This window comes from Salvelinus namaycush, unplaced genomic scaffold (assembly GCF_016432855.1).
Source record: "Salvelinus namaycush isolate Seneca unplaced genomic scaffold, SaNama_1.0 Scaffold1771, whole genome shotgun sequence".
NCBI classification, from domain to species: Eukaryota; Metazoa; Chordata; class Actinopteri; order Salmoniformes; family Salmonidae; genus Salvelinus; species Salvelinus namaycush.
Window position 1 is genome coordinate 1 of NW_024058532.1, and position 52,920 is coordinate 52,920.

At 45.4% G+C, this 52,920-nt stretch overlaps 1 protein-coding gene across 1 annotated transcript; it reads left to right on the forward strand.

The window, feature by feature from the left end:
• The first annotated feature begins 753 nt into the window (after positions 1-753).
• LOC120037606 (arf-GAP with Rho-GAP domain, ANK repeat and PH domain-containing protein 1-like) lies at positions 754-43,809 on the forward strand. The gene is made up of 13 exons (XM_038983604.1): positions 754-840; positions 13,761-15,586; positions 23,241-23,374; positions 33,755-33,840; positions 33,934-34,034; positions 34,194-34,352; positions 34,447-34,516; positions 34,659-34,779; positions 37,922-38,136; positions 40,232-40,338; positions 40,578-40,777; positions 41,153-41,238; positions 43,601-43,809. Exons 2-13 carry the CDS (start codon positions 13,860-13,862, stop codon positions 43,802-43,804), a joined length of 3,210 nt encoding a protein of 1,069 aa, XP_038839532.1. The 5' UTR covers positions 754-840; positions 13,761-13,859; the 3' UTR covers positions 43,805-43,809.
• Positions 43,810-52,920: the final 9,111 nt, after the last annotated feature.

Below are 52,920 nucleotides of genomic sequence, written 5' to 3' on the forward strand. Positions count from 1 at the left end.
TCCAATCTCTTTATTGTGTAGCCTAATCATCACACTTTGAATTTCTTTGTGGGGAAAAAATTAAATAAGCCTATGCCACTTTCAGGTTAATACAATCCCATAAACCATAATAGCCTTGGCCATAAGGAATTGTATTTCTGTGATATATATATATCCTGCAGATGAGGAAATCCACATGTATTCACAGAAATAACCTAGGCCTGTATCTATTGGTCTCTGGGAAAGTTGTCAATGAAGAAGCTCATCCCATGAACAGTTACCCTCCCCACCTCAACCCTACAGCAGTCACTTGTCACCCTCCTGAGGTTGAAAACGAAACTACACACCATCCCAGAAATATGGACGTGGATACAATGTCCACTGTTATTCTTTGACAATGTTTCCACGCAGAATGGAACTCATTTGTCAGAATGGCTCTATTGTTGCAAAGCACCTGACCGAATTTTCCAGAACAATGTTGCTACTTTCTAGAGATAGACGAACGTGTCAACATGTCCAGCATTAGCATGTCCAGAAATAAGTTGTTAGCCTAGGCTTCATCAACAAAATGTTACATTTGTGTGGTACTTGTTTCATGATCAGGCTTACTAGAAGATGTGTGTCTCTGTGTTCTCTCCCACATACACTTTAATGGTTGAAAAGTGGACTGGCTAAATAGAGGACTGGGCTCCTTCTTAAATATAATCAATCACGTGACCGCTGCGGAAGTTTTCGGTGTATTTGCTGCTGGTGCTTTTGAGGCGTGAGAATATGTCATCGGCTAACTCGTCCTGAAATATCCCAAAATACCGCAAAACCTAAACTCCAGTCACCAGGGAAACTGTTCAAAACACAGAGAAGGTAATTCATGTTTTAAGAAAATATTTTTCTGGAGAGTTTATGGTTGAAAAAAAATTACTTAAAAAACTTCATAAGAAAGAAAGGACCAAAACAAATTTTGTAATGAGGCGAATTTGTAAAGAATTCTGATGCGCTTTCAAGTATAGTTTCAAAGTCATAATAGCCTAGACTCAGATGCGATTGTCAACAAAAGTCTAGCTACGTTTTTAGATCAACCTGTAAATGGGCAGTTGCTGTCAATTAATGTAATAAAATGACTCCCCGCAGCGTTTCATATAAAAGCCTAAAACCTTTTTCCTTCGTTTGTGATAAATTGAGGCTATAGTTTAAAGGACCAAGAAGAGAGGACCCCCAGTCTCCGTTATTGTGGAATGCTGACGCGGTTGTTTATCCCAGAGCGATTCCGTTTTCTCTGGTCTTATTGGATCTCAGGGATCACGTTCGCTCGTGTTATTGGATAATAAATCAAATCAATGATTTACAACAATTTAAATCAACGATTTACAATAATAATTGTTTTTTGTGCGTGTGTCTAATCTGATGTGCGTGACAGGAAGATATGTTAATGTAATAGACACGGAGTTAATGTGGGCCTATTTCAGTGTTCCGCAGTTGTTCAGACTGTGCAGGTGCAGATTTGACAGGTGCTTGGCTGAGCCATGTATTTAGAGAGTATCTGCATTATGATGCATTTACATGATGCTTCGACATTCTATGACAGCCATGTTAGCTCCTTACATGGGGGAATACGATACTATGTAACTGCATTTCTAGAATTAGAACAATATTCTAAATTCTAAAAGTTGGCATAACTCTCTCTAATAATAATACTACATTTGAATTTGCATAGCACTTTTCATTAGACTTATCTCAAAGATCTACTAAGGATTTTTTTTGCAATAAAAACAACGTATATACATTTAGAATCAAGGCAGGTAAAATAGCAGTAGTGGGCTAGGTGCTAAGTACATTTTAGATTTGGACTATGAAAAAGAGTGGGTTTTAAAAGTTCTGAGTGATGGAGCGGCTTTCAAATGGTCAGAAAGAGCATTCCATATGCGAGGAGCAAGGGAGCATTAGGCTCGGTCCCCCATAGTTCGGAGACGTGTCATGGTGGAAACAGATTCATTGCATGTTGGTTAGCCCACTGCTCTCTGTATGAACTGTATTGGCTTGGAATGGGTGACGTCAATTGGCCGAGGGTCATCCCGCAGAACTGGCAAGTGATCTGTTGTAAATCAAATAATTATTAAAAAAAAAAAAAGTAGAAAAAAAAGAGAGAAAATAAAAATAAAAACTGGCAAGTGATCTTTATTGTCCAAACTCTGGTGTGCATGTTGTACTGCTCGCATTGCGAGTGCACACAATAGACTTTAATCTTCTGATCAGTTTCCCTAGGTCTCGTGGTCTGTCTGCATGTTTTCTGGAGGATCCCGTATTGTATAAGGCTGTTCTTGAGCTCCTAGCGCATGTTTTTTTATCTCTTAAAACTGAAGAATCCTTGTGTGTAGTGCAGGGAAGTTGCTGACACTTCTTAATCTTTGGTCCAGCCTTCGGACCAGGAGAAGTGAAGACACAGAGAGGAAAATCTAGGCTGGCATTTGAATCCAAACATTTAGCTAGTTGATTGGAGAAGTAGTAGTATGTCTTGTCTAGTTTAACATTTTCGGGTGAACTCGATTTTTGTATTCAGTACTTGATTAGCTTTAAAAAATAACAAAGTTGATGATGATAATAAAAATTATAATAATGCACATAAAAAGCACAAACAAATAATTGTAGATCAATTCACAGGAGTAAACTACCAAGGCCGCCACTAGGCGCCATGGCAACCATGGAACCAAAATGGTTGTGTGTGTGATGAGATAAGTTATCCGCACCAGTGGAAACACTGAGTGTTAGTTTTTAAAGTGCTGTTTCCTTTTCAGTATGCTCGTATACTGCATGTGTTTTAGTGTCAGTATCTTATTCAGGTTTTCGCCTAGGATTTTTTTCATCGGGGTGGTTGGGGGCGCAATGACATGCTAGCTGTTGGCCATGCTAGTTGACATGCTAGTTTTTGTCCTTTCTAGTTGACATGCTAGCTTTTGGCCTTTCTAGTTGACATGCTAGCTTTTGGCCATTCTAGTTGACATGCTAGCTGTTGGTCATGCTAGCTGTTGGCCACAGCTAGCTGTTAGCCATGCTAGTTGACATGCTAGCTGTGGGCCATTCTAGTTGACATGCTAGCTTTTGGCCTTTCTAGTTGACATGCTAGCTTTTGGCCTTTCTAGTTGACATGCTAGCTTTTGGCCATTCTAGTTGACATGCTAGCTGTTGGTCATGCTAGCTGTTGGCCACAGCTAGCTGTTAGCCATGCTAGTTGACATGCTAGCTGTGGGCCATTCTAGTTGACATGCTAGCTGTTGGCCATGCTAGTTGACATGCTAGTTTTTGTCCTTTCTAGTTGACATGCTAGCTTTTGGCCTTTCTAGTTGACATGCTAGCTTTTGGCCATTCTAGTTGACATGCTAGCTGTTGGTCATGCTAGCTGTTGGCCACAGCTAGCTGTTAGCCATGCTAGTTGACATGCTAGCTGTGGGCCATTCTAGTTGACATGCTAGCTTTTGGCCTTTCTAGTTGACATGCTAGCTTTTGGCCTTTCTAGTTGACATGCTAGCTTTTGGCCTTTCTAGTTGACATGCTAGCTTTTGGCCTTTCTAGTTGACATGCTAGCTTTTGGCCTTTCTAGTTGACATGCTAGCTGTTGGTCATTCTAGCTGTGGGCCATTCTAGTTGACATGCTAGCTGTGGGCCATTCTAGTTGACATGCTAGCTGTGGGCCATTCTAGTTGACATGCTAGTTTTTGGCCTTTCTAGTTGACATGCTAGCTTTTGGCCTTTCTAGTTGACATGCTAGCTTTTGGCCTTTCTAGTTGACATGCTAGCTGTGGGCCATTCTAGTTGACATGCTAGCTGTTGGCCATGCTAGCTGTGGGCCATTCTAGTTGACATGCTAGCTATGGGCCATTCTAGTTGACATGCTAGCTGTGGGCCATTCTAGTTGACATGCTAGTTTTTGGCCTTTCTAGTTGACATGCTAGCTTTTGGCCTTTCTAGTTGACATGCTAGCTTTTGGCCTTTCTAGTTGACATGCTAGCTTTTGGCCTTTCTAGTTGACATGCTAGCTATTGGCCATTCTAGTTGACATGCTAGCTGTTGGTCATGCTAGCTGTTGGCCACAGCTAGCTGTTAGCCATGCTAGTTGACATGCTAGTTGTGGGCCATTCTAGTTGACATGCTAGCTGTTGGCCATTCTAGTTGACATGCTAGCTGTGGGCCATTCTAGTTGACATGCTAGCTGTGGGCCATTCTAGTTGACATGCTAGTTTTTGGCCTTTCTAGTTGACATGCTAGCTTTTGGCCTTTCTAGTTGACATGCTAGCTTTTGGCCTTTCTAGTTGACATGCTAGCTTTTGGCCTTTCTAGTTGACATGCTAGCTGTTGGCCATTCTAGTTGACATGCTAGCTGTTGGTCATGCTAGCTGTTGGCCACAGCTAGCTGTTAGCCATGCTAGTTGACATGCTAGTTGTGGGCCATTCTAGTTGACATGCTAGCTGTTGGCCATTCTAGTTGACATGCTAGCTGTGGGCCATTCTAGTTGACATGCTAGCTGTTGGCCATGCTAGCTGTGGGCCATTCTAGTTGACATGCTAGCTGTGGGCCATTCTAGTTGACATGCTAGCTGTGGGCCATTCTAGTTGACATGCTAGCTGTGGGCCTTTCTAGTTGACATGCTAGCTGTGGGCCTTTCTAGTTGACATGCTAGCTGTGGGCCTTTCTAGTTGACATGCTAGCTGTGGGCCATTCTAGTTGACATGCTAGCTCTTGTCCATTCTAGTTGCCATGCTAGCTGTTGGCCATGCTAGTTGACATGCTAGCTGTTGGCCATGCTAGTTGACATGTTAGCTGTGGGCCTTTCTAGTTGGCATGTTAGCTGTGGGCCTTTCTAGTTGACATGCTAGCTGTTGGCCATTTTAGTTGACATGCTAGCTGTGGGCCATTCTAGTTGACATGCTAGCTGTGGGCCTTTCTGTGGGCCATTCTAGTTGACATGCTAGCTGTGGCTGCTAAGTGAATGTAAGGGTAACACTGCTACTTGACTTTGGGGCCAGATAATTTAATGTTAATTTCTCTACTATAAGCCACCTCCATAATTTTAGCTCTTTTCTGTGTCTGTGTGTGTGTGTGTAGTTTGATCTCAGTGTCTCTTTGAGGCCATTGCCTGTGTAACAGTATAACTTTAGTCCGTCCCCTCGACTCGGGCGCGAACCAGGGACCCTCTGCACACATCAAGAACAGTCACCCACGAAGCATCGTTACCCATCGCTCCACAAAAGCCGTGGCCCTTGCAGGGCAAGGGGAACCACTACTTCAAGGTTTCAGAGCAAGTGACGTCACCGACTGAAAGGCTGCTAGCGCACACCACCGCTACCTAGCTAGCCATTTCACATGAACAGAGTTTAATAACTCTGGCATGTTGTGTGAGTGAGAGAGATGGTTAGAAAGACTGTGATCTAAAATCTGACCTGTGGGAGAGCAGAGGCTACCATGACTCATGTTGCCTCTACCCTCTCTCAACGGTCTGATTTAAGAGAAAACAAAGAGATTGGCCCGTCTGTGACACACTCATCACTCGAGTATGCACATAAGACCTGCTGCAACCCTGAGTTAGGGTAGGTTTAGCCAGGGTTAGTGATAGTCCAGGATAGGGTTAGCCTGGGTTAGTGATAGTCCGGGATAGGGTTAGCCTGGGTTTAGCTGTCGCTATGGGAATCTGTAATAGCTGAGATGATGAACCAGGGTAGCAGCAGAGTATAGAGAGGATGATATCTAGTGCCCCAGTCTCCATCCCACCCCTGTCACCCTCCTCTCTGCAGCCCAGCACCCCTCCATGGGTGGGGGACAGGGCAGACACCCTAGGGTATTATTCCCTTCCATATGGGACCCTTTACTTGAAGCACTGTGTCAGATGAATTCAATGTGTGTTGAGTTATTAAGCATGCTTGAAGCAGGGGTACCAAGGTTGGTGTGAGTCATTCTGTTTGTGTGTGTGTGTGTGTGTCATTCTGTGTGTGTGGGTGTGTGTGTGTGTGTGATGGGCAGAGTGGTCTATGCATCAAACAAAGCAGTCTCATTTGTCACTCCTGATGAGGATTTGAAACTCTGTGTCTCAAAGAGATAGAAAACCAAGGCTTTCGGACCTTAACCCTCAGTGATTTTTACTGTCACCACAGACCTGATATTCTCTCCCCCAGACATCCCCCCATTCTCTACCATATGCCGCCTCCGTCATTTTACCTTGTGTGTAGTTTGATCTCAGTGGCTCTTGCCTGAGTCAGCATGTTTACCGCTCTGTCTGTCTGTGAGGGCCGGAGACGAGTGACGGGAGGTGTGAGAGAGAGACAGCAGTGTGAGGCGTTTCTTCTGTTTACTCTGTGCTAAATGGGCAGCCTGTGGTGTGAAGCGGAGGTGTTAAAATGCAGAGAAAGAGAGAGAAGGTAGCTCATATTGAGGCCATGGAAATGTCACCTTGTGATGCCACAGCCCTCTGATAGCTGATGAACAGAGTTTAACTCTGCCGTTTTGTGTGTAGTTGAAAGGGGATGTGAAGCTTGACCCCACACACACACACACACAATCTCTTACTTCCCTTAGAATGTCAAAGATGTGTCAGGTAAGTCTCTTAAATCATAACTCTAGTACTGTCCTCTCCTTACGATTCCCCCTGGCGTCTGTGTGGGTGTTTTGTTTGCTGTTATTGACCTGTCCGGGTAACAGAATACCCCATTGTTACTTCAGTATAGAGACACTGTTATAACCAGCCTGGAGAGTGAGACGGTTTAACAACCAGAAGCTCTAGGATAGTGTCAGTGGAGACCTGAACTGGGTACCACTATGGAATATACACAACACAGGATTTATCAAAAATAGTTATTACAAAAAGGTTCAAATAAGCTGTTGTGGCCAGCAATCAAAAAGGTTACAGTTTGTGTCTTCAGTACACAAAGCAGGTAGTAGTTTCAGTAACATGTGTAACTCAAGCACAGCAAATATCAAGTCTAAGCACACAACACATCTAGTAAGTATAAATATCAAAAGGGTGATAAAAACTTAGTGCTTAATGCAATATATAATCAAGCCCTTGTACAATCAACACATTTGCTGGCTGTCTCCAAGTCCACATAACTACCGAACAAATTGTACTCAGGATAGTTGCAATTAACACATTTACACAGAGACTGAATGGACGTCAGTTTGCAGTTACACTAGGTCTGGTGTGGGACTTAGAGACAGCAGCAGCTCTCAGAAATGCAGCCATTTTAAGATAACAAGTGGCGGTGCTGGTCACAATCACACCTGCAATCAATTAACAGACCAATAGGAACATCACAGTTCACAATCTTAAGGACTACCATATTACATCTAATAGAGGCACCTCCACCCTGTTACAAGATGGATGGATGGAGGGAGGGAAGGAATGACAATACAGAAATTCTGGAAGAGAGAGGAAGACAAGAGCTATTCATGCTTGAAGGAGTGATAAAAAGAGGAAAATGGCAGAAATAGACAGAGAAAATGTGGAGCTTATATACACTGCTCAAAAAAATAAAGGGAACACTTAAACAACACAATGTAACTCCAAGTCAATCACACTTCTGTGAAATCAAACTGTCCACTTAGGAAGCAACACTGATTGACAATAAATTTCACATGCTGTTGTGCAAATGGAATAGACAAAAGGTGGAAATTATAGGCAATTAGTAAGACACCCCCAAAAAAGGAATGGTTCTGCAGGTGGTGACCACACACCACTTCTCAGTTCCTATGCTTCCTGGCTGATGTTTTGGTCACTTTTGAATGCTGGCGGTGCTTTCACTCTAGTGGTAGCATGAGACGGAGTCTACAACCCACACAAGTGGCTCAGGTAGTGCAGTTCATCCAGGATGGCACATCAATGCGAGCTGTGGCAAAAAGGTTTGTTGTGTCTGTCAGCGTAGTGTCCAGAGCATGGAGGCGCTACCAGGAGACAGGCCAGTACATCAGGAGACGTGGAGGAGGCCGTAGGAGGGCAACAACCCAGCAGCAGGACCGCTACCTCCGCCTTTGTGCAAGGAGGTGCACTGCCAGAGCCCTGCAAAATGACCTCCAGCAGGCCACAAATGTGCATGTGTCTGCTCAAACGGTCAGAAACAGACTCCATGAGGGTGGTATGAGGGCCCGACGTCCACAGGTGGGGGTTGTGCTTACAGCCCAACACCGTGCAGGACGTTTGGCATTTGCCAGAGAACACCAAGATTGGCAAATTTGCCACTGGCGCCCTGTGCTCTTCACAGATGAAAGCAGGTTCACACTGAGCACATGAGCACATGTGACAGACGTGACAGAGTCTGGAGACGCCGTGGAGAACGTTCTGCTGCCTGCAACATCCTCCAGCATGACCGGTTTGGCGGTGGGTCAGTCATGGTGTGGGGTGGCATTTCTTTGTGGGGCCGCACAGCCCTCCATGTGCTCGCCAGAGGTAGCCTGACTGCCATTAGGTACCGAGATGAGATCCTCAGACCCCTTGTGAGACCATATGCTGCCACATGCACATTTGTGGCCTGCTAGAGGTCATTTTGCAGGGCTCTGGCAGTGCACCTCCTTGCACAAAGGCGGAGGTAGCGGTCCTGCTGCTGGGTTGTTGCCCTCCTACGGCCTCCTCCACGTCTCCTGATGTACTGGCCTGTCTCCTGGTAGCGCCTCCATGCTCTGGACACTACGCTGACAGACACAACAAACCTTTTTGCCACAGCTCGCATTGATGTGCCATCCTGGATGAACTGCACTACCTGAGCCACTTGTGTGGGTTGTAGACTCCGTCTCATGCTACCACTAGAGTGAAAGCACCGCCAGCATTCAAAAGTGACCAAAACATCAGCCAGGAAGCATAGGAACTGAGAAGTGGTGTGTGGTCACCACCTGCAGAACCATTCCTTTTTTGGGGGTGTCTTACTAATTGCCTATAATTTCCACCTTTTGTCTATTCCATTTGCACAACAGCATGTGCAATATATTGTCAATCAGTGTTGCTTCCTAAGTGGACAGTTTGATTTCACAGAAGTGTGATTGACTTGGAGTTACATTGTGTTGTTTAAGTGTTCCCTTTATTTTTTTGAGCAGTGTATATATACCAGGGGTTCTCAACTCTGACCCGATGAGGTCCAGAGCTTGCTGGTTTTATCTTCTACCTGACAAGTAATTGCACACACCTGGTGTCCCAGGTCTAAATCAGTCCCTGATTAGAGGGGAACCATGAAACGATGCAGTGGAATTGGCTTAGAGGTCCATTGTTGAGTTTGAGGGATCTATACTGAACAAAATATAAACGCAACATGTAAAGTGTTGGTCCCATTTTCCATGAGCTGAAATAAAAGACCCCAGAAATGTTCTATATGCATAAAAACCTTCTCAAATTTGGTGCACAAATTTAGTTGCATTTCTCCATTGCCAAGATAATCCATCCACCTGACAGGTGTAGCATATCAAGAAACTGATTACCCTCTTAAAAAAAGCTGATTTAAACAGCATGATCATTACACCTTGTGCTGTGGACAATAAAAGGCCACTCTAAAATGGGCAGTTTTGTCACACAACGCCACAGATGTTTCAAGTTTTGAGGGAGTGTGCAATTGGCATGCTGACTGCAGGTATGTCCACTACGCCTCCAGCGTCATTTTAGAGTATTTGGCAGTACGTTCACAACCGGCATCACAACCACAGAACACATGTAACCACGCCAGCCCAGGGCCTCCACATCCGGCTTCTTCACCTGTGGGATTGTCTGAGGGGGGGAGGGGGTGCTGTGGAGTATTTCTGTCTGTAATAAACCCCTTTTGTGGGGAAAAACTCATTCTAATTGGCTGGGCCTGGCTCCCCAGTGGGTGGACCTAGCTTCCAAGTGGGTGGGCCTGGCTCCCCAGTGGGTGGACCTAGCTTCCCAGTGGGTGGACCTAGCTTCCAAGTGGGCGGACCTAGCTTCCAAGTGGGTGGACCTATTTCAATTGACTGATTTCCTTCTGTGAACTGTAACTCAGTAAAAACGTAGAAATTGTTGCGTCCCTCTTTATTGTTTACAGTGTAGACTCAACAGATCCATTCAGCTGTTGACTTGGCACCAATCTCCTTAGCACTTTGGTGCGGAACAGTCCAGAATAGCCCTTAGTCGTGTGTGTGTGTGTGTGTGTGTGTGTGTGTGTGTGTGTGTGTGTGTGCGCGCGCGCACACTCAAGTATGTACAGCGTTAGTGAGACCTACTGACTCAGGGTACTACTGACTCAGGCTACTGCTGGTACTACTACCTACTGACTCAGGCTACTACTGACTCAGGCTACTACTGGTACTATTACCTACTGACTCAGGCTACTACTGACTCAGGCTACTGCTGGTACTACTACCTACTGACTCAGGCTACTGCTGACTCAGGCTACTACTGGTACTACTACCTACTGACTCAGGGTACTACTACCTACTGACTCAGGCTACTACTGACTCAGGCTACTACTGGTACCACTACCTACTGACTCAGGCTACTGCTGGTACTACTACCTACTGACTCAGGCTAGTACTGGTACTACTACCTACTGACTCAGGGTACTACTGACTGGTACTACTACCTACTGACTCAGGCAACTACTGGTACTACTACCTACTGACTTACAAACCCCCATTACAAAGAGAGAATATCTTTTAGTTGCAGGTAGACGTACATCTATACAGTAGACACGGTTTCCTTTCAATGTTGTTCCTCAATTCTCGAGGAGAGAGAGAGAAAAGCTTTGACTATGTACAGACTCAGGGAGCATAGCCTTGTTATTGAGAAAGGCTGCTGAAACCAGACCTGGCTCTCAAGAGAAGACAGGCTATGTGCACACTGCCCACAACATGAGGTGGAAACTGAGCTGCACTTCCTAACCTCCTGCCCAATGTATGACCATATTAGAGACACATATTTCCCTCAGATTACACAAACCCACAAAGCATTCGAAAACAAATCCAATGTTGATAAACTCCCATATGTGAAATACCACAGTGTGCCATCACAGCAGAAAGATTTGTGACCTGTTGCCACAAGAAAAGGGCAACCAGTGAAGAACAAACACCATTGTAAATACAACCTATATTTATGTTTATTTATTTTCCCTTTTGTACTTTAACTATTTGCACATCGTTACAACACTGTATATAAACATAATATGACAATTGAAATGTCTTTATTCCTTTGGAACTTTTGTGAGTGTAATGTTTACTGTTCATTTAACTTTTTGTTTATCGATTTCACTTGCTTTGGCAATGTAAAAATATCTTTCCCATGCCAATAAAACCCCTTCAATTGAGAGAGCGCGAGCACAGCGTTTCCTTCTGTGGTCTCTGATCTGTCAGTTAGAGGAAGACAGGAAATGATTTTGCAATTATTTTACTGACACTTATGTCCTTCAACACACACACACACACACACACACACACACACACACACACACACACACACACACACACACACACACACACACACACACACACATATATGGTGTCCATTTAACATGCAAAATAGACACCGGTTGTGTGTGTCCATCATATAAAGACACTGTCTTTAGATCGCTCTGTTTTAGCAGTAGCAGGTACAGGCAGGCCTGCGTGTGTGTGTTGACTCTCTTGTGATGGGTGATTGACACCACCTCTGACCTTCAGTCTGATGGTCTGTTAGTCTGGTCCTTCTGGTTTCAGAATAAAATAGAGTTGCCCTATTAGACTGTTTATGTTGATGTGTGAGTAGGTGTGTGTGTGCGTGCATGTGTGTTATGTGTAATATGTCTCTTGTGTCACTCAGCTCTTACATCCTTGTACAAAGCATCCTCTTGTTCCACATTTGAGTTACCGTTGAAGCTATGAGATATGGTGAACGTACAGTGCTTGATGTCCAAGTCTGATACACATTCATCTTGTAGCTTCTACAGTATTTCAGCAAAGGAGAAGAATATTCACATACTATACTTATACTACTGGGGCTCCACTTTAGTCCTTTTAATTAATTTTATATTTATTTTTATATTTACTTTTCTATTATCAGGGAGTCATACTGAGACCAAGGTCTCTTTTACAGATGAGCCCTGAATGACATAAATTAAAGAAAATACACACATGTAAATAAAAAGACAGAATGCAAGCAGAAGGAAAAACACGGTTATAACAAAACAGACATTCATCAGTCAATAGGTCCTATTTATAGAAGGCAGTTTAGAAAAAAGTATAATTATGACTTTTTAGTTTATAGTTTGTGTATTAAAGAACTGCGTGTGTGTTTGTCAGAGGGAGAGAGAGATGGAGAAATAGTGGTGGAGGTTTTTAAAGAGCACACCACAGTTCTCAGACTCTATAGATGAAGATCTGTTGATTACTTCAAGTGTTACTTTAAGACAAGGTATTTTTAGTTTAGGTTAGGATGAGAGAAAGAGGCATCCTCTATCATACTGTGTGTGTGTGTGTGTGTGTGTGTGTGTGTGTGTGTGTGTGTGTGTGTGTGTGTGTGTGTGTGTGTGTGTGTGTGTGTGTGTGTGTGTGTGTGTGTGTTTGCTCTCGTGCGAGGAGCTGGGGCTGTGTGTTTGTGGTCCGTCTAGAGATGGTGGTCTCTTATCTGTGGTGAGAGAAGGTGAGATAGAAAGCTAGAGAGAGAAGAGGGCAAGAGGAAGAAAAAATAATTTACCAACAGTAATGCTTTTTGCTCTGGTGTTCCTTGACCAAGCGGTGGAACTTCTTGATTTTGAAACTCTGTGAAAGATGGTAAGCTCACTCTAGTCTTATACTGTAACATCCTCTTCATGGGGTTTCCGTGTGTATGTTGTCATGGGAAATTCTTATACATTCTTATTCATAGTCAATCTTAAATTAATCATTGTTTATTGTCAGCGAGCTGGAGAGGTTCCAACCAACTCAATGCACCATAGTACAACCAATACTGGTTCAGAACATGTGACCGACCAATACTGGTTCAATACTGGTTCAGAACATGTGACGGACCAATACTGGTTCAGAACATGTGACGGACCAATACTGGTTCAGAACATGTGACCGACCAATACTGGTTCAGAACTTGTGACCGACCAATACTGGTTCAGAACATGTGACGGACCAATACTGGTTCAGAACATGTGACCGACCAATACTGGTTCAGAACATGTGACCGACCAATACTGGTTCAGAACATGTGACCGACCAATACTGGTTCAGAACATGTGATGGACCAATACTGGTTCAGAACATGTGACCGACCAATACTGGTTCAGAACATGTGACCGACCAATACTGGTTCAGAACATGTGACCGACCAATACTGGTTCAGAACATGTGACGGATCAATACTGGTTCAGAACATGTGACGGACCAATACTGGTTCAGAACATGTGACCGACCAATACTGGTTCAGAACATGTGACCGACCAATACTGGTTCAGAACATGTGACCGACCAATACTGGTTCAGAACATGTGACCGACCAATACTGGTTCAGAACATGTGACCGACCAATACTGGTTCAGAACATGTGACGGACCAATACCTTATACAAGGCTTCTTTCTCTCTAAGCTGAGACCTTGAACGTGAGATATTTTTCCTTCGTTCTCAAAACACGGTCCGGGCGTACTGCCAAATTGCAGCTACTGATAGTGAAGATTTATACAGTCAGCCACTTGCATGAATACAGAAATGGGTTATAAGAAAAGCGGAAACATTAAAATTCCAGTGTGTTTCTGAACGTAATATACTGTAAGTGAATTGTATTGACAGGATGTACACTTCTATTGATAAAGGTTGAAATCCTAACCTGTCTTCCTGTTTCTTCCACAGGTTTGATCTGAACACTGCCTGGACACACACAGGGACACACATCTTCACACACACGTACACGTAGAGACACACACCCACTCAAACACACACTCTGTGGTGATGTCTGATTCGGAGGGGTGTGTGTCGGTGTGGGAGTGGCTGTGTGTGCTGCATCTGGACCAGTATCTCCCAGTGTTCCAGGACGCCGGGTTTGGAACGTTGTTGGAATGCCAAGGGCTGACCCAGGATCAGCTGGAGACGATTGGAATCACATTGCCTGGACACCGCAAACGCATCCTAGCTAGTCTGCAAAAAACACATCACACACACCCCGAGAGAGAGCACGATGCCCTACTCACACACTTGGCTGCAGAGGGAGACCAGAAAGAGGAAGAGAGAGATGTGTTCAGACCCAGTCCTTTGGGGAGAGAGACACTACTACCTGCACAGAGACCAGTATCCAGAGGAGAGAGACCAGTCCCTAAGGAGAGATCAGTGTTCAGGGAAGAAGAGAGGGATGGAGAGAGACCGAGACCAGTCCCTAAGGAGAGGTCAGTGTTCAGGGAAGACGAGAGGGATGGAGAGAGACCGAGACCAGTCCCTAAGGAGAGGAATAAGTACCGCTCTGTCCCTGTAGAGACATTGGACTGTGGCCAGACTTCCCCCCATCCCAACCCTACCTTTTGCCCTACCACCCCCAATCCCAACTCTACCTCCTATTCTACCACCCCCCATTCTACTGCCCAGGACCCCCCCTTACCCCCCATCCCCCCTCGCAGCACCCCAAAAGGCCCCCCACTACGCTTCATCCCCACCTCCCCTAAACACTCCCCCATGGCACCCAAACCCAGATGTAAACATAACAATACACACTCCTCTACAAACACCCCGACCACTGTACCCCTCCCTAGCCTCTCCACCAATCCCCCCACTGTACCCCTCCCTAGCCTCTCCACCAATCCCCCCACTGTACCCCTCCCTAGCCTCTCCACCAATCCCCCCACTGTACCCCTCCCTAGCCTCTCCACCAATCCCCCCACTGTACCCCTCCCTAGCCTCTCCACCAATCCCCCCACTGTACCCCTCCCTAGCCTCTCCACCAATCCCCCCACTGTACCTCTCCTTAGCCTCTCTCCCTCTCCTGTTTCACCAGCCAGACACCCCCAGCAGGTGGGGGAGGAAGGAAGAAAGCCCTCCCCTGTTTCACCAGCCAGACACCCCCAGCATGTGGGGGAGGAAGGAAGAAAGCCCTCCCCTGTTTCACCAGCCAGATACCCCCAGCAGGTGGGGGAGGGAGGGAGAAAGCCCTCCCCTGTTTCACCAGCCAGATACCCCCAGCAGGTGGGGGAGGAAGGAAGAAAGCCCTCCCCTGTTTCACCAGCCAGACACCCCCAGCAGGTGGGGGAGGGAGGGAGAAAGCCCTCCCCTGTTTCACCAGCCAGACACCCCCAGCAGGTGGGGGAGGAAGGGAGAAAGCCCTCCCCTGTTTCACCAGCCAGACACCCCCAGCAGGTGGGGGAGGAAGGGAGAAAGCCCTCCCCTGTTTCACCAGCCAGACACCCCCAGCAGGTGGGGGAGGAAGGGAGAAAGCCCTCCCCTGTTTCACCAGCCAGACACCCCCAGCAGGTGGGGGAGGAAGGGAGAAAGCCCTCTCCTGTTTTGCCCTCTTCCTCCTCCTCTTCCTTCTCAGTTGAACAATATGACCAGTCTTCCTCTTCTGATCAAGACGTGCCCACCCTCCCCCCTAAAGTCTACGTGGTGGGGGCGGGCCCTAAAGAGCCTCGCGGCCCTGCTCCAATCTCACGTCGACCTCCTGTCTTGCCCCCCAGAACCACACACACACATAGGTAAGAGGGCCTCTGATTGGCCCCCAATGTTGTCAGTTCCACTTCTGTCGTTTGTTCTATTGCATTAGAGACAATCTAAACCAACAGTCTCAAATAAACTGCTTCCCTTTCAGAAGTGGGTGTGAGTGTGTGAGCGTGTGTGTGTGTGAGTGAGCGTGTGTGTGTGTGAGTGAGCGTGTGTGTGTGTGAGTGAGCGTGTGTGTGTGTGAGTGAGCTTGTGTGTGTGAGTGAGCGTGTGTGAGTGAGCGTGTGTGAGTGAGTGTGTGAGTGAGTGTGTGTTTGCGTGTGTTTGCGTGCGTGTGTTTGCGTGCATGTGTGAGCGTGTGTGTGAGCCTGTGTGTGAGCGTGTGTGTGTGCGTGTGTGTGTGCGTGTGTGGTGAGGTTTCACAGGAGCAGTCTTATCTCTGGCTGTGAAGAGCTTCATCGCCCTCTACAGGCCAGCAGTCTGTTTCCTCATCATATACCATATCCTGATCATATTCAGTTTTTCCACCAGGTTGTGACCCTGCTGCATTAGTGCTTGGTGTGTGTGTGTGTGGTGTGCTCAAAGGTCTACTGTACACAGACCTGCTTTCAGTTTACGACTGCTGCTATTCAGAGTATCTCACAGAACTGTGTACAGTAGTAGTCTATACAGACTACTTTCTATGGTCATGAGGAACTATGTTAACAATTATACTCCAGTTTCACTAGTGATTCAGTAATCCAACTGTGTGTGTGTGCTTGTGTGTGTGTGTGCAGGCTGGTCTCTGTTAGAAATGTTTACGAAGTAGAGAAGGGCTGCCTCTCCAGCTTGGTGGTCAAATTAACTCTTTCCCTCAGGTGAGCTGGGTTATTCTGCTCAGTTTCTGTTGCCTCTGTGTCTGCGCGTGTGTTTGTGTGTCAGGGTCAAAAGGAAGGAAAACCCTGTTTCAGAGAAAAGGGTTAGCCATAGGGCTAGATTTACATAAACACAGTCTCGCTCTCATGCTCTCGCTCTCCCTATCAAATCAATTCAATTAAAAGGGCTTTATTGGCATGGGAAACATGTTTACATTGCCAACGCAAGTGAAATAGATAATAAACAATCAGAAATGAACAGTAAACATTACTCACAAAAGTTAAAAAAGGATTAGAGACATTTCAAAAGTCACATTATGGCTGTACAGTGTTATCACGATGCGCAAACAGTTAAAGTAGAAAATGTTACACGGAGTGGAACAGGGGAACCCAAGAGCAGACTCCGTTGAGGACACTGGGATGAAGTTACCAGGGTATTTATTAAAACACAAGGGGGAGATGGAGTGCAGGTCAGGGGAAGCTCGGGCAGGTTGCTGGAAACCAGGTGAGGAGGCTGAGGCTGGAGCGAGAGGGGTTGGGACAGGGTAAGCAGGTCCGGAGGCTGGAGCGAGAGGGGTTGAGACAGGGTAAGCAGGTCCGGAGGCTGAGGCTGGAGCGAGAGGGGTTGGGACAGGGTAACCAGGTGAGGAGGCTGAGGCTGGAGCGAGAGGGGTTGAGACCGGGTAAGCAGGTCCGGAGGCTGGAGCGAGAGGGGTTGAGACAGGGTAAGCAGGTCCGAAGGGGAATCTAAGGGAGTAGTAGAGTGGGGAATCCAGGACAGAGTAGCATGACTGACAAGACGTGGGACTGGAGACAGGGACCAGAGTCAGAGCGGGCGGAACTGTAGCAGAGAGGAAAACAGCGTCAGGCAAGGAAAACAGGCACAACAGGATAACAGGATCTGAATAGTTAGAAACGGCTAGAAACGTAGACTGACTGAGCAGAGATTACGATCTGGCAGCGTGGAAGTGGCAGGGCTGAGTATTTGTAGAGATCTTGATTATGGAACAGGTTGCAGCTGGTGGGGATCTGCTCTGACTCTAGCACACCTGTCTCCGCCCACACAATCACACACACACACACAGAGAGGGAGAGGGAGAGGGAGAGGGAGAGGGAGAGGGAGAGGGAGAGGGTACTGGGGGATGAGCACTAGATGGCGTTGCAGGAGCAGATGTGACACAAAAGGGAAAATAAATCAACATAAATATAGGTTGTATTTACAATGGTGTTTGTTCTTCACTGATTGCCCTTTTCTTGTGGCAACAGGGCACAAATCTTGCTTCTGTGATGGCACACTGCGGTATTTCACCCAGTAGTTATGGGAGTTTATCGAATTCTTTGTGGGTCTGTGTAATTTGAGGGAAATATGTGTCTCTAAAATGGAGAGGAACCTGTTGGAATTGATCACCTCTTGTTAAGCTTGTAAATGTTTAACTGTAAGCCGTTATGTAGGCAATACGGCAGGTGTATGTTGAAAGAGAGGAGAAAGAGCGAGAGAAGGGAAGAGTGGCTGCTCTTACTCATTCTGAAGTAGCAACACACGCCCACTACGTCTCTAAAAGTGCTGTCTGCTTCCTTCTCTCCTCCCACCTGCTTCCTTCTCTCCTCCCTCTTTTCAGAGAAACGTTAGTTTCTTTCTCCCTCTCCTCCGCTGTGTGTTTATCGTTCCTCTCCAGCGAGGATGGCCCTGTTGCACATGCCAGGACAGGTGAGAGTGACTCTCCTCTTCTCTCTCTAAACCCCCCCCCCCCCCCCCCCCCCCCCCCCCACACTTCTCTCCTACTCAATATCTCTTTGGTTGTGTTAATGCTTTTCAAACTAGTGGCTGAGCCAACTAACGCTGAGAGCAGGAAGAGTTCATTTCTAGCTGTGTGTGTGTGTGTGTGTGTGTGTGTGTGTGTGTGTGTGTGTGTGTGTGTGTGTGTGTGTGTGTGTGTGTGTGTGTGTGTGTGTGTGTGTGTGTGTGTGTTCTTTTGTACCATCAGTAGTTAGACAGTGTAGCTGTGTACAGGGACAAGGAGTCATTAAGAAGTTGCTGATGCAGTAGTTTTCTGTTAGTGACTTTGACCCAGTGATTTTGTCATTGTAAGGACTGATTCAGGAAGGGAAGTGGATGTCACTTTGTGATGCTAATATATTTTTGACTATCTCTCCTCACTCTGTAATTCCACAGTTGGGCAATGAGTCAATTATATATTCCCCACAGACTTGCTGGGGTGGTTTCACAGTAGTGAATGAGTTGGCTTGAGTTAGGGCTGTTACAGTGACCGTATTACCGCCACACCGGTGGTTATGAGTCATGACGGCTGTCAAATTCCACGTGAATTTCCACGTGACTAATCAACGTTTAGTCACGGTAATTAGGCATCTCCAAGCTCTGATGCTGCGGATGGTCATTAGTAGCCAACCAAAAATCCTAACCGTCTGGTACTCGGCACTCTATTGTCCCTCTAATCACTGACATCAATGCAAATGTATTTGAAAATCAAATCAAACACTTCATGAGAGCCCATGAGCTCATGTGGCGCAACATTTCTATAGGCTATACAATTGCGTGAGAAAACGACGGAGTGATGGCCTCTATTAAAAAGAGGAGGATCCCATCAGCTTTCTATAGGCTAGGCCTACTATATTTATTTCTCAACTTTTAGGCACATTGCTTCTCTTTACAACAAGAGTATAGGCTAGAAAATGAACCACGGGAAAAGTGTCCTCCATTCGCTATTTAAGTGCATAGATTTGTTCCTGTTTCTCCCCCCTGTTTCGAGACAGGTGCATGTTAATGGTGCATTCTAAATCCAATAAACAGCATGAGCTGGCGCACACCCAGAAAACATGATTTAGTGTAGAGGTGCTAACACTGAATAAACTATAAGCTATGAAAATAAAGAGAGTCGCACACTCTCTCTATATATATATAAACTCCCAGTAATTTAAAACAAATCAGTAAATCATCGATGTTCTGTGCCTTCTTCAGGATAATGTGAATCAAAACTAAGTTCACACATATACTAAATAATATATGTAAAGATAAGAATAGTCTGATGGTTGACAATATTAGCCTATCACTTGTGAATTATGTATTATCCCTTGATGCCCAACTTGTGTGCAGTAAGGCAGCTTTGCGACTTTTTCAAATCCTAGACGCACACCTCATGTAGCCCAGCCCATAGGCCTATATGTTTCGATACAGTTTGTATCACAACTAAAGTGGCCAAATAACTTCTTAAAATGAAGCACATTAATCCGCTTTACAACAAGTGTAGAGCATAACTGGCATACATAAGCAGCGCGTGAGTTTCAAGTTGGGGGAAGATCATTTTCACCATAAAAATGTACCTTTATAATAAAAGCATTACATACATAATCACATTTGTGGTCACTTTTGAGAATGGTGTTTTCCTGCTAATGGAACATTAGCGCTTACAGCCTACTGCCATGTGCGAATTGCTGCACTAATAATGTTAAGAAATAGCCTAATAGTTTATCAACATTTTAAGCTAAATGTTCTCATCTGTTACGTCAGGCTCATTGCTGAAAACAGTTTTTTAAATTCTAGTGGTTGTATTAATTTGGGATCTATCGTATCCCACAACTGTCTCAGACTATGTTTGGAATATTTATTTCTCACATAGAATAGGTCAACTTCTGTACCATGGGGAATAGTAGATTGACATAGGCCAGTGCTTTTGCTATTCGTTAGGCCGAGATGAAGGAAACCGCACACTGCTCTTGATAGTATCACCGATATTTAATAAGCTTACGTATCGGCCTCACGGCCTTCGTCAGAGCTTTTGTGATTTTTTATTCTAGGCCAACTCATCTTATTGGCTGACGAAAATTAAATGTGGACAGTTCTTCCAAAATCTTCAATATGCGCCTCGGTATTGGATAAGAGGGACACTTGCACTTGTAGCCTGTAAGAAAGACCCTATCAAGTGACTGAGAGCCATGTGCGTGAGAGGTGCTTCGGTAAGCAGCCGGGAGAAGGGAATTATAATTATTATATTCGGCCACTGGCCGCAAATGCCATGGACTTTTTTAGGGGGCATTACGGCCACACAAAGGGGATGCAGCCGGGTAATTCGAGGCATTATCAAGTGCTTGTCAAATTGTGAATGAGAGACTGATGGAAGTGTGTACAGCCTGATGAAGAGCTCATGCCTTTAATGTGACTTTTTTCATCATTAGAGTTGCATCATTCAGCCTTACAATGTATTAAAATCAAAACATATAGACCAACATTTGTATCACAACTGAAGTTACATAAATAACTCTAAATTAAGCATATAGGAGGACCTGTTTCGTTGTTAACCGCTCAACACAGAATAGCCGTATGTGCGCACTCCCTTAAATCGTTTGGAGAAAATATCATTTGTATTTTATTCATTCTATGTTCAATTGTATTCTTCATACTATGAAATAATATCAAATAATGTCATGGAATTCTAAGCAAATCTTGTCTGCTAAGTGAACTAGTGTAGCCCACAGCCATTTGGCATAGCCAGATCAGGACCTAACATAAGGACAACTCAGTATGCTGTTCTGTTCTTCTGAAATACATTTTATTCAAATCATGTTTATTTTGACCTGTTTATGTTAAATAACTCACTGACTCTCTCACTCACACACACACACACTGAATGGCACACCCTCACATTATCACCCCCGTTAGCCAGTGGGTGGGGTGTGTGCTGTTAAAAACACACGGCCTGCACACAAGCGACAAGATGGACATTTCACTTGGGGAACCTTTAATTTGGACGGTTGTCATAGTAGCTGTTGTCATGAGCATGAGGTCCTTTTGGGGCCATAGAAACACAATAGCACCCCACTGAGACTGAGGCTTCCAGAGCTGTTTGGCAGATACATTATCCTGTGAGCTGTTTGGCAGATACATTATCCTGTGAGCTGTTTGGCAGATACATTATCCTGTGAGCTGTTTGGCAGATACATTATCCTGTGAGCTGTTTGGCAGATACATTATCCTGTGAGTCTCTCACCAGGGCCAGAGCATGGCAAGGCAGAGCCTAGTGTGCAAGACCAGGGCCCGTATCCACAAACCATCTCAGAGCATGATCTAGGATCTGTCATAATCTAGATCAACTATCCTACTCTGAGATGCATCGTGGATACTGGCTCAGAGCCTAGTGTGCCAGAGCAGGGACTCAGGGAGGGACACAGTGTACCAGTGATGTTCTTTATCTGTGTTGTTAGAGACTAGGAGTGCTCACCTGCAGCCCCCAGTACACACTCTGGGCCCTGGCAGCCTGCTGTAGGGCTCTGCTGCAGCCCCCAGTACACACTCTGGGCCCTGGCAGCCTGCTGTAGGGCTCTACTGCAGCCCCCAGTACACACTCTGGGCCCTGGCAGCCTGCTGTAGGGCTCACCTGCAGCCCCCAGTACACACTCTGGGCCCTGCCAGCCTGCTGTAGGGCTCTGCTGCAGCCCCCAGTACACACTCTGGGCCCTGGCAGCCTGCTGTAGGGCTCTGCTGCAGCCCCCAGTACACACTCTGGGCCCTGGCAGCCTGCTGTAGGGCTCTGCTGCAGCCCCCAGTACACACTCTGGGCCCTGGCAGCCTGCTGTAGGGCTCACCTGCAGCCCCAGTACACACTCTGGGCCCTGGCAGCCTGCTGTATGGCTCTGCTGCAGCCCCCAGTACACACTCTGGGCCCTGCCAGCCTGCTGTAGGGCTCTGCTGCAGCCCCCAGTACACTTCTCCCAAATATGGGAGAAGTCAATGCATATTTCTCAACAGTGAAATGTAATGATGTTCAGTATGGCATCTCAGAATCAATCCCTCTGTCCGTCTTGTCAGTGCTTGGGGAGAGCTCACCAGGGCTGAGACCAGGCACCTCACATGTTCTACTGCTTGAACTCCTGCAGCTCTTATAGAATATCAGCTTCAACGTATTGTGACGCTCCTGCACCTAAATATCAACAGTGCCGACACACATTTCAGTCCACGTCAAGCACTGCTTCTTGTTCTCTCTCTGTGTGACTGAAGGGGGGGGGGGTAGCAGGAAGAGAAAAGGGGAACACTGTCAGTTACAACATTACACAACACTATCCGGGCCTGTGTATGGGTAGCTGGTGCTGAAAGTATTTAACCTCACAGTCTTCTATTAAGACTGGGGATACATTTGTAGACTTTTATTTATGTCACATTGTTCAGTGTGGTGGATTTATTTGTATGTGGTGGAGAGATGGATGGTCGTTCGGTCTGTCGTTCGCTACAGACTTCAGTCTGAGACATTGAAGTCGTTTGTGGTGACGTCGAACTGAGCGGTGTTGTACAAAACCAAAGTCATCATCGGTTTCTGGGACCAATCAGGTGGTATAGAATGCATTTACATTCTGGAAATCGGCGGGGGGGGTACTCATATCCAGACTCATTGCGGAGAAGAAACGTCCGTGGGCATGGCATAGCGGTTGGCCCGGAGCAAGGAGTTTGGGTAACCAGGCAAGGGAGTGAATCATTTTGGGGAGTGTGAGGGGTGTCAAAAGGTCTGGGCTGCTATGGTAACCAGTTGCCCTTCCAAGCCTCAGTGAGAGGAACTGACCGTGTGTGTGTGTGCGTGCACGCGCGGGCGGGCGTGTATAATGTAGAGGTATGTGATGTTTAGAGGGATAGTATGTCTCTCACTGGCCTCCTAGAGGCAGGTTTGGACATGCTATGGAGAGAGGAGAGCACACATAGCACATAGCACACATAGAGAGAGAGAGAGGAGATTGATAGACTCTCTCATGGCTGTTTTCAGTCTTCTACCAGCCCCTGGTGACAACGGTAACATTGGGCCTCTCTCCCTTCCTCTGTCGTTCCTCTCTCCAGCGATGCTCCAGTCGATGAGCCGCACACAGAGCGAACTCCACCCCCCCCGCCTCGGACCAGGGTACACAACACACCAGTCAACACGCAGCCTGCTCTGCCCATGAGAAGAGTCCCCCAGCCACCGCCTGAAATCAGTGAGCATACTAAACCCCTCCCATCCATCCTTAACCACACCCCTAACTCCCTGACCTCACCTCTCCCTGATTTAACCCACCTCTTCAACCCTAACCCTTAACCCTGCAAAATACTAACTCCTCCCCCTCTCTTCTACATGTTTTTCTATTGCTTTGTTGTTAATAAAGTGGTCAGCTGATGTTGGGATGTCACTCTGTTTTAACTTTTGATGTCATTGATCATAACCTATTGCTGAAAAAACTTATGTGTTATGGATTTGCACCCTCTGCCTTATTATGTATTGAGAGTTACTTATTTAATAGAACACAGAGGGTTTTGTTAACGGAGGCCTCTCTTATGCAAATTCTGTTGAGTACGGTGTACCGCAGGGCAGCCGGCTAGGGCCATTATTGTTTTGTGTTTTTACAAATGACCTTCCACTGACCTTGAATAAAGCCTATGTGTCTATGCACACTGATGACTCAGCGGTATACACGTCAGCTGCAACAGTTAAATAAATAACTGACAACCTTAACATAGAACTCCAGTCAGTTCTAGAATGGGTAACTAGCAACAGGTTTAACATAGAGCTCCAGTCAGTTCTAGAATGAGTAACTAGCAACAGGTTTAACATAGAGCTCCAGTCAGTTCTAGAATGGGTAACTAGCAACAGGTTTAACATAGAGCTCCAGTCAGTTCTAGAATGAGTAACTAGCAACAGGTTTAACATAGAGCTCCAGTCAGTTCTAGAATGGGTAACCAGCAACAGGTTTAATATAGAGCTCCAGTCAGTTCTAGAATGAGTAACTAGCAACAGGTTTAACATAGAGCTCCAGTCAGTTCTAGAATGGGTAACTAGCAACAGGTTTAACATAGAGCTCCAGTCAGTTCTAGAATGAGTAACTAGCAACAGGTTTAACATAGAGCTCCAGTCAGTTCTAGAATGAGTAACTAGCAACAGGTTTAACATAGAGCTCCAGACAGTTCTAGAATGGGTAACTAACAACAGGTTTAACATAGAGCTCCAGTCAGTTCTAGAATGAGTAACTAGCAACAGGTTTAACATAGAGCTCCAGTCAGTTCTAGAATGGGTAACTAGCAACAGGTTTAACATAGAGCTCCAGTCAGTTCTAGAATGAGTAACTAGCAACAGGTTTAACATAGAGCTCCAGTCAGTTCTAGAATGGGTAACCAGCAACAGGTTTAACATAGAGCTCCAGTCAGTTCTAGAATGAGTAACTAGCAACAGGTTTAACATAGAGCTCCAGTCAGTTCTAGAATGGGTAACTAGCAACAGGTTTAACATAGAGCTCCAGTCAGTTCTAGAATGAGTAACTAGCAACAGGTTTAACATAGAGCTCCAGTCAGTTCTAGAATGAGTAACTAGCAACAGGTTTAACATAGAGCTCCAGACAGTTCTAGAATGGGTAACTAACAACAGGTTTAACATAGAGCTCCAGTCAGTTCTAGAATGAGTAACTAGCAACAGGTTTAACATAGAGCTCCAGTCAGTTCTAGAATGGGTAACTAGCAACAGGTTTAACATAGAGCTCCAGTCAGTTCTAGAATGGGTAACTAGCAACAGGTTTAACATAGAGCTCCAGTCAGTTCTAGAATGGGTAACTAACAACAGGTTTAACATAGAGCTCCAGTCAGTTCTAGAATGGGTAACCAGCAATAGGTTTAACATAGAGCTCCAGTCAGTTCTAGAATGGGTAACTAACAACAGGTTTAACATAGAGCTCCAGTCAGTTCTAGAATGGGTAACCAGCAACAGGTTTAACATAGAGCTCCAGTCAGTTCTAGAATGGGTAACTAACAGCAGGTTTAACATAGAGCTCCAGTCAGTTCTAGAATGGGTAACCAGCAACAGGTTTAACATAGAGCTCCAGTCAGTTCTAGAATGGGTAACTAGCAACAGGTTTAACATAGAGCTCCAGTCAGTTCTAGAATGGGTAACTAACAACAGGTTTAACATAGAGCTCCAGTCAGTTCTAGAATGGGTAACTAGCAACAGGTTTAACATAGAGCTCCAGTCAGTTCTAGAATGGGTAACTAGCAACAGGTTTAACATAGAGCTCCAGTCAGTTCTAGAATGGGTAACTAGCAACAGGTTTAACATAGAGCTCCAGTCAGTTCTAGAATGGGTAACTAACAACAGGTTTAACATAGAGCTCCAGTCAGTTCTAGAATGAGTAACTAGCAACAGGTTTAACATAGAGCTCCAGTCAGTTCTAGAATGGGTAACTAACAACAGGTTTAACATAGAGCTCCAGTCAGTTCTAGAATGGGTAACTAGCAACAGGTTTAACATAGAGCTCCAGTCAGTTCTAGAATGGGTAACTAGCAACAGGTTTAACATAGAGCTCCAGTCAGTTCTAGAATGGGTAACTAGCAACAGGTTTAACATAGAGCTCCAGTCAGTTCTAGAATGGGTAACTAACAACAGGTTTAACATAGAGCTCCAGTCAGTTCTAGAATGGGTAACTAGCAACAGGTTTAACATAGAGCTCCAGTCAGTTCTAGAATGGGTAACTAACAACAGGTTTAACATAGAGCTCCAGTCAGTTCTAGAATGGGTAACTAGCAACAGGTTTAACATAGAGCTCCAGTCAGTTCTAGAATGGGTAACTAGCAACAGGTTTAACATAGAGCTCCAGTCAGTTCTAGAATGGGTAACCAGCAACAGGTTTAACATAGAGCTCCAGTCAGTTCTAGAATGGGTAACTAGCAACAGGTTTAACATAGAGCTCCAGTCAGTTCTAGAATGGGTAACCAGCAACAGGTTTAACATAGAGCTCCAGTCAGTTCTAGAATGGGTAACCAGCAATAGGTTTAACATAGAGCTCCAGTCAGTTCTAGAATGGGTAACCAGCAATAGGTTTAACATAGAGCTCCAGTCAGTTCTAGAATGGGTAACTAGCAACAGGTTTAACATAGAGCTCCAGACAGTTCTAGAATGGGTAACCAGCAACAGGTTTAACATAGAGCTCCAGTCAGTTCTAGAATGAGTAACTAGCAACAGGTTTAACATAGAGCTCCAGACAGTTCTAGAATGGGTAACTAGCAACAGGTTTAACATAGAGCTCCAGTCAGTTCTAGAATGGGTAACTAGCAACAGGTTTAACATAGAGCTCCAGTCAGTTCTAGAATGGGTAACCAGCAATAGGCTTAACATAGAGCTCCAGTCAGTTCTAGAATGGGTAACCAGCAATAGGTTTAACATAGAGCTCCAGTCAGTTCTAGAATGGGTAACCAGCAACAGGTTTAACATAGAGCTCCAGTCAGTTCTAGAATGGGTAACTAGCAACAGGTTTAACATAGAGCTCCAGTCAGTTCTAGAATGGGTAACCAGCAACAGGTTTAACATAGAGCTCCAGTCAGTTCTAGAATGGGTAACCAGCAACAGGTTTAACATAGAGCTCCAGTCAGTTCTAGAATGGGTAACTAGCAACAGGTTTAACATAGAGCTCCAGTCAGTTCTAGAATGGGTAACTAGCAACAGGTTTAACATAGAGCTCCAGTCAGTTCTAGAATGGGTAACTAGCAACAGGTTTAACATAGAGCTCCAGTCAGTTCTAGAATGGGTAACCAGCAACAGGTTTAACATAGAGCTCCAGTCAGTTCTAGAATGGGTAACCAGCAATAGGCTTAACATAGAGCTCCAGTCAGTTCTAGAATGGGTAACCAGCAACAGGTTTAACATAGAGCTCCAGTCAGTTCTAGAATGGGTAACTAACAACAGGTTTAACATAGAGCTCCAGTCAGTTCTAGAATGGGTAACCAGCAATAGGCTTAACATAGAGCTCCAGTCAGTTCTAGAATGGGTAACCAGCAATAGGCTTAACATAGAGCTCCAGTCAGTTCTAGAATGGGTAACCAGCAACAGGTTTAACATAGAGCTCCAGTCAGTTCTAGAATGGGTAACTAACAACAGGTTTAACATAGAGCTCCAGTCAGTTCTAGAATGGGTAACCAGCAATAGGCTTAACATAGAGCTCCAGTCAGTTCTAGAATGGGTAACCAGCAACAGGTTTAACATAGAGCTCCAGTCAGTTCTAGAATGGGTAACCAGCAACAGGTTTAACATAGAGCTCCAGTCAGTTCTAGAATGGGTAACCAGCAACAGGTTTAACATAGAGCTCCAGTCAGTTCTAGAATGGGTAACCAGCAACAGGTTTAACATAGAGCTCCAGTCAGTTCTAGAATGGGTAACCAGCAACAGGTTTAACATAGAGCTCCAGTCAGTTCTAGAATGGGTAACCAGCAACAGGTTTAACATAGAGCTCCAGTCAGTTCTAGAATGGGTAACCAGCAACAGGTTTAACATAGAGCTCCAGTCAGTTCTAGAATGGGTAACCAGCAACAGGTTTAACGTAGAGCTCCAGTCAGTTCTAGAATGGGTAACCAGCAACAGGTTTAACATAGAGCTCCAGTCAGTTCTAGAATGGGTAACCAGCAACAGGTTTAACATAGAGCTCCAGTCAGTTCTAGAATGGGTAACCAGCAACAGGTTTAACGTAGAGCTCCAGTCAGTTCTAGAATGGGTAACCAGCAACAGGTTTAACATAGAGCTCCAGTCAGTTCTAGAATGGGTAACCAGCAACAGGTTTAACATAGAGCTCCAGTCAGTTCTAGAATGGGTAACCAGCAATAGGCTGGTGTTAAATATCTCAATCTAAAAACATAATTGTTTGTGACAAGTCACTCGCTAAACCTCGTTTAGATCTATTAGTTAATAATGTGGCTATTGAGCAAGTTGAGGAAACTACATTTCTGGGTGTAACTAGATAGCAAGCTTTCATGGTCAAACCATATAGACTCAATGGTTGCTAAAATGGGAAGAGGTCTGTCCACAATAGGGCGTTTCTCTGCCTTCTTGACACCTTAATCGACCAGACAGGTCCTACAGGTTCTAGTTTGGTCACATCTGGACTACTCTGCCCAGCTCTGAGGTCATGTCCGGCAAAGAAGGACATGGGTAAATTGCCGTTGGTCCAGAACAAAGCAACACGTATCGCACTTAGATGTACACGGAGGGAAAGTGTCAGTAACGTCCATGTCTGCCTTTCCTGGCTCAAAGTGGAGGAGAGATTGACTGCATCACTATTGGTCTTTGTGCGAGGTGTTGATGTGTTGAAGGGAACTGTCTGTTCAATCAGTTTGACACTCAGTCAGTACAACACAAGACATGCAACCAGAGTTCTCTTCACAGTCCCCAGGTCCAGAACAGAGGCTGGGAAATGCACAGAATTAAATAGAGCCATGACTACATGGAGCTCTCTGCTACCCCAGGGAACTCAAGCTAGCATTAAAACCAGTGTAAAAACAGATAAAAGAACACCTTACGGCACAAAATCAAATGAAGTCTAATTGTATTTGTCACATGCACCAAATACAACAGGTGTAGACCTTACCGTGAAATGATTACTTACAAGCCCTTAACCAACAATGCAGTTTAAAAAAAAAAGAGTTAAGAAAATATTTACTGAATAAAAAATCTATCAAAAAGTAACACAAGAAATGTACATAACAGTAATGAGGTTATAAACAGGGGGTACGGGTAACTGAGTCAATGTGCGGGGGTACAGGTTAGTCGAGGTAATTTGTAAAGTGACTATGCATAGATAATAAACAGCGAGTAGCAGCAGTGTAAAAACAATGGGGGGGTCAATGTAAATAGTCCGGGAGGGCCATTTGATTAATTGTTCAGCAGTCTTACGGCTTGGGGGAAGAAGCTGTTAAGGAGCCTTTTGGTCCTAGACTTGGCGCTCCAGTACCACCTTGCCGTGCAGTAGCAGTGGGAACAGTCTATGACTTCGGTGACTGGACTGTGAAGAGACGCAGCCATTTTATATATCTTAGTATTGTAATTTGCACTGTTTTATATATTAGACCTAGATATGGTGTGTCTATGCTGATATGTAGACTATGTGTGACGGTTTAAATGTATTTCCGTCCTTGACTAATACTATTCTGTACTATGTATTATGTTATGTTTCATGTGGACCCCAGGAAGAGTAGGCTAATGGGGATCCTAATAAATACCAAAAACTTCAATTTGACCTATCTAATATAAAAAAATAACTAGGTAAAGTTATGCTGACATGTGGAAGTAGTTTCTGACTTTGTCTACTAGGAATTAGAGCAATAGACTGATATAGCTGTGGTCTTGTTGTCAGACAGCACATACTGTAGAATCTATTTCTTCAAATGGACGCTTTAAACCACGAAGGCTGCTAAACCTGTCCTGTACTGTATCACACCTGTCCTCTACTGTACTGTATTAAACCTGTCCTCTACTGTACTGTATTACACCTGTCCTCTACTGTACTGTATTAAACCTGTCCTCTACTGTACTGTATTAAACCTGTCCTCTACTGTACTGTATTAAACCTGTCCTCTACTGTACTGTATTAAACCTGTCCTCTACTGTACTGTATTAAACCTGTCCGCTACTGTACTGTATTACACCTGTCCTCTACTGTACTGTATTAAACCTGTCCTCTACTGTACTGTATTTTACCTGTCCTCTACTGTACTGTATTAAACCTGTCCTCTACTGTACTGTATTAAACCTGTCCTCTACTGTACGGTATTAAACCTGTCCTCTACTGTACTGTATTTTACCTGTCCTCTACTGTACTGTATTAAACCTGTCCTCTACTGTACTGTATTAAACCTGTCCTCTACTGTACTGTATTAAACCTGTCCTCTACTGTACTGTATTAAACCTGTCCTCTACTGTACTGTATTAAACCTGTCCTCTACTGTACTGTATTACACCTGTCCTCTACTGTACTGTATTAAACCTGTCCTCTACTGTACTGTATTAAACCTGTCCTCTACTGTGCGGTATTAAACCTGTCCTCTACTGTACTGTATTAAACCTGTCCTCTACTGTACGGTATTAAACCTGTCCTCTACTGTACTGTATTACACCTGTCCTCTACTGTACTGTATTAAACCTGTCCTGTACTGTACTGTATTTTACCTGTCCTCTACTGTACGGTATTAAACCTGTCCTCTACTGTACTGTATTAAACCTGTCCTCTACTGTACTGTATTAAACCTGTCCTCTACTGTACTGTATTAAACCTGTCCTCTACTGTACGGTATTAAACCTGTCCTCTACTGTACTGTATTAAACCTGTCCTCTACTGTACGGTATTAAACCTGTCCTCTACTGTACTGTATTAAACCTGTCCTCTACTGTACTGTATTAAACCTGTCCTCTACTGTACTGTATTAAACCTGTCCTCTACTGTACTGTATTAAACCTGTCCTCTACTGTACTGTATTAAACCTGTCCTCTACTGTACTGTATTAAACCTGTCCTGTACTGTATTAAACCTGTCCTGTACTGTACTGTGTTAAACCTGTCCTCTACTGTACTGTATTAAACCTGTCCTCTACTGTACTGTATTAAACCTGTCCTCTACTGTACTGTATTAAACCTGTCCTCTACTGTACTGTATTAAACCTGTCCTGTACTGTATTAAACCTGTCCTCTACTGTACTGTATTAAACCTGTCCTCTACTGTACTGTATTACACCTGTCCTCTACTGTACTGTATTAAACCTGTCCTCTACTGTACTGTATTAAACCTGTCCTCTACTGTACTGTATTAAACCTGTCCTCTACTGTACTGTATTAAACCTGTCCTCTACTGTACTGTATTAACCCTGTCCTCTACTGTACTGTATTAAACCTGTCCTCTACTGTACTGTATTAAAACTGTCCTCTACTGTACTGTATTAAACCTGTCCTCTACTGTACTGTATTAAACCTGTCCTCTACTGTACTGTATTAAACCTGTCCTCTACTGTACTGTGTTAAACCTGTCCTCTACTGTACTGTATTAAACCTGTCCTCTACTGTACTGTGTTAAACCTGTCCTCTACTGTACTGTATTAAACCTGTCCTCTACTGTACTGTGTTAAACCTGTCCTTTACTGTACTGTATTAAACCTGTCCTCTACTGTACGGTGTTAAACCTGTCCTCTACTGTACTGTATTAAACCTGTCCTCTACTGTACTGTATTAAACCTGTCCTCTACTGTACTGTATTAAACCTGTCCTCTACTGTACTGTATTCAACCTGTCCTCTACTGTACTGTATTAAACCTGTCCTCTACTGTACTGTGTTAAACCTGTCCTCTACTGTACTGTGTTAAACCTGTCCTCTACTGTACTGTATTAAACCTGTCCTCTACTGTACTGTATTAAACCTGTCCTCTACTGTACTGTGTTAAACCTGTCCTCTACTGTACTGTATTAAACCTGTCCTCTACTGTACTGTATTTTACCTGTCCTCTACTGTACTGTATTAAACCTGTCCTCTACTGTACTGTATTAAACCTGTCCTCTACTGTACTGTATTAAACCTGTCCTCTACTGTACGGTATTAAACCTGTCCTTTACTGTACTGTATTCAACCTGTCCTCTACTGTACTGTATTAAACCTGTCCTCTACTGTACTGTATTAAACCTGTCCTCTACTGTACTGTATTAAACCTGTCCTCTACTGTACTGTATTAAACCTGTCCTCTACTGTACTGTATTAAACCTGTCCTCTACTGTACGGTATTAAACCTGTCCTCTACTGTACGGTATTAAACCTGTCCTCTACTGTACTGTATTAAACCTGTCCTCTACTGTACTGTATTAAACCTGTCCTCTACTGTACGGTATTAAACCTGTCCTCTACTGTACGGTATTAAACCTGTCCTCTACTGTACGGTATTAAACCTGTCCTCTACTGTACTGTATTAAACCTGTCCTCTACTGTACGGTATTAAACCTGTCCTCTACTGTACGGTATTAAACCTGTCCTCTACTGTACTGTATTAAACCTGTCCTCTACTGTACGGTATTAAACCTGTCCTCTACTGTACTGTATTAAACCTGTCCTCTACTGTACGGTATTAACCCTGTCCTCTACTGTACTGTATTAAACCTGTCCTCTACTGTACTGTATTAAACCTGTCCTCTACTGTATTAAACCTGTCCTCTACTGTACTGTATTAAACCTGTCCTCTACTGTACTGTATTAAACCTGTCCTCTACTGTACTGTATTAAACCTGTCCTCTACTGTATTAAACCTGTCCTCTACTGTACTGTATTAAACCTGTCCTCTACTGTACGGTATTAAACCTGTCCTCTACTGTACTGTATTAAACCTGTCCTCTACTGTACTGTATTAAACCTGTCCTCTACTGTATTACACCTGTCCTGTACTGTACTGTATTTTACCTGTCCTCTACTGTACGGTATTAAACCTGTCCTCTACTGTACTGTATTAAACCTGTCCTCTACTGTACTGTATTACACCTGTCCTCTACTGTACTGTATTAAACCTGTCCTCTACTGTACTGTATTAAACCTGTCCTCTACTGTACTGTATTACACCTGTCCTCTACTGTACTGTATTAAACCTGTCCTCTACTGTACTGTATTAAACCTGTCCTCTACTGTACTGTATTAAACCTGTCCTCTACTGTACTGTATTAAACCTGTCCTCTACTGTACTGTATTAAACCTGTCCTCTACTGTATCACACCTGTCCTCTACTGTACGGTATTAAACCTGTCCTCTACTGTACTGTATTAAACCTGTCCTCTACTGTACTGTATTAAACCTGTCCTCTACTGTACGGTATTAAACCTGTCCTCTACTGTACTGTATTAAACCTGTCCTCTACTGTACGGTATTAACCCTGTCCTCTACTGTACTGTATTAAACCTGTCCTCTACTGTACTGTATTAAACCTGTCCTCTACTGTACTGTATTAAACCTGTCCTCTACTGTACTGTATTAAACCTGTCCTCTACTGTACGGTATTAAACCTGTCCTCTACTGTACGGTATTAAACCTGTCCTCTACTGTACTGTATTAAACCTGTCCTCTACTGTACTGTATTAAACCTGTCCTCTACTGTACTGTATTAAACCTGTCCTCTACTGTACGGTATTAAACCTGTCCTCTACTGTACTGTATTAAACCTGTCCTCTACTGTACGGTATTAAACCTGTCCTCTACTGTACTGTATTAAACCTGTTCTCTACTGTACTGTATTAAACCTGTCCTCTACTGTACGGTATTAAACCTGTCCTCTTCTGTACTGTATTACACCTGTCCTCTACTGTACTGTATTAAACCTGTCCTCTACTGTACTGTATTAGGGGCTGTGGCTGTAGCTCGGAAGTTACCTCTTTTTTAAAAATGTCTCTCTCTCCCTCTCAGGGTCAGATTTTGAATTGTTTTTTAAACATGTCTCTCTCTCCCTCTCAGGGTCAGATTTTGAATTGTTTAAAAAAAATGTCTCTCTCTCTCTCCCTCTCAGGGTCAGATTTGAAATTGTTTAAAAAAAAATGTCTCTCTCTCTCTCCCTCTCAGGGTCAGATTTTGGTGACAGTTCAGATGACTCTGAGGATCCAGACCAAGTTTACCCCAAACCCCAGTCTGTGAACATGGCAGACAGGGTAAGATAGTGTGTGTGTACTCTGAGTATGTGTCTAGACTCCTGTAATGTTATTGTGTTGCTATGTGTCAGCGACGGCTGTGTTGTCCAATAGGATATGTTCCTGCCGGTGCCGGGGTCGGGGAAGGGGCGGTACAGCTCTCTCTGCAGCGACGATGAACTATTGGACGATGACAACGAGCCAATCAGCAACCGGTTAGTCTCCCCTGACCCCTGACCTCTGGTGACATCATTGTTCCTGTAGAGAGAGGGAATAACACTAACTCTCTCTCTTTCATTCTCCTCTCTCTTTTTTTATTTTCTTTCTTTCTTTCATTATCTCTCTCTCACTTTCACTCTCTTTCTTTCTCTCAGTCGGAGCTCATGGCAGGACTATGGTCTGAGTACGCTACAGGAGAGTGTCTACCTGCCGGTGACAGGCAGGGTCCTAGCCCAGCCCCCTAGAGATGGCCCCTCCCCTGAACCCTGCCCTGTTCTAAAGATGGGCTGGCTGGATAAGAACCCACCGCAGGGGTACGTCACACACACACACACACACACGCACACGCACACGCACACACACACACACCAGTATACGACCTCCCTAACTGTGTGTATGTGTGTGCAGGTCTCTGTACTACCAGAGGAGATGGGTGAAGCTGGATGTTGACTACCTGAGATACTTTGACAACGACAAGGTGCGGTAGCCATCAGCCGTCTATACATTAACTAGGTCATGATGTCCCCCATTAGTATTTCTCAGAGATGTGGTTTCTCTATTGATTGTCTGTGTTTTGTGTGTGACAGCGGTCGTATGAGTCATGGTGTGTTGTGTTGCAGGAGGTATACTCTAAGAGGATCATACCAACGGCTGCCATTACGGGGGTGACCAACGTGGGGGAGCAGAAGTTTGAGGTGGTCACAACCAACCGGACCTTTCTCTTCAGAGCCGAGAGCGACTGTGAGTGTGTGTATGTGTGTGTACATCCTTTGTTGCTCTTCTCTGGTTGTCAGACCAGAAACCTTGACCCCAAGTAAACACAGCAACATGGTTTTTTGTTGTTGTTATTTTACCCCTTTTTCTCCCCAATTTCGTGGTATCCAATTGTTAGTAATTACTATCTTGTCTCATCGCTACAACTCCCGTACGGGCTCGGGAGAGACGAAGGTTGAAAGCCATGCGTCCTCCGAAGCACAACCCAACCAAGCCGCACTGCTTCTTAACACAGCGCGCCTCCAACCCGGAAGCCAGCCGCACCAATGTGTCGGAGGAAACACTGTGTACCTGGCCCCCTTGGTTAGCGAGCACTGTGCCCGCCACAGGAGTCGCTGGTGCGCGATGAGACAAGGATATCCCTACCGGCCAAACCCTCCCTAACCCAGATGACGCTAGGCCCCATGGACCTCCCGGTCGCAGCCGGCTGCGCGAACACAGTCTCTGGGTCTAGCGCTGCGATGCAGTGCCCTAGACCACTGCGGCACCCGGGAGGCCCCACAGCAACATGTTTTGAGTCATGGTTTAATACACAGGGACTTGGTCCCTCACTCTTCTCTTCTTATACTAGCCAGATAATAGGAAGTATTATACTGTGTGTAAGTCTAACTGGTGTTGAGAACAATGTGGCAGAGGCGGGTGGCAGCCCTGGTCTTAGGAGGAAAACTCACCCTAGTTATGATCAATTACGAAAATATTGGAATGTATCAAAATGTTGCTTAGTGAAACTCACCAAATCATATCAACCCTTATAATCATTAAAGCAATGGTCAACTAGAGGATCATTTCAGCACCGTTTTGATTGAGACACGCGTGGGGGGACTCGTCTTCATAAATCAATCAAGGTCTGAATCGGATATTTGACAACATGTAGGTTGGGGAAATGTTAGCTAAGTTGAGGTGAATGCTAACGATCCTAGTTATTGTAGTTAGCTCATATATTAGCTGATCAGAACACTTTCCTAGCATGCCAGGTACAGTAGGTTAACACGTGGATCATGCTCTTCACTCACAGCCTGTGACTGTGTCTGATCATCAATCAATGGGATTTGGTTTCACTGAATCTCCGTCTGTAAATTTGGTTAATTGATCTCTGGCTGGGAAAATAAGTGGTGGTATAGCTAATCTATCACTGATCTGAAACATTTAGCATGCTATAACGGAGCCTAAATCAAGTGTTCATCTATCACTGATCTGAAACATTTAGCATGCTATAACATAGCCTAAATCAAGTGTTAATCTATCACTGATCTGAAACATTTAGCATGCTATAACGTAGCCTAAATCAAGTGTTAATCTATCACTGATCTGAAACATTTAGCATGCTATAATGTAGCCTAAATCAAGTGTTAATCTATCACTGATCTGAAACATTTAGCATGCTATAACGTAGCCTAAATCAAGTGTGTATTTTTCTCTTGGATCATGTAGTAAGTAGCCTTATATAATCTATCCACCATGGAGCTGTGACAGAGCTTCCTGTTTTATCTGTCTTAACCTAACTTCAATTTAATCAATCAATCAGTGATTCATGTAGGCTAATTACACAGCATATGAGTCATTCATGCATTTGAAATACAATCAAGTGTTTTATTTTGAAATGAAATAACAAAGGGAACCTTGAATAAATAAACTAGAAATAAACTAGATTTTCTGTCAAACAGCCATTTGAATAATCTGTTAAAAGCCCTGTGTTTTAGGAAAGCCCTGCACTGCTTCTTGACACACTGCTTCCTTAACCCGGAAGCCAGCCGCACCAATGTGTCGGAGGAAACACTGTACAACTGGCGACCGTGTCAGCTTGCATGTGCCCGGCCCGCCACAGGAGTCGCTAGAGCGCGATGGGACAAGAACATCCCGGCCAGCCAAACCCTCCCCTAACCCGGACGACACTGGGCCAATTGTGCGCCTGGGTCTCCCGGTCACGGCCGGCTGCGACACAGCCCGGGATCGAACCCGGGTCTGTAATGATGCCTCAAGCACTGCGATGCAGTGCCTTAGACCGCTGTGCAACTCGGGAGGCCACTCCAACCTATTCTTATCGCAATTTGAAACATTTCACTCATCAGAAAAATACTTTCATCATGGCAACAAATGTCTCTGGCCCAGCCAATTTTTTAATCCTGGTACCGCTAGTGTCTGCAGCTGCTGCTGCTGAGAGAGAGCCTTAGTAGGCTAAAAGGTGCACCGACACTCACAGTTGATTTTTATTCTTAACACAACATGGCAAGCCCGACACCCACCCGGCCCGAATCAACCCCTCAACAATGACAATGAGAACTGTAGAAACAGCAACTCATCTGCCCATCTGCCCGTGCTAAATCACACTGCTGCGTGCTAAATCACACTGCTGCGTGCTAAATCACACTGCTGCTTGCTAAATCACACTGCTACGTGCTAAATCACACTGCTGCGTGCTAAATCACACTGCTGCGTGCTAAATCACACTGCTGCGTGCTAAATCACACTGCTGCGTGCTAAATCACACTGCTGCGTGCTAAATCACACTGCTGCTTGCTAAATCACACTGCTACATGCTAAATCGCACTGCTACGTGCTAAATCGCACTGCTGCGTGCCAAATATCACTGCTGCGTGCCAAATCACACTGCTATGTGCTAAATCACACTGCTGTGTGCTAAATCACACTGCTGCGTGCTAAATTACACTGCTACATGCTAAATCACACTGCTGCATGCTAAATCACACTGCTGTGTGCTAAATCACACTGCTGCGTACTAAATCGCACTGATGCGTGCTAAATCACACTGCCGCTTGCTAAATCACACTGCTGTGTGCTAAATCACACTGCTGCGTGCCAAATATCACTGCTGCGTGCCAAATCACACTGCTGCGTGCTAAATCACACTGCTACGTGCTAAATCACACTGCTACGTGCTAAATCACACTGCTGCATGCTAAATCACACTGCTGTGTGCCAAATATCACTGCTGCGTGCTAAATCACACTGCTTCGTGCTAAATCACACTGCAACATGCTAAATCACTCTTCCTCTGTGTGTCTGTGTCTGTGTCTGTGTGTGTGTGTGTGTGTGTGTGTGTGTGTGTGTGTGTGTGTGTGTTTGTGTGTGTGTGTGTGTGTGTGTGTAGTTGAGAGGAATGAGTGGGTGTCAGTTCTGCAGAACTTCACTAGGGGGCGCCAGGAGGGCAGCAGGGAGATTCCTTCATCGATCCCACCCTCCTCACTGACCCCTGGTTCACCCCTGACCCCTGAACAGCAGGGCTACCTGGAGCTGAGGGGCCTGCGCTCCAAACTCTACACGGTCGTCTACGGAGACAAGGTCTTCCTCTACAAGAACATGGAGGTGAGGCTGTGGGGGTGTGGTGGGTCCTAGGGGTGTTTGGTCCTAGGGCTGTTTGGTCCTAGGGCTGTTTGGTCCTGTTTGGTCCTGTTTGGTCCTAGGGGTGTTTGGTCCTGTTTGGTCCTAGGGCTGTTTGGTCCTAGGGCTGTTTAGGGGTGTTTGGTCCTAGGGGTGTTTGGTCCTAGGGATGTTTGGTCCTAGGGGTGTTTGGTCCTAGGGGTGTTTGGTCCTAGGGGTGTTTGGTCCTGTTTGGTCCTAGGGGTGTTTGGTCCTAGGGGTGTTTGGTCCTAGGGATGTTTGGTCCTAGGGGTGTTTGGTCCTAGGGGTGTTTGGTCCTAGGGATGTTTGGTCCTAGGGGTGTTTGGTCCTAGGGATGTTTGGTCCTAGGGGTGTTTGGTCCTAGGGGTGTTTGGTCCTAGGGGTGTTTGGTCCTAGGGATGTTTGGTCCTAGGGATGTTTGGTCCTAGGGATGTTTGGTCCTAGGGGTGTTTGGTCCTAGGGGTGTTTGGTCCTAGGGAAGTTTGGTCCTAGGGGTGTTTGGTCCTAGGGATGTTTGGTCCTAGGGATGTTTGGTCCTAGGGGTGTTTGGTCCTAAGGATGTTTGGTCCTAAGGATGTTTGGTCCTAGGGGTGTTTGGTCCTAGGGGTGTTTGGTCCTAGGGGTGTTTGGTCCTAGGGAAGTTTGGTCCTAGGGGTGTTTGGTCCTAGGGATGTTTGGTCCTAGGGATGTTTGGTCCTAGGGGTGTTTGGTCCTAAGGATGTTTGGTCCTAAGGATGTTTGGTCCTAGGGGTGTTTGGTCCTAGGGAAGTTTGGTCCTAGGGGTATTTGAAATAATGTATTTGGAATTAAGTATTTGACAATAGTTTTGCTATTTGGGTCATTCCACAAAATGTGTGCCTTTTGCATCCCCTTGATATTTGAAGTAGAAATTGTGCACCAATATTGAATTTTAATAGCCTGTTATATTAAATAAAGTGCCCTTTAATATAGACCATATGGAGAAATCATTAAATCAGTGCCAGAATTCAGCATTTTGACATGTCCCTGTGTCAACCCTGTGTCACTTCTAGGAAGATTTGAATCCCAGAATGTCTCCAAGTTTCACCATCATTGTAAAGCCCTCGTTATGTTGTTGCTTTGACAAAGTCTGGAGATTATTATTTATTCAATGTGATTAGTGATTAATTTACGTCTGTCACTCATTTTAAGGTGAACCCTGTTACGTGAACTAAACTCTCGTTTTAATGTGGTGACACTAACTAACGATTCCTTTTAAAATATGTTGTTTTCAAAAAGAGACATTGAACATCGAATAGTCAAATCATAGTGTAAAAGCAGGTGAACTGGTTCTACTCTTTTTGGCCGTTTTGTGGTGGAAAACGAAGCGGGTCGAGTACAGGCGAAAAATATTTTAGCACATATTTTTGTGAAGCATTCAATTGCCACTCCCTGTTGCACACAACAAGCTTACATTCCCCCTGTCACGTGGGGATTTATGGCTGATTTTAAGAAGAAATCGTCAACCCTGCTACAGTCAACCCTGTTACTTTATTTGGCACTTAATAGGCACTTATTATAGTAAAACATTTTATTTAACCTTGAGATCGGAAAACGTGTTTGTTATGAATTTGAACATGTGCTCTTTATGACAGATTGTTAAAATTAGGTGAAATCACAAGGTGTTTTTTGGACCAAGTTACACGTCTCCAAAGTCACCGAATTGGTGGAATGACCCATTTATTGAAAGTTATTTGAAAATAGTTTCAAATACTTAAAATAAAAGTATCTGGTTTGGCCACATTTATTTAGAAAATACTCAAATGCACATAAAATACGTGTCTAAGGCCGCATTTAGACAGGCAGCCCAATTCTGAAATCTTTTTCCATTAATTGGTGTTTTGATCCATCAGATGTGAAAAGATCCAATGTGATTGGTCAAAAGACCAATTAGTGAGAAAAAAAAAGATCAGAATTGGGCTGCTTGTGTAAACGCAGCCTCAATAGCAAATACTTAATATGTATGTATGTATTTGAACCCAGCTCTGATCTTGTTGTAGTGGGTGATGTCAGCTGTGTGATGTGTGCGTTCTGTTTCCAGGACTACCGCCTTGGCATCGGCATCACGTCTATCGACATGAACGTAGGAAACGTGAAAGACACTGACCGCCGCAGCTTTGATCTGACAACACCCTACCGCATCTTCAGGTGTACACACACACACAGTCAGAAATACAAAACAGCAAGGTTAGAAAGAGTGTAGTGTGTGTGTGTGTGTGTGTGTGTGTGTGTGTGTGTGTGTGTGTGTGTGTGTGAAGAGAAGAGGAAGGACTAAACCACGAGGGTCTGCGTCAAGCTGTTCAGCGGCCCCAACTGTCTGTCTGTGGGTGTGTGGATGTCTCATTCTGTCTCATTCTAATGTCAATGTTTGTGTGATGTGTGTGTAGTTTTCTAGCGGATTCAGAACAGCATAAGGACCAGTGGGTAGAAGCGATGCGTGACGCGATTGGAGAGGCTCTGTCCAATAGCGAGGTGGCTAATCAAATCTGGGCGGAGCGTAGCAATGGTTGCTGTGCCGACTGTGGCGCCGCCAAACCTGAGTGGGCTGCCATCAACCTGTGTGTGGTGGTCTGCAAACGCTGTGCAGGTGAGTGTGTTTTCTATCACCCAGCTGTAGAACTTTCAGATCCACTGACCTTTGGTTGGACCTATTTGTGTTATATACAGAATACTTTATAGTGGAGCAGTCCGAGACTTATGTATTTTGTTTGTGTGTGTGTGTGTGTGTGTGTGTGTGTGTGTGTGTGTGTGTGTGTGTGTGTGTGTGTGTGTGTGTGTGTGTGTGTGTGTGTGTGTGTGTGTGTGTGTGTGTGTGTGTGTGTGTGTGTGTGTTTGTTTGTTTGTTTGTTTGTTTGTTTGTTTGTTTGTTTGTTTGTTTGTTTGTTTGTTTGGTATTTTGGTATTTTGGTATTTTTATTTTTTATTTTTTATTTTTTATTTTTTATTTTTATTTTTTTTGTAGGAGAGCACCGTGGTTTGGGCCCCAGCATCTCTAAGGTGCGCAGTCTGAAGATGGACAGGAGGGTGTGGACAGAGGAGCTTATACAGGTACACACACAGAGAGAGAGAGACACTCACTACTTTATTTGAATCCACCAATCAAATAACAAAAAAGGATCCAAACACTTCAAAGGTCCCTGTATGCAGGAACTGAAGGGTACCGAATGGACCTCCTTCTCCAAACAGCTAGACTGCCCACGACAGCTGAAACAGAACAGTACCTCCTTCTCCAAACAGCTAGACTGCCCACGACAGCTGAAACAGAACAGTACCTCCTTCTCCAAACAGCTAGACTGCCCACGACAGCTGAAACAGAACAGCACCTCCTTCTCCAAACAGCTAGACTGCCCACGACAGCTGAAACAGAACAGTACCTCCTTCTCCAAACAGCTAGACTGCCCACGACAGCTGAAACAGAACAGTACCTCCTTCTCCAAACAGCTAGACTGTCCACGACAGCTGAAACAGAACAGTACCTCCTTCTCCAAACAGCTAGACTGTCCACGACAGCTGAAACAGAACAGTACCTCCTTCTCCAAACAGCTAGACTGCCCACGACAGCTGAAACAGAACAGTACCTCCTTCTCCAAACAGCTAGACTGCCCACGACAGCTGAAACATAACAGTACCTCCTTCTCCAAACAGCTAGACTGCCCACAACAGCTGAAACAGAACAGTACCTCCTTCTCCAAACAGCTAGACTGCCCACGACAGCTGAAACAGAACAGCACCTCCTTCTCCAAACAGCTAGACTGCCCACGACAGCTGAAACAGAACAGTACCTCCTTCTCCAAACAGCTAGGCTGCCCACGACAGCTGAAACAGAACAGTACCTCCTTCTCCAAACAGCTAGACTGCCCACGACAGCTGAAACAGAACAGTACCTCCTTCTCCAAACAGCTAGACTGTCCACGACAGCTGAAACAGAGCAGTACCTCCTTCTCCAAACAGCTAGACTGCCCACAACAGCTGAAACAGAGCAGCACCTCCTTCTCCAAACAGCTAGGCTGCCCACAACAGCTGAAACAGAGCAGTACCTCCTTCTCCAAACAGCTAGACTGCCCACGACAGCTGAAACAGAGCAGTACCTCCTTCTCCAAACAGCTAGACTGCCCACGACAGCTGAAACAGAACAGTACCTCCTTCTCCAAACAGCTAGACTGCCCACGACAGCTGAAACAGAACAGTACCTCCTTCTCCAAACAGCTAGACTACCCACAACAGCTGAAACAGAACAGTACCTCCTTCTCCAAACAGCTAGACTGCCCACAACAGCTGAAACAGAGCAGTACCTCCTTCTCCAAACAGCTAGACTACCCACAACAGCTGAAACAGAGCAGTACCTCGTTCTCCAAACAGCTAGGCTACCCACGACAGCTGAAACAGAACAGTACCTCCTTCTCCAAACAGCTAGGCTACCCACAACAGCTGAAACAGAACAGTACCTCCTCCAAACAGCTAGGCTACCCACAACAGCTGAAACAGAACAGTACCTCCTTCTCCAAACAGCTAGACTGCCCACGACAGCTGAAACAGAACAGTACCTCCTTCTGCAAACAGCTAGGCTGCCCACAACAGCTGAAACAGAACAGTACCTCCTTCTGCAAACAGCTAGACTGTCCACGACAGCTGAAACAGAACAGTACCTCCTTCTGCAAACAGCTAGACTGCCCACAACAGCTGAAACAGAACAGTACCTCCTTCTACAAACAGCTAGACTACCCACAACAGCTAAAACAGAACAGTACCTCCTTCTCCAAACAGCTAGACTACCCACAACAGCTAAAACAGAACAGTACCTCCTTCTGCAAACAGCTAGACTGCCCACAACAGCTGAAACAGAACAGTACCTCCTCCAAACAGCTAGACTGCCCACAACAGCTGAAACAGAACAGTACCTCCTCCAAACAGCTAGACTGCCCACAACAGCTGAAACAGAACAGTACCTCCTTCTCCAAACAGCTAGACTACCCACAACAGCTGAAACAGAACAGTACCTCCTTCTCCAAACAGCTAGACTACCCACAACAGCTGAAACAGAACAGTACCTCCTTCTCCAAACAGCTAGGCTATCCACAACAGCTGAAACAGACAGTACCTCCTCCAAACAGCTAGACTGCCCACAACAGCTGAAACAGAACAGTACCTCCTTCTCCAAACAGCTAGACTGCCCACAACAGCTGAAACAGAACAGTACCTCCTTCTCCAAACAGCTAGACTACCCACAACAGCTGAAACAGAACAGTACCTCCTTCTCCAAACAGCTAGACTACCCACAACAGCTAAAACAGAACAGTACCTCCTCCTCCAAACAGCTAGACTGCCCACGGCAGCTGAAACAGAGCAGTATTTTGGCTAACTACTGTGTCCCTCTCTAATACCCCTGCCCTGTCCCTTGCCTGTCCCCCAGGTGTTCCTGTTGCTAGGTAATGAGCGTCTGAACAGATTTTGGGCGGCGAACGTCCCTCCCAGCGAGGCGCTGAGTCCGACCAGTTGCAGCGAAGACCGCCGACGATTCGTCAGCTCCAAATACAGACAGGGCAAATACCGCAAATACCACCCCCTCTACGGCAACCAGGAAGAGCTTAACAACGTAAGAACAACCTTTATATAACCCTGATCTGACCTCCATCCTAACCTTAATTTAACCCTACCACATCTAAATGACAACCAGAATGATCTCATACACTCCCACACCCCTCCAGTATCTATCCCCCTCCAGTATCTATCACCCTCCAGTATCTATCACCCTCCAGTATCCACACCCCTCCAGTATCCACACAACTCCAGTATCTATCTCCCTCCAGTATCTATCCCCCTCCAGTATCCAAACCCCTCCAGTATCCAAACCCCTCCAGTATCCACACCCCTCCAGTATATATCCCCCTCCAGTATCCACACCCCTCCAGTATCCACACCCCTCCAGTATCTATCCCCTCCAGTGTCTATCTCCCTCCAGTATCCAAATCCCTCCAGTATCCATCACCCTCCAGTATCTATCCCCCTCCAGTATCCACACCCCTCCAGTATCTATCCCCCTCCAGTATCTTTTCCCTCCAGTGTCTATCTCCCTCCAGTATCTATCCCCCTCCAGTATCCAAATCCCTCCAGTATCCATCACCCTCCAGTATCTATCCCCCTCCAGTATCCACACCCCTCCAGTATCTATACCCCTCCAGTATCTATCCCCCTCCAGTATCCACACCCCTCCAGTATCTATCACCTCCAGTATCTATCACCCTCCAGTATCCAAATCCCTCCAGTATCCACACCCCTCCAGTATCTATCTCCCTCCAGTGTTTCTCCCCCTCCAGTATCTATCCCCCTCCAGTATCCACACCCCTCCAGTATCTATCCCCCTCCAGTATCTATCACCCTCCAGTATCCAAACCCCTCCAGTATCCACACCCCTCCAGTATCTATCTCCCTCCAGTGTTTCTCCCCCTCCAGTATCTATCACCCTCCAGTATCCACACCCCTCCAGTATCTATCTCCCTCCAGTATCTACCCCCCTCCAGTATATATCCTCCTCCAGTATATATCCTCCTCCAGTATCTATCCCCCTCCAGTATCTATCTCCCTCCAGTATCTATCTCCCTCCAGTATCTATCCTACTCCAGTATCTATCCCCCTCCAGTATCCACACCCCTCCAGTATCCAAACCCCTCCAGTATCTATCCCCCTCCAGTATCTATATCCCCCTCCAGTATCCACACCCCTCCAGTATCTATCCCCTCCAGTATCTTTTCCCTCCAGTATCTATCCCCTCCAGTAGCTATCCCGCTCCAGTATCTTTTCCCTCCCGTACCTATCTCTTCCATTCAGTGTGTGTGTTTCTGTGTCGTGAATGCCTCAGTGTTACAGCTCTTAGCTGGGTCAGTCAATAGCCTCTTAACCCAGTTACCAGAAGCAATGCCAACTGCACACAGCCCTCTCTGTGTGTGTGTGTGTGTGTGTGTGTGTGTGTGTGTGTGTGTGTGTGTGTGTGTGTGTGTGTGTGTGTGTGTGTGTGTGTGTGTGTGTGTGTGTGTGTGTGTGTGTGTGTGTGTGTGTGTGTGTGTGTGTGTGTGTGTGTGTGTGAGAATCACATTCAGCACATGACTTTGAGTGATTCCATTTCCCTCCTTAAGTGATTTAGTTCACCAGATGTTCATGCCCAGTGTGTGTGTGTTAGTCATGTGTGTGTGGGAAGTGCAACAGAGATGTAAAGAAACTCAAAATACAGGATGTTTTCTCTCTGCTTCTGATTGTTGGACTAGGATGCAACGGCATAGGGAGACGCACACTCTCTCTCTCTCTCTCTCTCTCTCTCTCTCTCTCTCTCTCTCTACATGAGTTGAACTAAATGAATCCTTTGTTCTCCTTCTCCCCTCTCTTTCTCTGGTCTGTTCCCGTTCTCCCTGGTCCGTTGTCTGGACTGTGTTTCTCTCTGTGTTCTCCCTGGTCCATTCCCTGTTGTCTGGACTGTGTTTCTCTCTGTGTTCTCCCTGGTCCATTCCCTGTTGTCTGGACTGTGTTCTCCCTGGTCCATTCCCTGTTGTCTGGACTGTGTTTCTCTCTGTGTTTCTCTCTGTGCTCTTCCTGGGTCTCAGCCCACCTCGAGCATGTATGAGCTCATGCTGCTGACTCCACCCCTCCATCGGATGTCATCATGGTCTTTCTATAGGAATGTTCTCTAACCCCGCCCCTCCAGAGTTATTCTCCTCCCCTCCCCCTTTTCTCCCTGTTTCACTGTTTGGGTCTGGTCAGTGGAGCTGAGGGTCGGTCAGTGGAGCTGACGGTCTGGTCAGTGGAGCTGAGGGTCTGTCAGTGGAGCTGAGGGTCGGTCAGTGGAGCTGAGGGTCTGGTCAGTGGAGCTGAAGGTCTGGTCAGTGGAGCTGAGGGTCTGGTCAGTGGAGCTGAGGGTCGGGTCAGTGGAGCTGAGGGTCGGGTCAGTGGAGCTGAGGGTCGGTCAGTGGAGCTGAGGGTCTGGTCAGTGGAGCTGAGGGTCTGGTCAGTGGAGCTGAGGGTCTGGTCAGTGGAGCTGAGGGTCGGTCAGTGGAGCTGAGGGTCTGGTCAGTGGAGCTGAGGGTCTGGTCAGTGGAGCTGAGGAAAGTGTTTCTCTCTGTCCCTCCTCCTCTCGTCTGTTGGTGTATTTTTGTGAGGAGGGCTCTTGCATTGTCTTCACTTGGAACTATGCAGTTTGGTACACACACACACATACACACACACATGCATATGCACACACACGTACACCGGTGACATTCAAGAGGACTACACTGTTAGCTCATGGGTGAGTATACCACTGCAGTAGCTGTGTATGACTGTGTGCTCTGTTTGTTGGCGCTGTATGCTTGTGGACAAGGCCTGTTTTTGTATCTTTTAGATAAGTGTTTGTGTGTCGCATGTATAAAATGTGAGAGGGGCAAGAATGTGTTTGAGAGTTGTATTCGAGTGTGGGTCTGAGAGTTGTATTTGAGTGTGGGTCTGAGAGTTGTATTTGAGTATGGGTCTGAGAGTTGTATTTGAGTGTGGGTCTGAGAGTTGTATTTGAGTGTGGGTCTGAGAGTTGTATTTGAGTGTGGGTCTGAGAGTTGTATTTGAGTGTGGGTCTGAGAGTTGTATTCGAGCGTAAGTGTGTTAAAGTGTGTAAATATGTGAGTTGGATGATTGAAATGGACTTCCTCTATGCTCAGCTGGAGGGAGACGTGTTGGAATAATGTCCGAGTGTGTGTGAGTGTGTCCGAGTGTGTGTCCGAATTTGTGTGTGTGTGGTGCTGAAGCCAGACTTTGGTCTGTGTCCAGTAACTACCGGGTCTGTGTGTGACTCCATGTGTTCTTGGTGTGGTCATAGCCTCCCCTTTCTGAATGGACAGTCTTGTACGAGTCAGCTCCCTCTCCCACTCTGCTGATCTATGCTGATAGCATCTTATAACACATCACGGCTAAACTACAGGGAACTGCCAAAATAAAGGAAACACTTGAGTAAATGAGGGATACTAAGTATATTGAAAGCAGATGCTTTCACACAGGTTAATTAAGCAATTAACATCCCATCATGCTTAAGAACATGTGTTAAAAATACCCAGTTGCCCATTATTTTGACTGCAAGAGATCTCAGTGACTTTGGGTCTCAGAGGAGCATAGGGGGTTTAAAGGGTGTGTGTCTCAGTCACCAGATCTCAACACAATTGAACACTTGTGGGAGATTCTGGAGCAACGCCTGAGACAGTTTTCCACCACCATCAACAAAAAAACACCACATTATGTAATTTATTGTAGAAGAATGATGTCGCATCCCTCCAATAGAGTTCCAGACACTTGTAGGATCTATGCCGAGGTGCACTGAAGGTGTTCTGGCGGCTCGTAGGGACCCAACGCCCTGTTCAGACACTTTATGTTGGTGTTTCCTTTATTTTGGCTGTTACCTGTATGCCAGAATCTCATGGCACATCACAGCTAAACCATGTTAGCATCTTATAACACATCACAGCTAAACTATGTTAGCATCTTATAGCACATCACAGCTAAACTATGTTAGCATCTTATAACACATCACAGCTAAACTATGTTAGCATCTTATAACACATCACAGCTAAACTATGTTAGCATCTTATAGCACATCACAGCTAAACTATGTTAGCATCTTATAACACATCACAGCTAATCTATGCTAGCATCTTATAGCATATCACAGCCAAACTATGTTAGCATCTTATAACAATCACAGCTAAACTATGTTATCATCTTATAACACATCACAGCTAAACTATGCTAGCATCTTATAGCACATCAAAGCTAAACTATATTAGCATCTTATAGCACATCACAGCTAAACCATGTTAGCATCTTATAACACATCACAGCTAAACTATGCTAGCATCTTATAGCACATCAAAGCTAAACTATGTTAGCATCTTATAGCACATCACAGCTAAACTATGTTATCATCTTATAACACATCACAGCTAAACTATGCTAGCATCTTATAGCACATCAAAGCTAAACTATATTAGCATCTTATAGCACATCACAGCTAAACCATGTTAGCATCTAATAACACATCACAGCTAAACTATGCTAGCATCTTATAGCACATCAAAGCTAAACTATGCTAGCATCTTATAGCACATCACAGCTAAACTATGTTAGCATCTTATAGCACATCAACGCTAAACTATGTTAGCATCTTATAGCTAGCGCCAGGAGTTTTTCCTGGTCAGCTGACATGGTCAGGAAAAACTTGGATCCTAATTTGATTGCTATGTTACACAGTTATAACATAGTGAAGCTAAATTATTTCCGCTTTTCTAGCATCCCTCAGTGCAGGCTAGCACTGCTTTTACACGGCTGCCAGTCTACCTCACAGCTAACCTCCACATGATAAATAATCAACCAACCCAGTGAGTAGACAGCAACCATTGAGAATATTAGTTTGACAGTGTGACTGTGGGCTGACCGTGTTATGAGACGCAGAGGTATTTGTGTGTGTGTATGGATGGTTTTGGATATGTGTGTGTGTGTGTGTGAGTGGTTTAGGAGTTTCTCCGTATGTCTGTATTGAATATTGACATGTCTGTGTGGTTTAAACCCTCCACCTCAACCCGAGCACTCGGTTCTGCCGTCTTTGGTCTCTTGGGACTCCCATCTCTATGAGGGGCCGGCTTATCCCAGTCAAAGCTCTTTTCTGTCCTGACACACCAATGACGGAACAAGCTTCCCCCCTAATGTCAGGACAGCGGAGTCCCTGCGCATCTTCCGAAAACGTTTGAAAACCTACTTTTTCAAAGAGAATCTTGATTAGCCCTACATCGCCCCTCCCCACCGCAAAAATGTACTTACTATGACTGATATGTGGTTGTCCTGCCTAGCTATCTTAAAATGAATGCACTAAGTCTTCCTGGATCAGTCTGCTAAATGACTAAAATGTAAATAGTAGGTGCTGGGTGGGTGCAGGCGTGGTGTTGGCTGATTGGCTGACTGCAGTAAACCATCTATGGGCCTGTTTGATTGGATGTGTGTCAATATGGCTCTTATATAGATCAGTTGCTAGGACACAGCTTCAATCTCTTTCTCTGTCCTTACCCCTCTTATTCTCCTCTCTTTCTCTATCCTTACCCCTCTTATTCTCCTCTCTTTCTCTGTCCTTTCCCCTCATATTCTCCTCTCTTTCTCGGTCCTTACCCCTCTTATTCTCCTCTCTTTCTCTGTCCTTACCCCTCTTATTCTCCCCTCTTTCTCTGTCCTTACCCATCTTGTTCTAATATCTTTGTCCTATTTCCCTTCTCCCAAATGTTTAAATTATTTTTCTCCTCTCTTCCTTTCATATCACACTCTCTCGGTTTTTCTCCTCAGCCTTGTTTTCCCTCTCTGTCTGATAGGTCTCTCTGTCTGATAGGTCTCTCTGTCTGCTAGGTCGCTCTGTCTGCTAGGTCTCTCTGTCTGATAGGTCTCTCTGTCTGATAGGTCTCTCTGTCTGCTAGGTCGCTCTGTCTGCTAGGTCTCTCTGTCTGATAGGTCTCTCTGTCTGCTAGGTCGCTCTGTCTGCTAGGTCGCTCTGTCTGCTACAGTAGGTCTCTCTGTCTGATAGGTCTCTCTGTCTGCTAGGTCGCTCTGTCTGCTAGGTCTCTCTGTCTGATAGGTCTCTCTGTCTGATAGGTCTCTCTGTCTGCTAGGTCGCTCTGTCTGCTAGGTCGCTCTGTCTGCTACAGTAGGTCTCTCTGTCTGCTACAGTAGGTCTCTCTGTCTGATAGGTCTCTCTGTCTGCTAGGTCGCTCTGTCTGCTAGGTCTCTCTGTCTGATAGGTCTCTCTGTCTGATAGGTCTCTCTGTCTGCTAGGTCGCTCTGTCTGCTAGGTCGCTCTGTCTGCTACAGTAGGTCTCTCTGTCTGCTACAGTAGGTCTCTCTGTCTGATAGGTTTCTCTGTCTGCTAGGTCGCTCTGTCTGATAGGTCGCTCTGTCTGATAGGTTTCTCTGTCTGATAGGTCTCTCTGTCTGATAGGTCTCTCTGTCTGCTACAGTAGGTCTCTCTGTCTGCTAGGTCTCTCTGTCTGATAGGTCGCTCTGTCTGATAGGTCGCTCTGTCTGATAGGTCTCTCTGTCTGCTACAGTAGGTCTCTCTGTCTGATAGGTCTCTCTGTCTGATAGGTCTCTCTGTCTGCTACAGTAGGTCTCTCTGTCTGCTACAGTAGGTCTCTCTGTCTGATAGGTCTCTCTGTCTGCTAGGTCTCTCTGTCTGATAGGTCTCTCTGTCTGATAGGTCGCTCTGTCTGCTACAGTAGGTCTCTCTGTCTGCTAGGTCTCTCTGTCTGATAGGTCTCTCTGTCTGATAGGTCGCTCTGTCTGCTACAGTAGGTCTCTCTGTCTGCTAGGTCTCTCTGTCTGATAGGTTTCTCTGTCTGATAGGTCTCTCTGTCTGCTACAGTAGGTCTCTCTGTCTGCTAGGTCTCTCTGTCTGATAGGTCTCTCTGTCTGATAGGTCGCTCTGTCTGCTACAGTAGGTCTCTCTGTCTGCTAGGTCTCTCTGTCTGATAGGTCTCTCTGTCTGATAGGTCGCTCTGTCTGCTACAGTAGGTCTCTCTGTCTGCTAGGTCTCTCTGTCTGATAGGTTTCTCTGTCTGATAGGTCTCTCTGTCTGCTACAGTAGGTCTCTCTGTCTGCTAGGTCTCTCTGTCTGATAGGTTTCTCTGTCTGATAGGTCTCTCTGTCTGATAGGTCGCTCTGTCTGCTACAGTAGGTCTCTCTGTCTGATAGGTCTGTCTGTCTGATTGGTCTCTCTGTCTGATAGGTCTCTCTGTCTGCTGGTCTCTCTGTCTGATAGGTATCTCTGTCTGATAGGTATCTCTGTCTGCTACTGTAGGTCTCTCTGTCTGCTACACTAGGTGTCTCTGTCTGCTACACTAGGTGTCTCTGTCTGCTATACTAGGTCTCTCTGTCTGATAGGTCTCTCTGTCTGCTACAGTAGGTCTCTCTGGTGAGGTAATGCTGGAACAGATGGATCACACTTCGTTCTTCCTGTCTCGTGCGTCTGTATCACTCTCTGATTACAAGACTTTCATATTTTTTTTCATATTTTCTTTTCACTTTCAGAGACACACCCAGGGTATAGAGACTCCACACGGCCCTCAGAAAAATCATTCTCTCTCTGTGTCTCGCTCTCTCTCTCTTGTTCTGTCTTTCTTTCTTTCTCTCTAGCTCTCCAGGGGTTGCGTAAAAGTCTTTGATTCCTCCCAAACACACAATGTTTGCTGATGTGTGAGGGCTAGAAGTCCTGGAGAAGAACAAGATACAGGAGAGTAGGAGAAGGAGAGAGTAGGAGAAGGAGAGAGTAGGAGAAGGAGAGAGTAGGAGAAGGATAGAGTAGGAGAAGGAGAGAGTAGGAGAAGGAGAGTGTAGGAGAAGGGAGAGAGTAGGAGAAGGGAGAGAAATGAGTAGAGAGGGAGGAAGGAGAGAAGGGAAGAGACAGAGGAGTGACATGGAAGTGTGGAATCCCCCAATCACACCAAAAGGATGTGGGTTGTTGGTTCAGAGAGAGTGCAGCAGCATCATTGTGTGTGTTACTGTGTTGGGTCGTGCTCCAGCTGTAAACACATCCTCCTCCCTGTTTTGTATCTCTCCTGGTCTCTATCTTTCTCTCAACGTCACCCTCTCTTCCTGACTGGTTTTCATTTCCTCCAATGATTCCCAGTTAACCTGTCCCCTCACCCCGTTTAGTCTTACCCTGACCCCTGGTCCCCTGGTCCCTTACCCTGTCCCTGGAGGATTTTACCCCCCTGTCCCCCTCACCTTAAAGTCCTCAGAGATGTGAGTCATTGGTCTCAGTTGAGAAACAGTGGATTGTTCTGAGTCAGCTGCACCACTGCTTTGCCCAACAACAACAGGTGGACTGTGGGTTGGTGTGAAATGTGTAGGCTTGTGGAATGTCGTAGGTTATGATGTCATAATGTTCTAGAACTCTCTGAGACCCTGAACTATGAATTGAGAAACAAGTTCACTAATACTGCTGTGACAGCTACAATGACAGTCTAATACTGCTGTGACAGCTACAATGAGGGTCTAATACTGCTGTGACAGCTACAATGAGGGTCTAATACTGCTGTGACAGCTACAATGAGTCTAATACTGCTGTGACAGCTACAATGACAGTCTAATACTGCTGTGACAGCTACAATGAGGGTCTAATACTGCTGTGACAGCTACAATGAGGGTCTAATACTGCTGTGACAGCTACAATGAGGGTCTAATACTGCTGTGACAGCTACAATGAGGGTCTAATACTGCTGTGACAGCTACAATGAGAGTCTAATACTGCTGTGACAGCTACAATGAGGGTCTAATACTGCTGTGACAGCTACAATGAGGGTCTAATACTGCTGTGACAGCTACAATGAGAGTCTAATACTGCTGTGACAGCTACAATGAGGGTCTAATACTGCTGTGACAGCTACAATGACAGTCTAATACTGCTGTGACAGCTACAATGACAGTCTAATACTGCTGTGACAGCTACAATGAGAGTCTAATACTGCTGTGACAGCTACAATGAGGGTCTAATACTGCTGTGACAGCTACAATGACAGTATAATACTGCTGTGACAGCTACAATGACAGTCTAATACCGCTGTGACAGCTACAATGAGGGTCTAATACTGCTGTGACAGCTACAATGACAGTCTAATACTGCTGTGACAGCTACAATGACAGTCTAATACTGCTGTGACAGCTACAATGAGGGTCTAATACTGCTGTGAC

Excerpts from the sequence above, each read along its gene's own strand:
- LOC120037606 (XM_038983604.1), top strand. The coding sequence starts at position 13,860 with ATGTCTGATTCGGAGGGGTGTGTGTCGGTGTGGGAGTGGCTGTGTGTG. Across the intron at positions 34,353-34,446 it reads GATAAGAACCCACCGCAGGG|GTCTCTGTACTACCAGAGGA; the intron begins GTACGTCACACA and ends ATGTGTGTGCAG. Across the intron at positions 40,339-40,577 it reads ACACCCTACCGCATCTTCAG|TTTTCTAGCGGATTCAGAAC; the intron begins GTGTACACACAC and ends ATGTGTGTGTAG.